Consider the following 72,089-nt stretch of genomic DNA (forward strand, 5'->3'; position numbering starts at 1 on the left):
CTGAGGTTTAGTAGGAAGTCACTATTTGTAGACCCAATGTGGGAGTTTTGTGGCATTTCCTGTTAGTCGATATGAGCTAATGTACACTTAAAAGTTAACAAACCACTAGGTGGCAGTACGTGTCTAGTTTACGTTTACATTTTCAAACATACTGAATAAAATTTTGTAAAATATTAAGCAAAAGATGTATTTTACAGCATAGGTGCACCCGAAAAAAAGACTGCCAATTATTATTATTTTTTTCTTTAATGTCAGGCTCTTTGTGAAGAAAACTAGTGCAAACAGCAGCTACAGTCAGTCACTGCTAACATTTTTTTTCTGAAGGTGAGATGTACACCTTGCTATTGCTTTATGGCCTGTTTATCATTACTTATTAAAAACAAAGTCTTAGTATTTACAGAGTTCACATGTGAACCTCACAGGCATTATCAGACTGGTCAATCAATGGCGGCGCCAAATCCTTCAGACCATCTGATCACATTTACAGTACAGAGCATCTTTTCTTTGTATTTCGAATCTGTTTCGTCTTCCCTTCTGAATCAGGGACAAGTTTGTTGTTTAATAAATATCTCAATGTCTCAAGTCAAAGTACAACTTATACAAGAAATCTATACATTTGCTTTCTTCAAGCACCATCTCATGTAAGCCATTACAGAACCGTTGCTCAGTTATTTTCAGTAGGGCTTTTCCAATCAAATACATCTGTAATTTAAAACCAATTATTTCTATGACAGTCTGCAAAATAGATTGCACAGATATTGTTTTTTTTCTCTCTCTCTCTCAAATATATGAATAATTTTAAGATGTCCTTACAGTTTATGCAAGCTCAACTAATTGTCGCTTTAATCTAAACGTCTACTAGCTTCTGGTAACAACTCTGCACCTAAATACAGTGTACTGCCTGATTGTCTACAAATTGTTTGTTGGCCATGATCTAAAAAGGCATCACATTGTTTTGTTATTTGTGCATGTAGCTCAAATTTCAGACTAATTGGACTACACAGGAATATGGATGTGCCTATTATTTTCCCATGTATGCATATGCTCTTATTTATTGGTGAAACTCCATATTTTGCAGTGGCAAACTGGCTTAAAATAACTAAAAATCTGTCCTACACTACTGAGTGAAAGTGTGCTGTATGAAGACATCTCAACGTGATCTTTCTGTACTGTAACTTACAGAATACTGGATCACTGTAACGTTTCCTGTTATAACCGTTCTATAGATTTTTGCTGCTTTCTTGCATGATTCAGCTTCTTTGTTCCTGTCACATGGTTGAACTGGCTGAGATTTCTTTGGCTGTGGCTTCTGTTCTGTGTGGTCGGCGTGATTGTGTCTCTCCCTAGTGGAGGACTTACTCGTCACAGTCTTCGTTTAGAGGAAGGATGCTGTCCTGTCTCCAGTAGTGGTTTTAGGATATATCGAGTTGTTTTATGTCCTGGGCTCAAGTCTGTGTGAGAGCTCAAACAGAGTTTGTTGATTGTCGATGACGTGCAGGTAATTGATGTATGTTCTCACTTCCACGCTGTCCTTCTGGGACAACATGTTTCCTAATGGACAAAAAGCCAAAGATAATTATTACACCCAATAGAAATCAACACAACAGTAGTGAGGCTGTCTTTCAGTGTACTTGAAACCACTAAACTGGGACAAAACTCTAGTGTAGACAGATCTGGGTTATGCAGTAATATACAGTCTATGCGTTCAAATTTAAAGGGATAGTTCACCCAAAAATGAAATGTTTACGTTCAGTGGATACTCTCCAAAATGGCGCTAGGGTGACACGGAGGAGACGAATTGTTTAATAAAGTCGTTATTTCTGTTTTCCTTGCATGCAAAAAGTATTCTCGTAGCTTCGTAAAATCACGGTTGAACACCTAATGTCACGTGGATTATTTTACCGATCTCCTCGCAATGCTTCTGGACATTGATCGTGTTAATTACATTGCTGTCTATGGAGAGCTCTCAGATTTCATCAAAAATAGCTTAAGGTTGCAATGTTTTTGCAACTTCATTTGGGTTCAGTTGGGCAGAGATTACACACTTCATCAAGGTAGGAAATATTTTAAATGTATAAATCTGTGTGATTTGAGCACTTACCCATGTGATCTGTCCGACACTGCCTGATAATCCGCACTGTGTCTGCTATCATGTGCTGTACATAAAATACATTCGCTTAGCTTGCTTTGCTCATTTGATGGGACATGATATTAAAGGAAGAGTTTGCCCAAAAGTGTGTATTCTGTCATCGTTTACTCACCCTCATGTCATTCCAAACTTGTATGGCTTTCTTGGGAAAAAAAAAGAAAATCTGGAATGACGTGAGGGTAAATAAATGATGACAATTCTCATTTTTGGGTGAACAAGCTCTTTAATAAAAAAAAAATACATATACATCTATAAGATCGAATTGTACAAAATACATCTATAAGATCGAATTGTTCACTTACTAGTTTGTCAAAGTTGACTAGGTTGTCGAGAAATGTTTTGTTGCCCTCATGAATGAAGGTAATATCTGTTCAGATAGAAATTGTTTGGACTTTAGTACACGCATTACTTGCAAAAACAATCTCTCAAGGAGACTCTCTCATCATGTCCTAACCAGATACCTTGCAGCAAAGCTTGATAAATGCTTATTCTTTTGTTCTAATTTTATTGTTCTAGTTTTCTATTTCTGCTGTGCTGTGATTGGTAGCTCTGTCCACTGCAAAATCTCATTAGTCCAAAATCCCACTCTTCATAATTGAACATTCAAGTCAGCTAGAATGGACATTCACCCTATTTTCTAAATAATTCATCTCCAAGCATTTATTTCATTATTTTTTTCTCTGTGAAAATGACAGACTTCTCTTTGGTGACTTATTCTGGACTTCTCCAATCATGTCGTCCACATAAATCCAAACCCATGGTGTCACGTGCAAATATTTAATAATCTGATGATATTCTGTATGTTAAGAAGCATAAATTTGCTTACTGCACCTTTCAGAAGCAGAGGTAGGAAAGGGATCTTGGGAGACTTCATCTTCCTGAAGGCATCTCTGTAGGCTTTGTGATTTAAAGAAGGGTCCTGCGGGTCATGAAAAAGCATTCATGTGTATATGTTTGTTTTATTTTACACTGAAACCATTTGGTTTGTCTCAAATCTCTTCCTCTGTAACACCACCTGCTGTTTCCTCCCTGGAGGCCGGAGGCTCTAATATGATTACGGCTTCATATATTACATCCTAATGAGCCGTAAACAGCACAAAATTCTCTAGCAGGAGGTGAACTAGCAGGAGGCAACTTAAGATTGTGATGAGACAATCACTTACCGTCAGACTCTCCAGCTCGGAGAACAACTTCCTGAACTTCCCTGGGACTTTCTGAAATGAACAGAAGAATTGAGGCCAATGCACAGTTCCTGTACACTTACACTCTAGTTCCTTGCTTCTAAAAACATAACTCATCATAAATATAGACTGAGGCTGGAAATCTAAGTGCAACACTACCACTTCTTAATATTTAGTAGTATATTTCTGTGCATTGGAGTTGGTGTTTTCCTACCTCCCATGTCTGAGTGAGTCGACTGACGGCGGGACTGTTCAGTCCCATAATAATAGCAAAGAATGAGTTCAGGTTCCTCTGTGCTTTAGAGCTAAATAAAGAAAGGAAGATAACATGAGTGTGTTCACCACCTGATTCATTTGAATAGAAAGAAGTACAACCACAAATAATTTCACATTTCAAGAAACATGCCGCCACAGTGTTAGAGTGTTCCTTTAGCACGTTACTATGTGATTGCTTGCCGACCCAAGTCAAAAAGTGTATGATATTCTTGAGCTTGGATATGGCTGTGGTTTTCTGTTTGTGAGCGTATACTTACTGTGCTGCGATCTTGATGAATTTCTTGAAGAGCTGCACACGTTTGCAGAGGGTCGGGCACAGCAGCACTTCGGTCATCACCCACTGCTGAGTCTCATTGCAGCGCTGCAACAGCTGCTCCAGCGCCACGGTGTGGCCAGCGCTCGCGTCACGGCTCAGAGTAAAGTACACCAGCTCTTGCTGCAGAGAAAGGAAAAATGACTCTCAGATTTCATAATCAATATCTTTATTTGAAGATTTTTTTTTTTTTGAAGAGGAACAAAAGTCTTATGGAGGGTAAGTAAATGTCAGATTTTTCGGTCACTTTATTTTAAGGTTCATTTCTCACTATCAACTATGACTTTTGCCTCAAACTCCTAATTTTCTGCTTATTAATAGTTAGTAAGGTAGTTGTTAAGTTTAGGTATTAGTGATGTAGAATACAGTCATGCAGAATATGTGCTTTATAAGCACTAAAACAGCCAATATGTTAATAATAGACATGCTAATAAAAGCAACTAGTTAATAATGAGAATTGGTCCCTATACTAAAATTTTACCAAACTTGTTTATATATAATATTTAAACCTCTACTATATGATAACATATTATGCAATAATTCCAGAAGTAATCCACTCAATGTGATCACTTCCACACACTCAGTCAGTAATAGTGATTTTACTAAATTTGCAACACACATTTAATAAACAGAATGCTATCATGGGTGTGGGATTCGGGTCACACTTTATTTTAAAGGTCCAGTTCTCACTACTAACTATTAACTACTTTTACCTCAATAAACTCCTAATTTGCTAATTATTAATTTCCTAATTATTAATAGCTAGTAATGCATAGGGTTGGATTAAGGGATCTAAAATATGGTCAATAAACCATTAATATGTGCTTTATAAATACTAATAAAAGTATTAATATGCTCGTAATATGCATGCTAATAAGTAACTAATTAATAGTGAGAAATTGGTCCTTAAAATAAAAAGTTTTTTTTTTTTCATTTTTAAGTGAACTAACCCTTTAATGTTGGGTTATGTAGCATTAGATGATACTAAAATGTGTATCAAGTGTTTTGTAGGAAATATTTCCTTTCATTCCAGACAGATATTATATAAAGCAAGTGTTTAATTTATTTATTTTTAATGCTGTGGTTGTTTAAACTGGCTCTTTGTGTCAATACTCACTACCTAACTGGCTGATTTTAAATAGAAATTTTGCTTTAATTTAGTTTGTATTTCAAAGATATCCTTTCCAGGACACCTTCTCTGGTGCTGCACTGTCTGAAATGTGAAGACTTTACCTCATGGACGTTACTAAAGAGACTCCAGTCACAGTTGGTGAGCGACATGGCTACATCCCACGTGTTCATGCTCAGCATCTTTACTGAGCGCTGCTGCCCGTTATCAGTGAAGGGACTCTGGGAGAACAGAAGACAGACACTCCGCTTATTATTAACAAGTACATTGTTATTTCTCTGATTTAAAGGGGCCATATCATGAACAAAAGCATTTTATTTGCTCTTTTAAATTAAGAATTTAATGTAATATGTATACATAGTATTCATTAATGGTCTGATTCAACTGGGAAGGGAAGGGACTAAGATAAAGTGGGTCAATCACAAATTAGAACCACAAGCATATTAACATATGACCACCCATATTTGCATATCAACACCTATTCGATAATCTGCAACCTGATCCAGCATATGAGAATGTAACACTACTGGCTCTCCTGAGCAGTGAGGTTTGTTACCAAATTTATTATTTTTGTACACTGCTCAAATGTATTTTTGTACTTGCATAGATTTTGTTTCTGGCATAAAATACTGGCAGGAACTTTGTTACAGGTAAAGTTTATAATACAGTGCCTTAAAGGTTGTACAGTTGTGTGTAGAACTAATGGTGTGGAAAGCAGATTTCTTTTAAGTGCAGTTCAGAGAACAGCATTCTGACTCTCACCATGATCTCAGTCAGGTCTCTTCTGCAGACGTGCAGCCGCTCAGCAGGACTGAGTGAAGACGAGAACACACACTGATCCGACTGAAGCAGAACCTTCTCTGGAGAAAGAGAGAGAGAGGAATAACAATGGAGTGAAAGCAGCAATCTCAGGGAATACCAAAAGGGCAAACAGTGAGCTAAAACAGAAAAGAGGCAACAAAAAATTATTTAGAAAAACGTTACTTGGTCCCAAGAACCATTTGGTCAGAAAATAATAAAAGAGTTCTTACAAAATACTCAAGGTCATGATATGCCAAAAGTGAGTAAACAAACTGGCGAACCACTAAAAATTGGTACGCTGTGTTTTACAATAACTTGCAACCCAGTGTATCAAAATACTATTGGTTAAATTGGCAGTGGGCAGAATCACACAGAGCAAAACAAAAACAGACATTCTGACATAGAATGCACATTTCAAAGTAGAATAACTGGCTTTAGCATTGTTTTTTCGGAGAAACAAGTATGTGAGCTTAACATTTCCTAAATATCTGCAAACATACGGTATTCTTTATGCTTTAGAACAGTCAAAACAATTACATACAGCACCTTTAAGACAGGCTTTTAGCTCTGTTGTACCCTAATGACTTGTTTAAAAGCATGATGGTAACCCCTGCAGACCTGCAAACAGGGATGTCTCACAAAGCAATCAATATGAAAACAGGCAGATATATGAACTTGTTCAGACCTCCAGGATATGTGACGGCCATCAGCACCATGTCGTCCTCAGCACAGTCGAGTCTTTCGGCCACAGTGCTCAGCAGTTCCTGAACACACACCTCGCTGTGCGTCTTCACACTCACGTATGAGTCTATGGTCACGTACACACGACACAACACTGAGGAGAAACACACACACACAAACGCCCAGCGCTGCATCAATCAGCCACCAATTCACATAAAAAAATGCCATAAAACAAGATTCTCACATAGTGTTATTCATAAACAACCTGCTGTGGTGGTTCTCCAGCAGCTCTGTAGTCAGGCAGAACACTATGCGAGTGTAGGAGAAAAATATGAGGGAATATTTGAGGAGTTTACCTTCCTTCCTGTCCCTCTGCACTCCTCTCACAGGGTGCCAGCTCTCCTTCAGACTCAGCTGGTAGAAGAGAGCTTTATTCTGGAAGATAGTAAACACGTGGCATTGAGAATATTATTGTTTATGAGAAATACACACACCTTAAGACAATGGTGAAAGCCTGACACTGTATAACTGAGTAGTGAGCAGTGTTATTGCTGACTAAAACTAAAACAATTAAAACTTAATTGAAACATTTTCATAAAGCTGAAATTAAAATAAAAAACAAACTTTAACAACAATTTGAATTGCTATACTAATTTACTGCAATAAGTAAATATGGCTAGATATTACTAACAATTACTATAGCTAGAAGTGGAATAAAATAAAGCTAAATAGAAATATTATAAATAATAACAAAAGCACATAAAATAACTACAACCTGACCTACGATTGTAAAAATAAAATAAAAATGAAAAATAAAAAACCTAATTCCAAATGTTAATAAATACTATAACGTAATATAAATAATACTAAAATAACACTGAACATAAGAAATATTTTTATTTCTAAAATATTAATTAACAGCAGGAAATTCATAGGTCAATTTTACATTTACATTTAGTCATTTGGCAGACGCTTTTATCCAAAGCGACTTACAATTGGGGATTTTATCCAATTTTCTGATTAAAGGTCTATTCACACCAAATATGATAACTAAAAAGATAACTATAACAATAACAATATTAGCGTCCACATCAACATTCCGTTTATTCTAACCATGCATTGCAGTTTTTTGTCAGCCAATTTAAATGCTTGAGCTCTTTAAAGCAGGATGGATGCTGATTGGCTTTTGAAAGCGAAGTTCTTCTGCATTGTTGCAGTTATCACTATAGTTATGGTGTAGAATTAAAACTTTCAAGTTATTGTTATCATTATTGGTGTGAACGGACCCATATTTAAAATTTTTTATAATATTTCTGAAGTCCATTTTTGAAAAGCTCTCTATCGCCATAAAGAAACTGCAAGTTACTTTAGGATGGACGGATTTATTTTAAATTTTTTTGCATCTTCCACCTTACAATAAGTACCAAGTACGAATGATAGAAGCGGCGGAAGCCTGAAATGTCATGTGAACACAACAGATCTGAATATATATATATATCTATAGCCTATATATAAATCAGTTTCCTCTGTAGTAACGTTCTTGCATTTAACAGTCATAATTTTGTTTTATATGATCATTCCCACCCTCTCTCTGACCCTCAGAACTGAACTGTTTTTTGCTGATGTACCTTTAAGACCTCTACATGTAAATGACTTTTGTCATTAGGGTGAGTTGTGGAATATTAAAGGCATTGAGTGTATTTACATGCACATTGCACAATCTTACAATAATTATGCTTAAGCTAACAACATGTAAACTTTCGGAGAAAAGTCTAATGTGAACGCAGTTATCTTGCACTGTTAGGTATTTCTAATGAGCTGATTTTTTATATAGTTATCAGTGTTTCTCACTGATATATACTGTAAATGTGGGCTGATATGTTAGCAAAGCCACGGCTTGATTGTCAATATAGTGATTTCTGAAAAAGTTTTGTGATACAGCCTCTTTAAAACACAAGGCGTTCAATCAAAGTCCACTGAGGTGGTTTCATTGAGATTCTGTGCAGGTAATACAATGGCTGGTCGGTCTTAACTCTTACCTTCCTCTGCGGAGAGTATTCATCTACCGTGCTGAGAGATGAGAGGGGTAGGAAGATGAGGGAGACAGAAAGAAATAGAGAAGAATGAGCCAAAGGGATCACTTGAAATATAAATGTGCCATTATATCAATACTGCAAGATGGCATCTCCCACCCGCTGCGAGGAACGCTCGTAAAAAGCCTTTTCTCATTCAGATCAGGCCTGAATCATCAGCGCTATCATTAAAGTCTGACACGGTGTGATTTACTGATTGCCTCATCTAAATGAAAGCGTGCAACGTCCTCATCCATGCACACCTCATTCTGATTAAACAGCCTGATAAAAATGGGCAATCGGAGGGAGCTTTATAGTTTCCATATTCCCCATCTGATGCCTCTCTAATTAATCATTGGCCTTTCATGAAGCACCAGCAGGCGTGTGATGTATAGCCGAGAGGTCAATGCCAGGACTTCTGCTTACTAAACAGAAATATTGGATAAGAGCTCATATGCGAAGCAGAATTCATTTATTCTGCTCGGTCCTGATCTCTCTGATCTGAAAATTACAAAGCCACTTTCCTAATTCCGTGTTAATAAAGTTCAAGGCGTATGCACTTAAGAAGCCTATCCCTGACTATACTTTAGTTACAGTATAAACATGGCTGTTCAGAAACCAAGGCAAGGTGAGACATGTTTTTAGACAATTTTTAGTACTTTTATATTTTTGTAGTTTTGTAGTGAAACAACAATAATGGAGAAGACTGCTGACTTGGCAATGCCAATGTGAGACATGGTCAATCAAGTTCTCTGCTTTTAGCAGCCCTCCCTCCCCCACACATACAAACAAGCCACCAGCAACCATTCACACACACCCCCAACCCCCCTGCAGATTGCTCAGGTAATGTCCACATTTACACATGAATTGATGCTAATGATAGCCAAAAGACTAGCCAGTTAGCATCCACTTGGCTAAAGGAGGGTTACAAATTTCTGGGACTTCTAGTGTTAAATAGAAAAACTAGTAAATAGTAATTAATTACTTTTTTAGAGTAACTAACTCAACACTACAGGTACATTTAAAAAAATTAGAATTTCATGAAAAAGGTCAATATTTTTTGTCACTCATTTCAGAAAGTGAAACCCATATATGATATAAATTCATTACACACAGAGTGAAATATTTCAAGCCTTTATTTCTTGAAATTTTGATGATTATGGCTTACTATTAATGAAAACCCAGAATTCAGTGTCTCAGAAAATTAGAATATTACATAAGATCAATAAAAAAAGGATATTTTAAACAGAAATGTCAGGCTTCTGAAAAGTATGTTCATTTCTATGCACTAAATACTTGGGTACTCCTTTTGCTTTAATTACTGCATCAATTCGGCGTGGCATGGAGGTGATCAGCCTGTGGCACTGCTCAGGTGTAATGGAAGCCCAGGTTGCTTTGATAGCGGCCTTCAGGTCATCTGCATTGTTGGGTCTGGTGTCTCTCATCTTCCTCTTGACAATACCCCATAGATTCTCTATGGGGTTCAGGTCAGGCGAGTTTGCTGGCCAATCTAGCACAGTAACACCATGGTCATTGAACCAGCTTTTGGTACTTTTGGCAGTGTGGGCAGGTACCAAGTCCTGCTGGAAAATGAAATCTGCATCTCCATAAAGCTTGTCAGCAGAAGGAAGCATGAAGTGCTCTAAAATTTCCTGATAGATGGCTGCGTTGACTGTGGACTTCAGAAAACACAATGGACCAACACCAGCAGATGACATGGCAGCTCAAATCATCACTGACTGTGGAAACTTCACACTGGACTTCAAGCAACATGGATTCTGTGCCTCTCCCCTCTTCCTCCAGACTCTGGGACCTTGATTTCCAAATGAAATGCAAAATTTACTTTCATCTGAAAAGAGGACTTTGGACCACTGAGCAACAGTCCAGTTCTTTTTCTCCACAGCCCAGGTAAGACGCTTCTGACGTTGTCTCTGGTTCAGAAGTGGCTTGGTAGCCCTTTTCCTGAAGACGTCTGAGTGTGGTGACTCTTGATGCACTGACTCCAGCTTCAGTCCACTCCTTGTGAAGCTCTCACAAGTGTTTGAATCAGCTTTGCTTGACAGTATTCTCAAGCTTGCTGTCATCCCTGTTGCTTGTGCACCTTTTCCTACCCAAATTCTTCCTTCTAGTCAACTTTGCATTTAATATGCTTTGATACAGCACTCTGTAAACAGCCACACCTTTCAGTAATGACCCTCTGTGATTTACCCTCTTTGTGGAGGGCATCAATGTTCGTCTTCTGGATAATTGCCAAGTCAGCAGTCTTCCCCATTATTGTGGTTTCAAAGAACAATAGATATCCGGAATTTATACTGTAGAGATGGTCATTAATTGAAACTCAAATGTAAATATTTTAATATTTTGAGATACTGATTTTTGACTTTCATGAGCTATAAGCTCTAAACACCAAAATTAAAACAAAAAAACTTTTGAAATGTTTTACTTTACATCTAAAATATATGAAAGTTTCACTTTTTGAAATAAGTTACAAGAAAAAAAAAACTTTTTCACGATATTCAATTTTTTTTAGATGTACCTGTATATGCATACACACACACAGTGTTGAGTTAGAGTTAGTTACTCTAAAAAGGTAATTAAGTACTAGTTATATCTCCAACAATGTAATTATATTACTAGATTACTCTCTTTAAGAAGTATTGCATTACTAATTACTTTCTAAATCCCATATCAACCTTGACCAGTTGAGCAATACAAGGACAGACATGAAACTGCTCTTTAAATTAATAGCATAAAGCTGCATAAATTATTCTTGAATTGACCAAAGTGTTTAAAGGGAGAAGGTTACATTAAAAAAATATACATTTTATTATTAGATGTTAGATTTTATGTATAATTGTTCTAAACTCTATACAGTATTTAATTCAATTACAGCAGAATTAATTGTAATTAAGTTACAGTAAAATTAAGGGTAATCCCTTATTTTACTTTTTCGAAAGAAAAATAATTACAGTAATTAAAGGAATATCTTCTTTTATGTTCAACATAAGAAAAAAGTCATACAGGTTTGGAACAAAAGATATCTATAACATCATATATAGATAGATAGCTATGTTTTTTATCATGGATGGACACACGCACACACACACGCCTATATCAGTATTACAACACAACTAATAACTAAACCTGGTATTAATCAGCAATGATTTACCTTTAAATTAACATATAATAATAGAATTGAAAATATATACTATAATATTGCAATAATCTGACAGCCAGTGATTGGCATACTTTTTATTGTAAAAGTGCAGCTCTAAAATAAGCGAATATAAAATATTTTAAAATAATTTTTATATATAATAATTTTAGAAGTATGAAAGTTGCATTAAATTAAAAAAAGGGGGCAAAGGCGGTACTTAGAGCTAAATTCTGTCATTATTGCCGTCAAAGATTGTATGTCCTTGCCTTCTGATGTAAAATATTGTGCATTTTGTAGATCCTTGGATGCATCGGCTAGTTGCAGTTAATACATGTTGAGAGAAATTGAAAAGAAGCCCAAGTCTTTTAAATCCTTTTCAACAAATTGAAGCTCAGTTATCACCCACAGCAGAATCTCTGTCATCTGGGACTGACTGATGAGGGTTTCAACTGTCAACAGACTGTGGGATGAGAATCTCACACAGCAGAGCTTCTGTGTAACATCATTTCACTCCGTTATCATCTCTCTGTTACTCTATTTCTCATCACATCTCCCAGGGAACACACAAAGGGAGGAAGTCGAGGAAAACCATGTCATGTTGGGCTGGGAAATGGCAGCATGGATAAAAACTTCTCCGACTTGATTTATTCAAAATGTAGATGAGAGTTTATAGAGCATCGCTCTGTCTTTTTCTGGCTCTCATTTTGTTTTTAGGAGGGTGAATAAAGGAGGTGATTGTGCGAATATAAATAATGCATCTTAAAATATCTACCATAACGACAAGCTTCCCAGAAATCAGTTATGAACTTGAAATGGATCGTTTAAGCCTAATAAAACTAAGTGTGTAATTTCAGCGGTTGTGATGAGGTGACTCACTGTCTCCTTTGCATCCGCAGAAGACTCTGAAGTTCTTTCAGATCCTTCTCCAGCGAGGGAAACTCATAGAGATCATCCAGAACGTATCTGTACAGAGTCTACAAATGTGAAATGAACACAAGATTGACATTTTAGGTTGTAAATAGGAATTGTAAACCGGATTTGTGTGCACCATTTCACCGAGATACATGTTCACATGCAGCCTTTGATAATGAAAATGTCTGAGGGCATTTAAAAATCTTCTGAAGCCAGCAATAATCTCGCCATCTCGTCCTCATTATGTGGCATTAAGGAATCAAGAGCTGTAGGGGTGGTGGCATTTTTGTATTTCCAAAAATAATTCCCTCCCTTCTCTTCATCCGTACCTTGAGGAATAGTTTGGTGTGCTCATCGTCCCGCGGCAGGTCTGCACACAGCGAGCTCCACTGGGACAGCAGGTGCAGAACTTTTCGTTTCCTAAGCAGAGTGTCTCTCCCCTCCTCTTTGATCCTGCCTTTCTTCGAACAATAGGTGGACCAGGAGCAGTTAAGGCATCAAATCTATTCTAGCATGCTAGACTACTCAAATACACAGTTCAGAGGAAGGAGGAAATGCCTGTGGCTGAATTCTCTGTATTAAATTAACAGGGGTTCAGTAACAGAGAATTAATTGCGTGCCCTCGGCTAAACGGCGTGGAATTTGTTAAGTGGTTTAACGCCAGATCGATTGTGTTGTTAAGATCATGCAAAAGAACATGTATAACATAGTTCTGCATGGTCACAGTAGAGTTCCATGAATTGTTTATTGTTTCATGGGGGTCTCAGATCTTCTTACATTACAATCTATGACAGAGGATACACAATATATAATGCACAATAAATAATAATACATGATGACTATATACACTACAAATCACTGTACACTAGTTTTGGTCTTATGCTTAAAGTCTTGAATTTATTTTTGTATACTTAGATTAATTGCACCTACATTTATATTGCAAACTAAAAAATTGTATGTATGCGTGTATCTATCTATCTATCTATCTATATACATTTGTATTAATAAATTCCTTCATTCATTAATATTTAATTTAAAAGTACTGTAAGCATATAATATATGTTACACATTTACACATTACCATTTAAATTTGAGATAAGAAGAAAAAATAAATTAATACTTTTATTCAGCAAGGACACATCAAAAGTTACAGTAAAAGACATTTATAAATGTAAAAAAAAAAAAAAAAAAAAAAGTTATTTTGAACTTTGTATTAATTAAAGAATCCTGAAAAATATATAAGGGTTTCCACTAAAATATGAAACAGCATAGCTGTTTTTAACACTGATAATACATGTTTTTGAGCAGCAAATCAGCATATCAGAATGATTTCTGAAGGATCATGTGACACTAAAGACTGGAGTAATGGCAGCTGAAAATTCAGCTTTGCATCACAGAAATAACTTACATTAAAAAATAATAATAATAATTAACCTTTCTTTTAAATTGTATTAATATTTAGCAATTTTACTGATTTTACTGTATTTTTGATCAAATACATGCAGCCTTGGTTAGCAAAAGTGACTTCTTTTAAAAACATTCAAAAATATTACTGACACCAAACTTAGAAATGGTTTATATCGTTTAGTAAACACAGTTCACCTTTAAAAATGTAAGCAGGCAGCTATTATAGCAAAAACGACATCAGCAATGAAGCTTATGAGAGCATGTGTGCATGATGTGAAGGATATTGACCGAGTAGTGCTTGGCACAGGTCACTGGTGGACATGAACACAGGATACGTCAGCAGGAAGTCATCCAAAAGATTCTCTGAAAATGAGCAGAACATGTAATACACATTAGACAGTTTTAGTAAGACAACACAAAATCATAAAAAACCCTGGAGAAACATAACAATGAAGAATATTTTTAGGATTTTAAAGTAGTAGTTCGCCCCTGTCATTTCAGTTTTATTTGTTTCTTTGGAACACAAAGGAGACGTTTTGAAGAATGTTCACTCTGCACTATAATGATGGTGGCTGAGGCTCGAAAAAAAAAAGGCCAAAAAAGCATAAAAGCATCATATGACTGCAGTTCTAAGTGCAAGTCTTCAAGTCATACAGTATCTTTGTGTGTGAAAAAAAAAAAATAATTGTTTTCCCTTCATAATAAAAAACTTCATTCAAAAACTGCATGTTGTCTTTATTTGTGTTATCTTTGATTCATATTTAAATTTGTTTGATGATCTGAAACAAAGTGTGACAAACATGCAAAAAATTAAAAAAATCAGGAAGGGGGCCAACACTTTTTCACACCACTGTATGTATGTATGTATGTATGTATGCGGGTTCGAGTCTCGGGCCGGCAGGGATTGTAGGTGGGGGGAGTGAATGTCCAGCGCTCTCTCCACCTTCAATACCACGACTGAGGTGCCCTTGAGCAAGGCACCGAACCCCCAACTGCTCCCTGGGCGCTGCAGCATAAATGGCTGCCCACTGCTCCGGGTGTGTGTTCACGGTGTGTGTGTGCGTTCACTGCTGTGTGTGCACATTGGATGGGTTAAATGCAGAGCACGAATTCCGAGTATGGGTCACCATACTTGGCAGTATGTCACTTCACTTAAACATAAGACTCTGGTGCGTGTAGTGTCATGAAAAATTCAACACAGCTGAATCAAACCCAACAGGCAGTTTACATGTGCTCTTGTTTGATTTCTTCTGTTCTCTCTCTTTCCTCCTGACCTCCTTTCTCCTACATTACCACACTTTGCTATTGCACCACTTTAATTAGAGCTGTGTTTGCCTGGAAGCGCTCTGTGCCTCTGTTCATACATCATCTCGCTGTGAAAGTATGACTGAAGGAACGAGCGCTTGGTGCTTGGTGACCTTGAGCGAGACTGCTAATGTTTTTAATCTTTATCTCCCTCACAGAACAACAGAACGTTTCCTCTGTGTATAGTAATGGGCCACATTTAACCATATGCTGTGCAACCTTTGTTAAAGAGATTCATTTCATTCTGGAAAAACGAAGAACCCTTTATCATTCACCTTAGCATAACCACATATGGTAAGCAGGGATTCTTTATGTTTCCATTATTTCACCTACAGGCAGTATTTCTTGATAGAACAACAACTCAAGCAGCATTATAAAGCTCCAGTAGAGTATTTCATGAATGAATAGGATCCAAACAGATCTGATCAGCACACTGTTCAAGCACAACATATCACCAAAAAAAACAAAAAAAAAGGTTTATTAGGCTTTATTAATTACAGTGCCAAGGAAAGTTTTTTGCCCACTTCCGGTTTTATTTTTATTTTTTTGGCATATTTGTCACACTTAAGATTCAGATCATCAAACAAATTTTAATATTACACTCGTAAAAATAAAGGTGCTTCACGATGCCATAGAAGAACCCTTTTGTCTAAATTCCATAAAGAACCTGTAACATCTGAAGAACGTTTCTGTTTTACAAAAGGTTATTTGTGGTAAAAGAAAGTTCTTCAGATTATAAAAAGGTAAGAAAGAGATGGTTCTTTAAAGAACCTTTGACTGAGTGGTTCTTTGTGGAACCAAAAATGGTTCTTCTATGGCATCGCTTGAAGAACCTTTTGAAGCACCTTTATTTTTAAGAGTGTACACAAAGATAATGCAAGTAAATACAAAATGCAATTTTTAAATGATGATTTCATTTATTAAGGGAAAAAGGCTGTCCAAACCTACCTGCCCCAACGTGAAACATTAATTGCCCCCTCCTGTTAAATCATGAAAGCACTGTGATTAACCACATTATTTCAGAAAGCCCAGTTAAATTTCACAAGCCAAACCCAGGCCTGATTACTGCCAGACCTGTTGAATCAAGAAGCCACTTAAATAGAACCTGTCTGACAAAGTAAAGCATGCTTAAAGAGCAACACATCATGCCGCGATCTAAAGAAATTCAAGAACAGATGAGAAACAAAATAGTTGACATGTATCAGTCTGGAAAGGGTTATAAAGCCATTTCTAAGGCTTTGGGACTCCAGCGAACCACGGTCAGAGCCATTATCCACAAATGGAGAAAACTTGGAACAGTGGTGAACCTTCCCAGGAGTGGCCGACCTACCAAATTTACTCCAAGAGCGCAATGACGACTCATCCAGGAGGTCATAAAAGAACACAGAACAACATCTAAAAGAACTGCAGGCCTCACATGCCTCAATTAAGGTCAGTGTTCATGGTTCAACAATAAGAAAGAGACTGGGTAAAAACAGCATCCATAGGAGAGTTACAAGGCAAAAGCCACTGCTGACCAAAAAGGCTCGTCTCACATTTGCCAAAACATATCTTGATTATCCCCAAGATTTTTGGGCAAATATTCTGTGGACTGATGAGACAAAAGTTGAACTTTTTGGAAGGTGCATGTCCCATTAGCCATTACATCTGGCGTAAAACCAACACAGCATTTCATAAAAAGGACATCGTACCAACATGTGTGATGGTCTGGGGCTGCTTTGCAGCTTCAGGACCTGGACGACTTGCCATAATTGATTATAATGCATGCCATAATACTTTGGATATATATTTTTAAAAAAATTGGCTGCTAATATTTTGTGGAAACCATGATACACTCTCATAAGATAAAGATAAATAAATTATTATATTTATTCAGCAGGTACACATTACATTCATCAAAAGTGACAGAAAAACATTCACAATGTTACAAAAGATTCCACTTTCAAATAAATTATGTTCTTTTGAATGTCCTATTCAAAGAATCCTGAAAAAACATTTCCACAAAAATATGAAGCAACATCAAAATGATTTCTTTAAATTCATAAAATAAAAATAAAAAAAGAATGTAATGGCTGCTGACAATTCAACTTTGTCATCAGGAATAAATTACAATTTAAAACATTTAAATATGTAAATTAAGAAATATATATTTTAAATATTACTTATTTAATATAAAAAAAATATTACTACAATATATATTTTTTTTAATTCCAAACTTTTGACCAGTAATATAAAAACAAACAATTAAATCAATGTTAAAATACTGTATAATAATTATTTAAATTACTGTCATTGATATAAAGCCTAACATAATTGTGACCCTAGACCACAAAACCAGTCATAAGGGTACATTTTCTGAAATTGAGTTGAATAAATAAGCTTTCCATGAATGTATGGTTTGTTAGGAAAGGACAGTATTTGACCGAGATGCAACTATTTGAAAACCTGGAATCTGAGGGTGCAAAAAAAAAAAAATCTAAATATTGAGAAAATCACCTTTAATGTCCAAATTAGCAATGCATATTACAAATCAAAAATTAAGTTGACATTTATGGTAGAAAATTAGCAAAATATCTTCATGGAACATGATCTTTACTTAATATCCTAATGATTTTTGACATAAAAGAAAAATCGATAATGTTGACCCATACAATATATTGTTGGCTATTGCTACAAATATACCCGAGATACTTATGACTGGTTTTGTGCTCCAGGGTCACAATTTAGTTTGCAAATGACACTAGATATATTAATATTTTGTTACTTATCCAATGCATTTCATACTGTACATTTGCAAGTGTCCAAATATTTTTGGGGGCACTCTGTGTGATTTTTAAATTTGTGCATATCCAGTAAGACATTAATTACTGAAAGTATACTTATGACTTAGTTGTACAACATGCATACTGCTACAAGCAACCCTTGCTAATGGGTAAAAATGCTGCTGGTTCATTGCTTGGATCTTGTGGTTAGCAAGCCCTACTACACACCATCCGCACTACATCCTACAGCTTATAATACAGAGACAAAATCCAGAGATAGTGAACAAGAAGAGAAAGGTAGAGTAGAACATTAAATGGCCCTTAATACGCCTGACCTGTCTGCTGATCCCACTGAAACACACTATTACTCTCATAATGACATTTTTACTCTGACAAGGCCGTAATGACTGATGTGCATTCACTGTTCATTCCGCTTTAATTTGCTCTGCAGGAATCTAAATTTCACCATTCGCTCTCACAGACATCAATCGATATTCTCATCAGATCGACAGAATCTCTACATCTAAGCCTCTGAATCACACATCATAACAATCAATTTTTGGCTTCTGAGTAATTTAGACTCTTTAAATGTACATTCTGAACCCGTTTTAACAAATGTAACAACACTGAGCAAAACCTGACGTTGTGCTTTACTTGTTTGTTTATTTTTCAATTAAAGGTGGGGTATGTATTTTTTTCAAAAACGCTTCAGAAAACTGAGTCCAAGTACCAAAACAAACTTGTAGCCAATCAGCAGTAAAGGGTGCGTCTACTCATGATGTAGAGGAGAGAGTGCTCAGTGCTCATGACGAACATTAGCCGAGCGACGACAGAAAGATAGAGATGCATAAATAAACAAAAGAGGAAAACGTCTTGCGGAAAAAAAGAAGGCTTACACTGTGTCTACAACGGACACAATAGTTGTCTTGTTGTGCTGCAACAGCTAAAGTCGGTCTACACTTGACAAAGTGAACGTTGAAAATCATTTGAAATTTGTTTCAATATATCATAAATGGAACGCGGCAGCAGTTTACTGTCGGGGATTTGACGTGCCGTGCCACATCTAGTGTAGACAGCATCATTGATTATAATGAGTTCTATAGTATTTTGTCACGCCGCACCGCTCGCGTCTGGTGTAGACACGGTGTTACGATAAGGCAAGAAGTAGGACCCATATAAATATCGGATCAGCTTTCCAGCGCTAGAGAGAACTCAACGAGTGGGAAGGCCTGCGATCGGATGCCGAGGTTGCTTTGTTTCTTCTCGATAGGTAAGTAACATTGGTTCTGCTTTGTTTCACAGAACGAATCGTTGCCTGGGTTGCGTACATATGTGTGGGGCGGAGCTATCAAAATAGAGGCGAGACACTTTTGCGGTAGGGGCAAATTTGTTTTGGTGATTTGAAATATCAACATTGGCTACCAGAAATCACTTACCCCACCTTTAAACATTTTACTCAAATTATGTAATTTGTAATAAAAATCAAAATACTGTGGAAAAAAAATTTCACAAGTGGCCAGTGTATACATTCTGACTTTCTATATTCAAACCTTTATCAATGATACACAAAAAAAATGATTTTGAAAGTGACTTTGACACTTTAAATTGAAGTTACAATCATCATAGGAGAAAATGTCTCATAATTAGACACAGAGGAAACATTACATTCACTGAACACGTGCCTGAATGCAAAAATACGATAAACCAATTCACCCTCTTGGCTAGAGGATCAATAAACATTATCATCAAAATCAAATATGAACTGGTAATGAAATAGATCAGATCAAAACAAAAATAGGAAATAGTCCCTCAAACCATTATTATGAATTATTTATAAGCATTCAAAAGACGCTCATGCTTAAAATTATTCTTTTAAGCAGGAATCTGACAAATATGAATGTTAGGCTTAAAACAAGCCAATTTAGCCTGTGGGGTAAGATAAGTAAACTTAATATCTTGTGCAATTTTGCCTTTCAAGTATACAATCGTTCAAAAGTTTGTAGTGTGTGTGTGTGTGTATGTATGTGTGTATGTATGTATGTGTGTGTGTGTGTGTGTGTGTGTGTGTGTGTATGTGTGTATGTATGTATATATATATATATATATATACACATACATACAGTGGTGTTGAAAAGTGTTGGCCCCCTTCCTGATTTTTATTTTTTTTGCATGTTTGTCACACTTTGTTTCAGATCATCAAATAAATTTAAATATTAATCAAAGATAACACAAATAAAGACAACATGCAGTTTTTGAATGAAGTTTTTTATTACGAAGGGAAAACAAAATCCAAACCCACATGGCCCTGTGTGGAAAAAGTGCTTGCCCCCTAAACCTAATAACTGGTTGGGCCACCCTTAGCAGCAAAAACTGCAATCAAGTGTTTGCGATAACATGCAATGAGTCTGTTACAGCGCTGTGGAGGAATTTTGGCCCACTCATCTTGGCAGAATTGTTGTAATTCAGCCACATTGGAGGGTTTTCGAGCATGAACCGCCTTTTAAGTCGTGACGTATTGTCAAGTATGGTGACCCATACTCGAAATTGGTGCTCTGCGTTTAACCCATCCAAGTGCACACACACAGCAGTGAGTAGTGAACAAATCCACACACACACACACACCGTGAACACACACCCGGAGCAGTGGGCAGCCATGCTGCAGCGCCCGGGGAGCAATTGGGGGTTCGGTGCCTTGCTCAAGGGCACCTCAGTCGTGGTATTGAGGGTGGAGAGAGCGCTGGACATTCCCTCCCCCCACCTACAATTCCTGCCGGCCGGGGGCTCGAACCCGCAACCTTTCGATTACTAGTCCGACTCTCTAACCATTAGGCCACGACTTCCCCTAAAGGTCATGCCACAGAGGTCATGCCACAGCATCTCAATAGGATTCAGGTCAGGACTTTGACTAGGCCACTCCAAAGTCTTAATTTTGTTTTTCTTCAGCCATTCAGAGGTGGATTTGCTGGTGTGTTTTGGATCATTGTCCTGCTGCAGAACCCAAGTTCGCTTCAGCTTGAGGTCACGAACAGATGGCCGGACATTGTCCTTCAGGATTTTTTGGTAGACAGCTGAATTGATGGTTCCATTTATCACAGCAAGTCTTCAAGTTCCTGAAGCAGCAAAACAGCCCCAGACCATCACACTACCACCACCATATTTTACTGTTGGTATGATGTTCTTTTTCTGAAATACTGTGTTACTTTTACGCCAGATGTAATGGGACACACACCTTCCAAAAAGTTCAACTTTTGTCTCGTCAGTCCACAGAGTATTTTTCCAAAAGTCTTGGGGATGTTTTCTGGCAAAACGGAGACGAGCCTTTATGTTCTTTGCTCAGCAGCGGTTTTCGTCTTGGAACTCTGCCATGCAGGCCATTTTTGCCCAGACTCTTTATTATGGTGGAGTCATGAACACTGACCTTAACTGAGGCAAGTGAGGCCTGCAGTTCTTTAGATGTTGTTGTGGGGTCTTTTGTGACCTCTTGGACGAGTCGTCGCTGCGCTCTTGGGGTAATTTTGGTCGGCCGGCCACTCCTGGGAAGGTTCACCACTGTTCCATGTTTTCGCCATTTTTGGATGATGGCTCTCACTGTGGTTCGCTGGAGTCCCAAAGCTTTAGAAATGGCTTTATAACCTTTTCCAGACTGATAGATCTCAATTACTTTCAGGTCCTATTTCACACAGGGCCATGTGGGTTTGGATTTTGTTTTCCCATTATAAAAAAAACCCTTCATTTAAAAACTGCATGTGTTTACTTGTGTTATCTTTGATTAATATTTAAATTAGTTTGATCTGAAACATTAAAGTGTGACAAACATGCAAAAAAAGTCAGGAAGGGGGCCAACACTTTTTCACACCACTATATATATAGTAGTGCTGTCAAAATTAGCGCGTTAACGCAGGCGATTAATTTTTTTCCGTTTAACGCGTTAAATACATTTAACGCAGGGGCAGGGCTAGTGTTGGCCACCCCACTCACACCTGCTGTTTCTGTCACTTTGTCTCTTGACGAGAAGTGCATTTATTCAGTCGCAGAAAGTCTTTACCAGCACATCAAACGGGAGACGTTTCAGAGTCAACCGAGCGTGGGAATGATACAGGCTACAGCGTGCACTGGTGTTTATGTATAGCGTTCCGGTGGGCTCTTTAATATTACGCTGTTTCATGCACTCGTCTCACTGACGTCTTGATTTTTTATTTTTTATTTTTTTGCTATTTAATCCATTCAATTTAAGACGCAGACGTAAATCCCGTGTGGCAGTGAAGTGTCGAGCCAGACGTCACGCGTGATTCACATGTAGCAGTGAAGTTATTTTTTATTTGTTTCGCTAACATGTATCATAACGCTGCTCACACGGCTCAGTGCAGTGTGTGAACGAATGCACAATTTACTTGCTCTTTATTCATTCCTCTCAATAGACGTGACCTCTGCGTCTTTTTTTTTTTTTTTTTGTGCAATTCTTAGTGCGTCTTGTCTTTTCCCCGGCTAACTTGCACAATATACATTAATTGTGTACATATTAAATATAAATATATAATAATAATTTTGACATTTTTAGACATTTATTTTTATTACACTAATTGTAAAAGTATAAAGGTAACAAAAGTATAAAAAGTCTATAACATAAATAACAAATGTCTCTGAAAGGAATCCTTTAGTGAAATTTGTGTTGCTTATAGTATACTCATGTCGTTTAGTTTTATGAAATCCTTTTTTAATTTTTTTTTTTACATTTGGGGGTTATTGTGTTTTTAGCCTTTACATTTTTAATGTAGCCAACAGCACATCGGTGATGGCCGCTGATCGAAATCATCTGTTAGATCTGGGACTGTTGCTGAGAAATAATAATAAAATAATAGACAAATACATAAACTGAACATTAATCAGGCATATTCAAGCGCCTCTCTTCTTTGCTTTAGTTTACGTTTAAAACATAATATTAGGATTTTTTGAAGAATAATAGGACAGCACTTACTATTCATTTTCCTTTCGTTTTGAAAAAAAAATAGCCTGCTTTTATTCAGCAATAATGTTAAATTGATACGATTTCTATATTCTGAATAATAATCTGCCAGGATTCAGTCAATCAATCCTGTAAAAATATCACAAAAAAACTTTAAGCAGCACAATTGTTTCCGACGTTGACAGTACATTGAAGGATCATGTGACAATGAAGACTGGAGTAATGATGCTGAAAATTTAGCTTTGCATCACAGAAATAAATATATTAAGTACATTAAAATAGAAAACCATTATTTTAAATTTCAATTATATTTCACAATATTAACCAGACCCCGCCCCTTCAATAAATAAATAGCCTAAATAAATAAAACCTTATATAAATATGATTCACCTATTTTTTTGTCATGTCCTCGTTGTCGTTGAGAGAACCTATTTCTAAGATAAAAGCTTATTTTACGATGATCAGTGAATTAGGCCTATGTGTACCAAACTAGCAATTAAATATGCGGGTGTGCGATAGGCAAAAATTATATCTCTATATTTTCTGGGATTTTATCCATAACGATAATCAGACTATATTTTGGCACTTCTTGTAAAGAGTAGGGGTGTAAGCCCGGTGTCCTGGCCAAATTCCCTCTACTGGACCTTGTCAATCATGGCCTCCTAATAATCCCCATACACTCGATTGGCTCTGACTCTTTCTCCTCTCCACCTGTAGCTGGTGTGTGGTGAGCGCACTGGCGCCGTTGTGTTGTGGCTGCCGTCGCCTCATCCAGGTGGATGCTGCACACTGGTGGTGGTTGAGGAGCGACCCCCCCCCCCTCATGATTGTAAAGCGCTTTTGGGTGTACAGCAATACACAAAGCGCTATGTAAATGCATCATTCATTCATTCATTCATTTTTCTGAGTGTATTGTGCTGCAGGACTGCCATGGACAGCTGACTCCTAAAGTTTTTGATATTCTTCATATTCTGCGTGGTCAGTTCACAGCAGTGATAGAAATTAATACTTTGCAACAAAAGTTATTTTTACCCTTTACGGACATTTTTACTTTTATAAAGCCTTTTTTTTCTAGAAGTGTGCATTATCTTTTGCATCAAATTCTTATATTTAATCAATAAATTTAATTCGAATAAGACATTTGGGGCTGTTACCAAACCAATAAAATCGTTATAATTCAAATCCTTTAAATTTTAAGGTATTCAGGACAGAGCAACATAAAAAATCTGAAAATATAAAGCAGCTATAGTAGGACAAAATTTTACAGTTTTATTTTTTTAATTGTATACAACTAGCCTATAAAATAAAACGCAAATTATAATCGGGCCTGTTTTAGACTTTTCCTTATTTTTATATCCTATTTTAGACAGTGATGAAATGACTCGCCATCTCCTCATTAGACGCGCCTTTAGAGAGAAATGCATCTTTAAGGATTACATAATGAACGTTTTTGCTTTCGATTTGAATTATTTCATTTTGAAGTAGTAATTTAAAGCTTTCTGTGAGTCAGTTCGCTGAGTTTCGGTTCATCATTGTGAAGCGCTGGCAGAAAGTGCATCCTCTGTTTTCCTATTTATTTTATAAAACCAAAACGTTTCGTTGATATTGTGAATGCACACAAATAAAAGTAGACAGTTCCGAATGATGTTACTCTTATGAGCAAAAAGTACCGCATATTTTAAGCTGTTTCAACTGTAAGCTGTTTTGGGAGAAGGGGAAATATAGAGGCTAATATAAATCTCTTTCATAATAAGTGTATATTAACAAACTTATTTATAAAGAATTTAAACGTAGCTACAGGAGATTATCAGTGCTATTTTCTGAGAGATGTTGAACCCTCAGTAAGGGATAAATCTTTTACCTTTTATCTTACAGTTGCTCCAAAGGTTAAGGAGACACATTACAGAATTACTGTATGTTTATGATTTACCCTGTTAGTGATTTTATAAAGAAAAGATTTCAATTTTAAGTGGACCCATGTGGTTTTTCTTATTCTTTTCCTGAAACACTTGATCATCTATTCTTTTACTGAGATGTTACTTCTAAATTCTGGTTTGATTTTCATAGTTGGTTATCAGAAAAATGTAAACAATTTCATGCTCATTTGTTTTGCAGGATATATTTTCTTTAATGTGATTTTAAATTCTCTTTTTTAAATGTTGTCAACTTTGTTTTATTTTGGGATAAAATATCATATTCATACATGCAAATGGTAAAAAAAAAAAAAGTAAGCCGTCCTTTTGTTTCAGAGCTTTAAGAACTTAAAAAAAAAAAACTAAAAGACTGAAACTCTTTGCCACTACAAAATATTATTTTAATGTGTTTTTATTTGATGTCTTTTTGTACAATGGCATACAGAAATTAATATAGGTGCATATGTACAAATTAGTATTTACAATTTGGAATAAGCTATAGCATACATAAGTAAAAAATTGAAGGGGTCCCTGCGGGTCATGCTCCCTCTTAAGGTTTATTTATTTGTTTGTTTGCTTAAATTTTATTTTTGTAAAATGGTATTTTGTGCTATCCACCACACCTGCAAAGTTGGTTGATTGCCTAACTGCAATAAAGTAATAAGCTAGTTAACAATTACTTGTTTACATAGGATATATAAATGTATTTTATATTATTTAGACACTTAGGCTATAGTTTGACAGAATGTTCTAATTCAACACGCCATGGAAAGTCAATCTAACTTAAAATTTTCTTATATTGATGTTTATTTCTTCTTAACAGTTCATCAGGCTCTTAATAATTTAATCTATGCCATCATTGGAATATCTGAAGGCCAGGTTTTTCCATCACTCATCATTAGAACCCATTGCCTCTCGATTCTGACTGACTTGCTCTTATGAAAAAGTACCATAGTTCTTAACAGTAGTATTTGTTATAATAAGGCTAGCCTATTAATCATTACCAGGAAAAATAATGACTTTTTTTATTAATCTATATTGCATTTGTTATGAGAAACAACAGAAACAATAGCTGGAACATGCCAGTTGTAATATAAATCTTTAGGGAAAAATCTATTCCCTTAACAGATTATCTATTATTATAAATTCTACAAGTTAGACAATTTACTACAATAAATAAACCTACAGTAAAACGTGATAAATTATAGTAAAGGTGGTCATGAGTAGTTTAAAAATATTATGTTAGTGCTGGTGCAAGATTATGTTTTCTCCTTTTTTCGATAATGTTCGACTTTCTCCATAGCATTTTAAAGTGGCAGTTTCTCAAAAGAATTCAAATAGATTGCATATTTTACCATCAGCTTCTCGATAGGAATGGCTCGTGCACAATTAAAAGAACTGCGCTTCAGTGATGATGTGCTGATAAGCGCTCCGTTCGATGGTTAGCACTTATAAAAGCGCCGAAGGCATGATTCAAATAATTAATAAATAGCCTGATTCTAGGTTTCCATTAACTGTGGTATAAATATTGGGGGGGGTTGTACTTGCTAGTTTTGGTTATTGGGGGGGTTACCTCCCCCCATCCCCCCCACAAACTACGCCCCTGCGTGCATGCAATATCGTGGTCAGTTAAGTCTTTTTAAAGCTGCCTTAAAACTGTGCATGCATGTAATATGTTATATCACAGTCACAGCCATATCACCCTGTAGCACAAGACTGGTTGCCCACTGAAGCTAAGCAGGGTTGAGCCTGGTCAGTACCTGGATGGGAGACCTCCGGTGAAAACTAGGTTGCTGTTGGAAGAGGTGTTAGTGAGGCCAGCAGGGGGTGCTCACCCTGCGGTCTGTGTGGGTCCTAATGCCCCAGTATAGTGACGGGGACACTATACTGTCAAAAAGCACCATCTTTCGGATGAGACGTTAAACCGAGGTCCTGACTCTCTGTGGCCATTAAAAATCCCAGGATGTCTTTCGAAAAGAGTAGAGGTGTGACCTCGGCATCCTGGCCAAATTTCCCCATTGGTCTCTGACCATCATGGCCTCCTAATCATCCCCTTAGACTGATTGGCTTCATCACTCTGTCTCCTCTCCACCAGTAAGCTGGTGTGTGGTGGGCGTTCTGGCGCACTATGGCTGCCGTCGCATCATCCAGGTGGATGCTGCACACTGGTGGTGGATGAGGAGACACCACCCCTCACAATGTAGAGCGCTTTGAGTGCTTAGAAAAGCGCTATATAAATGTAATGAATTATTATTATTATTATTATTATTATATATGAGTCAGATTTAAGAACGTCTCTGAAATGGTTTTCAAAACTGTCCTGGAGCAACCCAGCGCCGTCTCCCTCATCTAACACACCTGATTCAACTCGTCAGTTCATTAGCAGAAACTTTAAAACCTGAAGTGGGTCAGAAAACGTAAATCGAGTTAAGAGAAAATACGATGCGTGTCAGATTTGCGTCACATTTAGCAGCAGTCCTTAAAGCAACAGCAGTAAAATAACCTAATAACCAGCTGCATTGTTTGTCAATCAGAGAGAAAAGAGAAAATAAAAGAGTAAATTAATAACTTTTATTGCTTTATGTGGTTCATCTAGATTTAATTTAGAATGTAGTTTTTGATAACTTTATTAAATTTCTTCTGTATATTTCTGCTGAAGTGCAGTTATCTAAATATGACGTTTATGTGAAAATAGTTTTAAGTTCACTTAAATTAGTATATAATAGTATATTTAAATTAATCGCGATTCATTTCAGAAAAATGTGCGATTTTAATTAGTTGGTGGGGTTTGGATAGATTAGATGACTGACTGACTGACTGACTGACTGACTGACTGACTGACTGACTGACTGACTGACTGACTGACTGACTGACTGACTGACTGACTGACTGACTGACTGACAGATACTGTACATTTACATGTGTGTAAGCTGTGTAAAATGATTATGCAATTAAAAGTCAGAGGAGATATAACGTGTTTGTGTGTATTAATACTAAGTAAAAGGTTTTATAAATGTAGCTCTTAGAATTCCCAGAAAATGTAATTAAATAGAGCCAAATTAACAGACTGCAGCCATTTCTCACAGTTAGATTTAAGACAGTCTGATGTTTATTCCAATTACCACTAAACTAGACTTATGCAACCCAAAGAGTGAAGTAGGAGGGAAGGAGAAAGAGAGCATAATGAATGAGTTGAGTATTTTCTGAGGCAGTGTATAGTGACAGAGGGATTCCTCTATAAGCTGTAAATCCTATTAGTGACACTCTTCCTGCGGGCTGCGGTGTGAGCATGCTGCATTGGCACTGTTGTAAATTCTTCCTTAATTTCACACTTACTTCCTTGAGCTTTGTGCGTTCTGCTCTACTGAACTGCTCGCATCATTATGGTAATCTGCAGAGAGCAGCTGTACACACCGACGCCAATGGTGCTCGCTCACACACAGACAGATACTGTGTCCGAATATGCATACTTTCCAACACTGTGACGGAATGCAAAACAGAATATGTCAAATGAGTGTATGACTTTAGAAAACTCAGTAGTCATCATACTGGATGACATACTGCATCTTCTGATATTCTATGGCCATTTTCAAATTTAGATCCAAATTAGTTTTTCTTGCTTATTTTGGGATCATGTAGGCACTAAATGTACCATAACAGTCAGACAGAAACAACCCTGAAGAGATAAAGGTGTGTGGTAATGCTATTTTACAGAAGCAGTCTTAAAGGTGCAGTAACCCCCCACCCCACCCAAATAAAACATTATATTAGGAGTAGGTTATCTCACTTTTCAGACACATTTGGAGCTGACGCTTGAAACAAGTGATTAGCTTTAAACATTCCAAGTTTATAAGGCGTGCAAATGAATGGCTCTTTATCATACCTGAAGCTAACGAAAAGTAATAATGAATGGCTAAAAGTGTTTTGGTGCTCAGTCCGATCCACTTTTCAACTGAGTTTTTTCAATCGCTTAATTTACTCACCCTCATGTTGTTTCAAACCTGTATGAGTTTCTTTCTTCTGCTGAACACAAAGATATTTTGAAAAATGTTGGTTACAAAATAGTTGACGGTAGATGACGTCAGCTGTTTGGTTAGAAACATTCTTCAAAATATCTTCTTTTATGCTAAACAGAAGAAAGAAACTAATACAGGTTTGGAAAAATAAAGTCTGTCATCAATTACTGACCCTCATGTTGTTCCAAATCCTGGACTTTCAATGGAGGGACGGAGGATTCATTAAAAATATCTTAATGTGTGTTTTGAAAATATGGTCTGATTTTCGTATGCAATTAATCATTTCAAAATTATTCATAAAAAATGGCATGGGCTTAATAAAAATGCTAAATTTCTCTGTTAGTAGGTAGCGCACAACTTTTTGTTTCTGACACTCACTTTTAACTGAGAAGAATGTAGTGTAATTAAACCGTATTTACATGTTTTAAAACCATTGAGATTTTTGTATTCACATGGGATTTTAAAACTACACCAAAAAAAAATAAAAAATAAAAATACGGCTGCATATGCTTTCTTGATCTAAACGGACACAATAATAGCCATTGATTCAAATTACAATTACAAATTACAAATTGCAAACCAAACTAGTGCGTACAATAAGTGGACACTTTGCTATCCCATAATACCATTCAAACGGTCAGATTTGAAAAATAAGTGTCAGTACCAAATTATTAGCAAAAACCAATGCCAATATGGTGGATATAGTATGTTTGTGTACTTATACTACACCTGCAAAAATATTGTTTGTATTGTCTGTTCTTCATGAAACTACTGGAATTCAGATGCACTCATAGAGGTTTAAATTATTAACATCCCAAAATGATACCCCGAAACAAACCAAACTGCTTTAAGAGAAAAAGCTGTATTCGCACCAAATACATTCACTGCAAACCATTGAAGAAGCAAAGCTTGATCAGTCCCGCTGTAATTATTGGAACTGCCTACACTGCAAGTGTGCGTCTTCATGCTCTAGTTTCGTTGTGCTGTGCATCTGGAAACGGTGCTAAACTAGTTAAACTAAATCAAATCATCCAATCAGCAGCTGAAAGCAAACGAACACACATACAGTACACGCACTAATTTGCAGAAACACTTTCACAAGAATTCTCATTAACACTCTCACTCTGCAGCAGCATATAAACCTCACTCGCACTTCACTTCTCCAGCTAATCACGAAAACATGATGCATTTTTCATTATCTGAAGAATGAAGGACTTCACTACAGCTCAACGTGCCAGTTTTCCAAGAAAAAAACTCATACACTGCCATGAGAAAGTGCGAGACCAGCAAAGGATTAGACATACTTGACTTCTCTAGTAAAACCTTTTTTCACTCCATAATAATCATGCATGTAGCAAACCAATAAAACTGACCATGACTAAGAGTGTAGACTGAATTTAGAATCAGATTTCTATAGCTTTTATGTAGCCCTGCCTCTTTTCAGCGCTGTGTTCATTGTCTTGTCTTCCATTTGTATTTCCACAGCATGTAGGTAAGGCCGTACAAATTTATGAATCAATTGCTCCTTTTAAAATCATCTCAGTCTACTGAAATTATGACATCTGCTTCAAACATTACTATATCTTTCATTAACTCTACAATAATTTCACTTTACCAGATAATTACTCTTCAACAGCGATGCTATAGAGCTACCGCATAAACGAAAGTGCAAGGACAAAACACGCAAAAGGTCTAAAAGATATAAAGATTGCAGTGAGAAGTCACAGATGACTCTTAAAAAGACTATGAAGGTCATATCCAGGTCATATTTCTCCTCAAAATAATAATACAAAAAGTGTAAAATTAGATGTTTTATATTTATTTTTGTAACCTTTCAAAAAAATACGCCTTTTTCCACAACTTTGAATTTTTTTGCACCAAACATTATTGTAACACACAAAAATAAATCCTATTCTCTCATTATTGTAGCAAAAAAAATACAAAAAAAAAAAAAAATCACTATCATTACCGTATCATAGAAAAAAATCTAATTTTCATTACTGCAACACAAAATAGATCTCATTCCCATCACTGTAATGTGAAATATATATTGCAGAAAATGCAAAATGTTAATAATTTTAACAAAATAAGAGGTATCATATGAAAATTGCAAGTTTATATTGTTTATTTAATACTGTCCTGAGGGGAAGTGGTGTGTGTATGGCCAAGTATGGTGACCCATACTCGGAATTTGAGCTCTGCATTTAACCCATCCAAGTGCACACACAGTAGTGAACATACACCCGGAGCAGTGGGCAGCCATGCTGCGGCGCCCGGGGAGCAGTTGGGGGTTCGGTGCCTTGCTCAAGGGTCTCACCTCAGCCGTAGTATTGAAGGTGGAGAGAGTGTTTGTTATTCACTCCCCCCACCTACAATCCTTGCCGGACCTGAGACTCGAACCCACGACCTTCAGGTTACAAGTCCAACTCTATATCCATTATGTTTATATATTCTTCACAAAATAATAACTGAATTTAATTCGGTGAAAATTACCCCATTCAAAAGTTTACATACCCTTGAATCTTAATACTGTTTGTCATTTCCTGGATGATCCATGACTGTTTTTCTGAGTCCCTTGTTGGTCCTGAGTTGAATTTATACATCATGGACTTATTTGATGTACACTTTTTAATTTACATGTATTTAAAATTAAACTAAAATGTATTAATGTGAATTTGTATTAGGAATATATGGAAAAAAAAAAATAGATGCCATTTGAAATTATTATGAATACTGGAACATCTGGAAACTCTCATTATATGGGAAATTGTTTTGCAAGAGAATTTTGTTGCAAAAACCTTGGCTAAATAACAGCAGAAACAATGTTTTGTGTTTCCTCTCACAGTGAAAAAGTAGGTCTAACTACATTCTCGGTGTCTCTTGCATCTTCCAAGCTCTTTCAAGCTCTTCCACCCACACTGCAGGAACGATCAGACAGACTATGTCAGCTTGACTTGAAAACATGATGTAAAAAAAGCTGAGAGTTAATGACCACGCGGCAAACCCTGGAGGTCAAATGAGCTGCTGTCTGATGCTTTGATGGACAGCTGAGGGATAGCACAGTTCATGGCTTTGCAGGCACAGACCCGGTCAGCTGCTTATGATATTGACAGATGCATGCAAGAAACCAGAGCATGCCGAAAAAAGAAAATGAGACTGTTACAGTTAATGAGACGGTGAGACAGATGATTGACTTTAAACAACTTCATCTTAAGTGTTTGCACCAGATTTTCCAACATTCTTGAAAAGCGCACATACGCACTCACTCCCCTCCTTTTGTTTTTGATGTCTAGAGGAAGCATTTTACTCAAATTATCCCCGTTTTGCATAAATCATGCTCATAGAGCATGGATAATAAGCTCTGACAGCTTCAGGCCCATTATGCTCAGGGCTCGTGTGGGAGTGTTCAGCAATTCTGGTGTGAGCTAAGTTATTATCATCAATGAAGCCATTCCCACAAGTCTCTCCCTCAACCATGTGGTCAAGGTTTGATTATCGCTCATTGACCAGAACTCGCCAATTACCCTGAGCAGGCCTTGAACACAGATCCGACCAGAGTGCTGCTCAGGTGATTGACCTCATTTAAGGCAGGAGTAGAAGATATTGGATCATGGAAAACCAATTTGCATCTCTTACTGAAGCACATGAGCTCGTCCTTTATCATATTAGTCCAACATCGACTATTGGACATTGGATAAATACATGTTACTACAACATCATTGTCTGATTTAGATGTAAATCTAAATGTTTTTACTTTTGAATGAGAAGTTGATTAATATTTTCATTATAAACTATATTATTACAATTATAATTTAAAGGAAAAGTTGAAGTAAAATATGAATGTTTTTAAAAAAAGTCTTTTTATGCTCATCAAGGCTGCATTTATTTGATCAAAAATGGAGCAAAAACAGTAATATAGTGAAATTTTACAATTTAAAATACTTTGTTTTGCTTACTTTTATATTTAAAAATTAATTTATTCCTGTGATGGTAAAGCTGAATTTTGAGCCGCCATTGGATATATATTCCTTGTAATTATTAATGTTCATAATTTTTGGGGAAAATGTGATGTTGTTGTTGTTGCATGAATACAAATTTCAAAAGAACAACATTTATTTGAAATATAAATCCTAACATAAAAATATAAATGTCGCTTCTGTCACTTTTGATCAATTTAATGCGTCTTTGCTGAATAAAAGTATTAATTTATTTTATTAAAACACACACACACACATATATATATACACATACATACATACATACATACATACACAGTATATAGTAATGTATTTTGGAATTTCAAAAGTCCCAAGACACTGTTTATATAGTTTTCTTCCAGATTTTCAAAGTAGACTTTTGGACCCCACTGAGTGTTATGAGTTTCTCTTTATCGCTGTATGAACATTATAAACATTTTACCTACATTTCATATAGGAACTTTTACCAGTGTGATACATGAGATCATTAACCTGTAAATAGACTTTTCATTATTACATGCGGCGCACTGAAAACTGAAAATTATTGGAGAAAACAGTCCATATTGGACACAAAGGAAACATTCCATTCATCGAACACATGCTAGAATCCAAAAATACAATAAACCGATCTATCCTCTTGGCTTGAGGATCAATAAACATTATCACCGAAATAATCAAAGACGAATTAGCAATGAAATTGATCAGATTTCCTCCTCAACCCATCTGTTTCTTTGCCTTCGGGCAGAATTCACCTGGAATCCTTCAACCCTCATGCAAACACATGCAGACTGAAAGCAGAAAACACATGACCGACAACAAAACACTATTCCGAATGAATCACAGTAGTAAAATTGTAACACTTCTTGTATGTTCGACAAACAAAAGCACTGAACCACATAAAAGTACCAAACCACTACCACTCTCTTTCTTTCATTGCACTTTGTCTTGCTTCTGTATTTATTAGCATTGAGAGATGCCAAGAGCTCCAGCTCTGTAGGGAGATACAGTTGGCTGGACACCTTTCATTTGGAAAAACAATAAAACAACCTCTGCTCTCCATAAACGAATCAATACTTTTACTGCACGCTTCCCTTCGGCTTCATACGTTAAACAACAAACATTTAAATCCCTTTGTGTACAGAAGCTGCTTGTCCTGCAGGATGTAAACACGGAATTCATACGGGATCAGCTGATGGATACATCAGAAGCTGTATGAAATCAATACTGAGCCCTATCAAACTCCCTACACATGTGAGGGGAGTGCAAGCATGACAATCCCATATAATACATCGGCAAGCTTCATCTCCCCCGAGACCTGTCCTCTGGGAATCTCTGTCTCTCCTTCTGTCTGTCTGATTTTTCTTTGTCTCTCTCTTTGTATTGTACGCACAATACAAAGAAATATGGACAGACACACTAAAAGCCTTAGAAAATCTATGCATGGATCACCAGGCATTCTGAGGCAATGCAAAGATGCTGCATTTCAAAAATTGCATAAAAAAAAAAACCTAATTTATTATCTGTCACACCATTTAAACCATAATAGCTTTATAGTGTGGACAAAACCCTCCCAGCAGAATAGAGCTTACCAGGCAGTTAGGAGTGAATCCACTTCATCTGAAAGTTCATAGATCATGGCGGCCTTTTCTACCAGCAATATGTCATTGTTAATTCTGACAATAAGAGGTGTACTACATCAGCACAAAGCTTTTTGAGGAATAGTTCAACTACAAAATTAATGTATATCTTTTGGGAGATGTACGGCTTTCTTTCTTGTGTAGAACACAAAAGGAGAAGTTTAGCAGAATGTCCAAGCTGCTCATTTACATGCAATGAAAGTGAAAGGGGTCTATTCATACAAATCTAGTTTCCTTTTTGGATGAAATATCTCTTTAAAAATATTCACACTCCACGATACATACTCGTTTTGTTAATTTATGAGAATAAGTGGTCTGGTTGTACTGTACAAACGACATCTTTTCCTGTTTTCAGCAGTGGAGGAGAGTTCTGGAATTGCATTGAAAGCAAACAAGAACTGCACCAGCAGTGCAGGATTTAAACACACAGACTGTGCACACAACAGAGAAGTGAGCTGAACTATAGTGATTAGCTATCAATGTCTTTAATGAGGTTAGAACTCACTCAGCCTCCGCAGAGTCAGGCTTTTTCTGAGAGGAAGAACACTTACTCATTCCTCTAATCCAGTCTGAGAGACATAATAGCTTGATATCTAACAAACACAACTGCAGCAATTCAGGATACCAAAGCAGAGTGCATTCAAACTACTTTAAATAAGCTTGAAAAATGAATTATCTTCAAAACTTAACTATGAAGAATGCTTTATAAGAATAACAAATCCCATATTTGACCCAGACCTAATGGCTTTAGGGCTACAGAGATGTTCTGTTCCCTATGGAGAATCCAAATCAATACTTTTACAACAACCATTCCTGCTGGAAAATGAAAAAAAATGTGAGCCTGGCAGGCAAAATATTACATGCAATAGTACTATATAGTTTTACCTCATATGACCCAGATATGATTACACTATAATCTTTCAAGAATTTACAGTACTTATATGATGAATGATATAATGCGTATCCCAATAGGTGGAAGTCTGACTTTCTCCCTTTCAAACACCTTGTTTAACTGTTGCCAGCTAAACATGGAGTACAGCATGCCATCCATGACGGCAGGGCACTGAAGCCAGCAGGAGATAACTCCGCATCAGCAGGATAGAATATAGTGGGGCAGTCAGCTAAAAGTAGATCACCACTATCACATCAACTTTATAAAACAAAAACAAAACCAGAAAATACAGTGCTTTTTGAAGCACACGCAACAACATTTAAAGTGCATAGCTGACTGTTTTTTTTTTTTTTGTAAGATTCTAGAAGGTTTTTCAGACTTGCAGCTGGTCTTGAATAGTCCAGGTACTTGATTTAGATCTACTATTCCTAAAATATGAGTTATAAAAAGGGATGGTTCACAAAAAAAATTTAATTATACCAACATACCAACCCTGTATGATTTTCTTTCTTCTGGAAAACACAAAATATTATATTTTTTTGTTTTGTCCATATAATAAAACTCATAGCCCACAACACATTGGACCCTACTTTCACTGTATGAAAAAAAAAAAAAAAAAAAACACATTGTTCGAAATACATTCTTTTGTTTTCCACAGAAGTAAGTAAGTAATTTAAGCTTTTAGATCAACGTGAAGGTGTGAATTTTAATTTTTGTGTGAACTAGAAGGGATGATCATGTTCTAGATGATGATTAAACATATTTAATTAGTATTATCGTATACCATTACAGTATTTATTAATGTCCTGAATTTTATTTTTATATTTTCAGTTATCATTTTAATTTTAGTTTAGGTTGTTATTTATATTAAGTTTATATTATGCTTATTAAAGGTTTTTATATATATTTTTTTTGCTTTAATATTTCTGAAATATTTTTATTTTCAGCTTTATGTCAGCTAACAAAATTTGACTAGTTTTAGATTTTAACAATAACAACCCTGTTTCAGATTTCTAAACAGAATTAAAAACGCTTATAGCAACCACTGATCTGACACTCATACTAAGTCATGAATTATAAATATGATGATAAACGAAATCAGGCCAATACAGAACCTGTGTCTGTAGAATCCAAAAACACCTGTCAGATTTTGCTTTAAAACCAGCAGATAACACCTGACTCTATATGCGTGTCACCGCTGAGGTGAAAGGTCACGGCTCACCTGTCTCTCTGCTCAGTGGACTCTTCTGCTCCTCATCCAGCCTGAGGTGGCCCAGCAGATGCTCCAGAACCTTTTCAGGGGCGGCGGGCACGGCAGCGTACCTGTGGGAAACACAAGAGTCACTGGAGTCTACCTCTTCGATGGAGGACAGGGAGCGACTGCTGCACCAGCCTTCCTCCTCGCCCTCTTCCTCCGTGCCCTCCTCATCAATGTAACGGAAATACGGCACGTCGAACGTGGGCACGGTAGCTCGGTCGGCGCTGCTGGTATCGGAGGACTCGTCCTCATCCTCGTCTTCCTCCTGTTCCACCAAAGCGGCCGGCATTAACCTGCCGTCCAGGCACAGGTCCGGGGCCACTGCACGCCTGCTGCCCATGTCGGCATCGGCGCCGACTTACCACATTGACCTGGAGGAACCGAGGAGACTTTGTGCAACAGCCTGACGTCCCCCTCCTTGCGCTCTGGAGCTTCTAGTTTAAGCCAAACGAATCCATAGGAAAGAGCGCACGGCAATGCAGCACATCCTCAGACGAGTATGTGTGTGTGTGATTGAGTGCGAGAGAGAATGACTTCGGGGAGATGAGAGATAAAAATAAAGTGACCAAGAGGCAGGGCTGGACAGATTACATGAAAGACGGACTGACAAGAGTGAGAAATGTGAGTCGAGAGAGAGAGAAAGGCTGTGCGTGCTCTCAAGCGCTGCTTGCATGTGAGAGCGGGCGTGCGACTGCTTACCTCCCGGTCCAGGAGGAGGAGGAGGGGGGAGCTCTCAGTGACGTCGTCCTCTGAGGCAGCAGCACCTCGTGGCTCCGCTCTCTCTCACACACACGGACTGCTGCGTCACTGGAGGGCTGCAGGGGGGAGGAAGGGAGGGATTACATTATCACCAAGGAGATTCCCTGTCTTCCCGTCCCTGTCTGTCTCCCTCCCCTGATTTCCATCACAATACAGTTTTAAATTAAACAGCCTACATCAAACGGCGCTGTTCAATGGGTTCGTTTTATTGTGACCCGACACAATGCTACTGTAAGCGCAAGGCTGCATTTATATTATAATGATTTGCTCGTTGGAAAGGTGGATTGATTCGACTAATTTAGTTATATGACATTGCGTAATCATGAGTTGTAATCAGACTATGCTGAAATGTTATGTGTGGTGAGCTGGTTTGTTGACTGAATAATGAAAACCTATTTGAACAGGGATAGTCCACCCAAAAATGAACATTGTGTCATTATTTACTTATATTGCTTCAAAGCAAGACGAAGATATTTTAAAGAATGTTGGTAATTAAATTATTTCGGTTCTCATTGACTTCCATTATATTGACAAAAATTGTGGGAAAGTCAGTGGGAACTGAGACTGCTTGATTATCATTTTTCAAAAGATCTGCTTTTGTGTTCAGCAGAAGAAACTCATTCAGATTTGGACTGACATGAGGGTGAGTAAATGAATACCATTAGAACAAAATATTAAACAAACCACCATTTATTTTAAAGAAAGAAAGCACAAGCACATTTTCAATCAAACATTTCACAATTGTTTTTTTTTTTTAAGTATTGAAGGAGTCATGAACCGAGAAACCAAACTTCCCTTGATCTTTTGACATATAAGAGGTCATTGTACTATAAAAACTGTAAGTTTCAGAACTCAAAACTTTCTTGTTAGTCTAAAAACAGCTTCTATTGAAGGCAGGCTGCCAAAACGACAGCTTTTGGAATATTCTACTCTACGATGTAATAGTGTGGATAAGCACCGCCTCCGCAGCTTTAGATCAACGCCAGCTTCAACATCGCTGCCCGTTTAGCTCCGCCCACCAATTTGCTCATGTAATGTAAAAGACAAGGGCGAACGCAGGTCTACACAGAAACCAAACGATAAAGATACCGCGGATTCGTTTACAAACAAGGCACAATTTGATGTGGGATTTTCAGAAAGACTGAAATTAAAAGATGATGCTTTGCCAACAATATTGACTCCAACAGTAATGTCGCAAAACGTGTGAGTAACTGTTTTCATTACGTGATCACTATTGCTTTATCTCTTCTTACAGATCGTTTAAAATGTATTGTTATTTATGCGTTTTTGACCTAAATTACTGCAGCGTCCATCTATGAGGAATGTACACTGTCAAACATACACAACTATTAGCCAATCATAGCAGTGAGCATTTACTTCCGAGTTTACATTCCGCCACACCTATTCAAACAGAGCGTTCTGATGAGGGGGTTAAAAATAGGACCAATAAAAAACAACTTATTACTTCTAAATTATGATGTTTTGATGTAAAAATCTTGATAACATTATAAGACGACCATACAAAATAAAAAACAAAGGCAGTTCACGACCTTCTTTAAATATAAAGCAATAAAAATACCGTTAAAAATAAGAATGACATTTTTTTGCAGATGCCACAGACGGAATTGCTTTGCAGTGGCTTGTAATTTCATAAAGAATTGCAAAATGATGCATGATTCAAGTCAAACTCATTATGTATCATGAAAGAGATTTATAAGAATAATATTCACAACTCTGAATTTTATGATGTGAGCATCATAATGGCAGGTAATAATTTGTCAGTAATATGCAAAATTTAAATAAATAAATAAACAATCCTATTGTCACAATGACAAAAAAATATATATATTTTTAATGAAAATAGAATATTCTGTTTCTTGGCCTTTATAAAATATTTATAGATGGCTTGTTAACATTCATTAGCGGGGGTTGCAAAAAATACATTCAGACCCATGACAATTTGTATATTTGCATTTTTAACAAGGGCTTTAGTGCCTACTTTTAGTGGCCATTGCATATGTATTGTATGTGTATACAGAATGTGTTTGTGTGTGTATGAAGGAAAGGTTCTGGGAACCAACATTTCACTGTTATAGTCCTGTAAAAGCCCCGTCACTTTGCCCTGTGTGTGTTATCAATCTTACACAGCTCTCTGAACACACTGAAACACACACACACTGAGAACAAAGCACTCAATCCATCCCATCTCCAAAATTCATATACTCTTAAAACTCAACAGACATGTACAGACACAATTCACTATATCAGACATAACCATTGCTGTATATAATTATATACAAAATGCTAATTTAGGTGGTCAAAAATTGACTTTACTTGTGCAGACTAAACCATAAGGAAGACTCTAAAATACTGTCAACAATGAAAAGACAGAAGAAACTTTGATCATATATGAATACTCAAAAACCACTCTGGACTCTGAACTCCAATAAAGGGTCTGTTTGCTATAGTTTAGCCAGCATGTGAACTGCTGGCGTGACTCACTGGTGTGTGTAAATATGGGTGTGAACCTCTCACGCCTTCCATAATGCTTCAGCCAACAACATACGGACTGGGATCTCACCGCCACTCTACGAAAACATCCTTATTAAAATGATACACTAAGAAAAGCTCATTTCAAGTTAGCAGTAATTAAAGGATAGATCAATCAGGGTTTGTGTGTGTACGTTTTAATGAGCTGATTTTCATGCTCTCTGTCCCCAGACCACAGCAAACAGCACATCAGTCAATGTGGCGTGTGTGCAGCCGTAATTAGGCAGACAGACAGGCTGGAGGGTCCAGCACTTTTCTGCTCTAATTGCTCATTGCACTGAAGCATTGAGAGACCTTCAGTAATCTTCCACGCACAAACACACACGTGCATGTGCACACTGCAGCCCTCACACACACTCATGATGATCAGCACAAACTGCATTAAAAAAACCACAGTCTCAGACTCATCTCCCCGGGCAGACGTTTCTGCTTGGCTTTGGCCTGGCAAAAAGCTCCATTAAAGCCAGCGTATCATAAACAAGTCCTGCCCATATATCTAGACTCAAGGGGAGGAAATCTGAACGTTTAAGTAGTGTCAGAGGAACATTACGTAGGATTGAAATGTGGCATTTAGTGGCATTAAGATCTGCTAAGGCTTTCGCTGGAAGTGAAGTGAAAACTTCTGGGCTGTTAAAATGCCACCTTCTTCAGCTATAATGGCATCAGTGCAGGCTGCAGGCAAACTCAAATGAGCTGCGCTTGTTTGATGCAAGAATCTTTTCTTTCTACCCACAGAGTATCCATTTGCATGCATTTTTTTAAATGGGCACCACTGACAGCTTATTTGATGTCAGAGGCAAAATAAGATACAACCAAATGAAAATGAAAAACGTAGGAGTTTTCATCGTAAAGGTGCAGTCACACTGCATCTATTGTTAATAATGTAGATGTAAGAAGCACAGCTCACACAGAAGTCACTTTCAAACCAAGCAGCTTTCTGTTGGTCAATGCAGAAAATTCACTGACCAACTGAATCAGTTGCAAAATCTGTGTGGGAAAGTCTTTCATCCTCATGCAAAATTCCAAATTACATAAAGTAAAAAGTAAAGTCGTGACGTATTGTCAAGTATGGTGACCCATACTCGAAATTGGTGCTCTGCGTTTAACCCATCCAAGTGCACACACACAGCAGTGAGTAGTGAACAAATGCACACACACACACACACACACACACCGTGAACACACACCCGGAGCAGTGGGCAGCCATGCTGCGGCGCCCGGGGAGCAATTGGGGGTTCGGTGCCTTGCTCAAGGGCACCTCAGTCGTGGTATTGAGGGTGGAGAGAGCGCTGGACATTCACTCCCCCCACCTACAATCCCTGCCGGCCGGGGACTCGAACCCGCAACCTTTCGATTACGAGTCCGACTCTCTAACCATTAGGCCACAACTTCCCACAACATAGATTGACTATGTACTATGTTACTGTATTTCACAAGTGGAAAATTGCAGAGCACATTTTAGTCTTGTGATATCAATTTTGCTTAGCAAATTCTAAATTAGTTTTACATTTCATATTGTTTGATGGCATATTCAAAGACATCAGGGTGAAACAACGGTCCTGAAGAAAATTATCATTTTTAAAAACCTTTCTCCAATTCAAAGTTATATATATGGTATGAACAACAAAATAAAATTAAAATTAAAAATAAATAAAAACATTAAAGGAACACTCCACTTTTTTTGGAAATAGGCTCATTTTCCAACTGCCCTAGTGTTAAACAGTTGAGTTTTACCGTTTTTGAATCCATTCAGCCGATCTCCGGGTCTGGCGGTAGCACTTTTAGATTATCTTAGCATAGATCATTGAATCAGATTAGACCATTAGCATTTGGTCATCAAAAATGACCAAAGCGTTTAGATAATTTTCCTATCTAAAGTTTGACTCTTCTGTAGTTACATCGTGTACTAAGACTGACGGAAAATGAAAAGTTGCGATTTTAGCGTAATAATCAAGGAACTTTTCTGCCGTACCATCGGTGCAGCAGGCGCAATGATATTACTCAGCACCTGAAAGTAGTCCCCAGCTATAGCTAGTTTCCTAGCCAGGAACTATTTTCAGGTGCTGCGTAATATCATTGCGCCTGCTGCACCGATGGTACGGCAGAAAAGTTCCTTGATTATTACGCTGGAATGAGAGTATAGTTCCTAGCCATATCGGCCCAGAAAATCGCAACTTTTCATTTTCCGTCAGTCTTAGTACACGATGTAACTACAGAAGAGTCAAACTTTAGATAGGAAAATTATCTAAACGCTTTGGTCATTTTTGATGACCAAAGGCTAATGGTCTAATCTGATTCAATGATCTATGCTAAGATAAGCTAAAAGTGCTACCGCCAGACCCGGAGATCGGCTGAATGGATTCAAAAACGGTAAAACTCAACTGTTTAACACTAGGGCAGTTGGAAAATGAGCCTATTTCCAAAAAAAGTGGAGTGTTCCTTTAAAAAGGAAATGAGACGACCCCTTCAGACCCTCAATACTGTGTGTCAAGCTCAATAAGTGTCTTAAAATATAAAATAATTTGACCTTTTTATGACAAGGCAAGGTTAGTTCAGGTTGTAAAATGTCAAATGCCAAAATGTAATGATATTATTTTTAAAGTCATTCTAAAAATGTTTAAAGATTAAAGGGATAGTTCACCCAAAAATGAAACTTTTGACATCATTTACTCACCCTCATGTCGTTCCAAACCCATATGAGGTTCTTTCTTATGTTGAACATAAAAGTAGATATTTTGAAGAATGTTGGTAATCAAACAGTTGATGGTCCCCATTGACTTCCATAGTATTTATTTCCCTACTACTATGTAAATCAATGGGGACCAACAACTGTTTGGTTCTTCAAACTTTTTCAAAATGTGTTCTTCTTTTGTGTTCATCATATGAAGGAAACTTTTGAACAACATGAGGGTGAGTAAATGATGACAATTTTCTTTTTTTGGGTGAACTATTCTTTTAAGATATGTACAGACACATGCATTTAAAGTTTAAAGGGTTAGTTCACCCAAAAATGAAAATTAGCCCATGATTTACCCACCCTCAGGGCATCCTAGGTGTATATGACTTTCTTCTTTCAGACGAATCCAATCAGAGTTATATTAAAAATTGTCCTTGCTCTTCCAAGCTTTATAATGGCAGTATTCGGGTGTTTTTGTTCAACAGTCCAAAAGAAGTCAAATAAAGCGCATCCATCTATAATAAAAAGGGCCTCACACGGCTCCGGGGGGTGAATAAAGGCCTCATGTAGAGAATCGCCTAGGATACCTTGAGGGTGAGTAATACATGGGCTAATTTTCATTTTTGGGTGAACTAACCCTTAAAGAATAATTATTACTTTTTACTTTATGGTTAAACCAAATGACATCAAACGTTTCTTTAGAATGGTATAAAAGAAACCAACATGAATACAAATATTACATAGTCAAATTAGATTATCTCTTTACCATTGGCACTCTTTTTTGTCATTGACCCATACCATACATGTATACTTTTTCACCAACAACAAACATGCAAACATTTTTGAAAGTTGAATTTAAAATCCAGTTGACTTGGAAAGTTAAGAAGGCAAGCGCTGGGTACAGGAACCATTAAACAGCAAAATCTCACTGGACTATAGACTACAAGTGTCATATTCCACAAGAAAAGTTATTTTCGACTTGATAGAAACACTACAATCACACTAAAAGGTCTCCTGCTTACCCCGTTCCCTTCTGAAGTGACTGCATGCATCATGATTGGCTCTTGATGACCAGTTCTGGAATTATACAGGGGCCGCTCTTATTTCAAGCATCAGTCAAAAGCAGCAAAACCAGTCACCTCATACAGAGTATACTGCATATGGGAGAGTTAAATGATTATAATGCATATATCAAAGCCACTGTTCTCAAAGACTGTCACAAGACAACATATGTGTGACATTACCCTGGAGGCGCATTTGTTTTATGCTGTCACTTCAGACTTTTGCTTTGTAACATTAAGCAACAAAAAGCCCCTGAGAACAGATATATTCATATTCTCTATACTCTGTGGATGCTTGTGCCAAATGGAGGTCTTTCTATACAATGAATTATTAATTTTGTCACCATAGCTATCTATCTATCTATCTGAGCCTTTTTTGCACACTGTAATACATCATTATACAATATAAGCCATTTTAAATATTACACGGACAAACTGTCTAGAGGAAAAAGGTTCAGGAAGCTTAAAAATGTCTTTATACCTTTGAGCAACTTTGTTGCACCTATCCATTTCTTAAATTTCTGTTATTATGTTTTGAAAAATCTAGGTCTACACACTCTTTCAAAATGAAAAAAAGAAATGAAAAACATATGGAAACTTGCATGAGTACAGTTATGTAAATTGCAAATGCTTCAGTCACTGAAACAAGAAGCAGAAGCCTCTGGAACAATGCTGGGTTTATGTAAGTGACAAAAAGACAATGTGATATTTTAAATCATTTCCTGGTCTGTTGACATTACTTTGCAAAGGCTTCCATAATTCCTACTGGAATAAACAAAAAAGACATACTTTTTCATATATCTCATTCATAGCTCCTAAGGGCTACATGGATATAGGATACAGTATACATATCCTACATTGGATACAGTATAGGATATAGGATACATATCCCACAACAAATGGATTAAAGCATAAAAAAAAACAATAACAAGAGTTATTCTTCATTAAAAATACATTATGTGTGTTCCTAGAAACAGACCCACAGTATCTTGCTGATAAAAACAATAATATTTAGCTTAAATTCACGCATTTGGTTCCATAAAAAACCAACACATAAACTAACTTACAGACCGCATATAATGAACGCATATAATTCTACTTCAAGCCTTTGGTTTCCTCAATCCAAGTCCTTGCCATTGCAAATAGGCTCCACATACTATTAAACACAAAATATTACATCACAGAGGCCATGAGTGAAAGCAGAGCACAAGCAAAATGTGTGGTATGCACTTGTAAAAGGGATTCTTAATCAAACAGCAGACCTCTTCTCTCTGTACAACATCTTTACTCTTATCCCGTCTTTGTCTCACAGCTGTCTGCTGTGTTAAGGCACAATCATACCAAGTCTAAAATGACTAAACGCCATGCGTAAAATTCAGAATTTATTATTATTATTTTTTTACACCAAAACGGTTCAGTTTCACATTAAGTCTGATGCTGATTTATTTTATCTAAAAACAACTATTAGAATGAACTGTTCAGCTTACAAACATAAATAATTGAACCATGAATCTGAATAAAACAAACTAACAAACAAAAAGATGGATCATTTGGTATGCCATTTTAGAAGTGGAGTGAATAGATATGCATCATTTCATTCTTACTAATATATATATCACATGAATATTAAACTATGCAGAAATTTCTTTACTAAGATCTACTTAAAACAAATCCTAAAATTCTTTATTTTTTTTCTTGGATGTTTAGGTACTTTTTTTTTTTACTAGAAAACGGAGTAAATATTGTTTTAAGCACTTCATTTTTTTATGCAGGGTGCTTTTTAAGTTTCAAACAAGTGAACAATATTCAAAAACAAAGCATTAACATTTTCATTTATTCATTCGGTATAAATCATAAGCAAGTAATGGTTTTAAATATAAGCTCTTTTTTAATTACATTTACAAGAGTTACAAATAAAGATGTTAAGTTATCAATATATTTTTTTTATCTTTATTTGTATCTCTTTGCAAAAGTAATTTTCACAGTGTTAATCTCTGTTTGTTCTCTTCTTGTCACACCAATAAAATCTTTCTGATAATACAGAGTGAAATGAGCCAATACTGTGACATTTTCTGAAACTCAAAAAAATATTTGGATCAAAGGATATAATAATATGACAATACATGACGACAAGAAGTGGCTCGTCTTAAATTAAAATTCCTTAAGATGGTTAAATTACAATTTACAAGTTAAGTCAAAAGGACAATTCTACTTTTGTTTCAGAAAGGTCAAAGAAATACGCCACCCAGTGCAAGAGGAATGACTGGTTGCGGCAACCTTATAGCTCACGTCAACTCTTCCTGTCATTGTGAGTGGCGGCCCACTATCAGGAAGAGGCGAACCAGGGCTATTGTGGAATAAACCAATCAAAGACTGACATGAGATTGGTGCCCTTTTTGGTTTTAGAAAGTTTTTCCTGCACTATAGCTTCAGATCTGAATAAAGATTCCCTGAAAAAAGTGACATTGAACAATGACTTTACATTTAAATAGATAATATCAAGATGCAAGTGTATTGCTTCATAAATCACAACAACAGGGTTATTATAATAATACATTTTCTAAAGAAATACACACAACAAATCCTCAGTCAAAGGCTGTCCAAAAGACAAAACCAGCATGCATAATATTGAATCTACTTAAAATTGTGTTTTCAAACGTTTTAGAAAGTTTTTACCAAGATCTTCCTTATTTTATTTTGTTTTGTTTGATTTTTTCCATTCTATTTCATTTCAGCTACTTTTTGAATGCAATTTTTTTTTTCTGTATTTTGTTTTTTCCCCTTGTCACAGACTTCGATTTTTAATCTTAAAATATGAAAATCCATTTAAAAAGTACTCAAAGTTGTCAAATAAAAAATAATAAAAATAATAATAATAGTTAATTTGTGTGTGTTTAAATTTGTGGATATATAATATGCTATCTATGAAATTAGACTTTAAATTTAACAAATCAGCCTGGTATTTTATTCTAAAATGTCACATCTCAAATTGGAAACATACTGTGTCAGAAATTACATTTGTTGGTTCAGAAAAATAAGGCCCTGTTTTGGAAGTTTTCATAAGAGCTCAAAGTTGAAGAAACAACCAATAATAATATTGTATATGTGGATACATGACTGTTATTTTGCACCTTACCTCAGCAGGCCTTTCAGTAGCTCTGAGCGGGCTGTGTAGAAGGCGGCATCCGTCCTTGGCCAGTCTCTGGACCATCTCCAATCGGCTGATATCCTCTCTATCGCGTGTAGCAGCTCCAGGGCCCTGCTGCAGTGCAGGGGACACAGAAAACACATACCTCAGGCCACAGTCCCACGCCATGAGGCTGCGACACACACAAGCAGCAAGCTCTCAAAGTCACTGAGAGTTTGACAGCCTGTCTCACCGTCTTTACTCAGGTGAGACTGCCCCTGACTGTGAGGTAGCTGAGATGGTCACGCTAGTCCTAAGGGTTTAGTGAGCTCCAGACGTGTGCGACTGGTCAGGAGGAAAGCTTCAAAAAGTGAAGCCTTAGAGACAGTATTGCCTGAGGGGGAGAGTGAACCTGACTTTTCTCTTTCCTTTGCCTCTCTCTATCTTTCTCTCTCTCTCTTGCTCTTACGCACATAGCCAGGGTGGGGGCGACCAGGAAACATCTGGCCGTCCCTCCAATCCTGAATAGGAAGTACTGCAATCTCCAGAAATCGGGAGAATGGCCAGCATGGGGTCAAAGAGAGCAGGTTACTGATGGGTTTACCCATCATGTGAACTAAAATGCTATACAATATGTGATTCATAAGGTCAAGTGCCGTCCAAATATTATATGAGGCAATAACAAATAAGAGTGTGCAAGTTACAAAATACATGTACACGTTTTAGAAATTAACTCTTAGTATGTTTGTTGGTTTAATATGATTTTGGGGAAAAAAAAAAAAAAAGTTTCAATGTAGTGATGCTATAAAGGCCATGCGATGTGACCAAGTAATATCATTTTGTGATTTTAAAAGGTTCAAAGGTTTTCAAATATATTTTTCACAAGACTTTTTTTAACAAATACTATGAATTAGTAATACATAAATTCCATTAACTTTTTTTATGAGTCACACCACATGACATTTTACAATATGAACTAATTTTGCCTGGTCATGAAAAGGTCAAATCATCTGATAACTTCCTGACCTTTACACACAATCATGAGAATCTAGAGAATGTCTTTCTGATATAACGTCCTGTTTTATTTTTATTTTTTTCTGCATGTTGATTTAACCATGTCTGATTTTCACATTAAATGACATTCAAATTGTTTTTTTTGGGGGTTTAAGAATTTTACTCATTTATTCATTTATATTTTATTAGGCAAATAAGAGTGATTTTAATTTTTAATTCATGACTAGTGTAATTAGAGTTAGTATTATGACTGTATTATTATTTTATACACACACATATTATATAAATAATATTAAAAACAAGCAGCATCTGCAAACAAATTGTCCAATTTCTCACAAAGCTTTTTTGCAATTCATGATATAGTGATTTCATATATAATACATAGTACAAGTCAGTTCCCCTTGAAACACAGAGCAGCCAAATGCACATAAAATGGAAAAACCTACAAAACTAACTAAATAGTAGTATATCACTAAATGCAGTAATCGAGGATGCATCCGATTTAGATTTTCTGCTCAATTTAAACACAATGGCAAATACCACACGTCCAGAGAAGAAACCTGTGACCTCATTCTCTGAAGTAAGAGAAGGAGAGAGGAATTTGTCCTGATCAACTCAGCTGGCTATATAAGGAATCAAACCTCATGCTGGACAAATTCGACACAAGCAAAGTCCCTGACATTCTTCAGCACTGCAGTGTAGCGATGAATATAGAAAACAATGGACGGTTAGATTGAACTTTACTAATTGCATAAACCTGATAAGAGGGAATTACCAGAAAAAGGCAAAATAAAAAGCTATTGAGAGATACCCAACCATGATAAAACAAATGTCCATGGGAACTCTCAAATACAATCAGGCTAATAGAGCATTGTCTTTCATAAGAGACATAAAAAGACAGGAAATCACTTTACACTGTCTGTCAAAAACGAACTAAAGTTTACAGCAGTCTTCAAGGTGGGTCATGACACAAAAATTGGTTGTAGGCAAACATTAATGCCTTGAATTTAAAAGATCCCAGCGTTACGTAAACAGTGGATGCAGTTTGTTTTTCTGGGCAGCAATGGAGTTTAGCAAGTGTGTTTGTTGATGAACGTTTTATAAACAAGGCTCAGTTCAATGCTGGATTTGCACATCGTTTGATACTAAAAGATGGAGTGGTCCCAGCTATAAAAGATCAGGGTCATGATTCGGAACTGCAGACGGTAAGTCAAATGGCATCAAATTTCTGTGTTTTATTGGCGATCGGTGCTTAAGTGCTCATCACTCTTTATCTCCGCCCACGGTGTGCCTCCAGGAGCTCGGCTGTTTTCAGAGAGAATCGTAAAGCTGTATCTTTCTTTTATAAATATGATAAAACTAAATACTTTTGGAGATATGAAGGATGCAGTACAACTCTATAGGTACTCAAGATTAGCATGAGATTGGGTGAAACTGTTTGTGTTATGCCCCCTTTAAGTAAATAAATGCAAATTTGAAGTGCACTTTTTCTTTTTGGAATTTACAGTGAACACACTACTTAAACTTTACTAATGGTAACGAACAGTGCACAACTATGCAAATTGGGATGTGCCTATAGAAATTTGTGAGACACTTAAGAATACTTCCAGCTGACATACTTAAAAAAAAAAAAAAAAAAAGGCTATAATTTCTTTTAGTTGGCCCACCTATTGAAAAACAAAACAAAACAACACAAAAAAAAAAAAAAACAAAAAAAAACAAAGGCTATAATTTCTTTTAGTTGGCCCACCTATTGAAAAACAAAACAAAACACAAAAAAACAAAAACAAAAAACAAAACAAAAACAAAACAATTACTGGCCATAATTTATTTTAGCTGGCCTACCTATTGAAAAACAAAACAAAAACAAAAAACAATTGCTGGCCATTTTTTTAGTTGGGCTAACAATTGAAAACAAAACACAAAACAAAAAACAAAGCAAAGTAAAACAAAACAAAACAATTACTGGCCATAATTTCTTTTAGCTGGCCTACCTATTGAAAAATAAAACAAAAAAATTATTTCTGTCCATATTTTTACTTTTTTTTTTCCTGGTTGGCCTGCCTATTGAAGAAAAACAAAACAAAAAAACATTAGCCATAATTTCGTTATCTCACTGGTAAGTTATAGGTCTACATTTGTTCAAATCATTCAGCTTTCCAGTCTACATGATGTTTTGTGTCATTACAAGCATGTAGAGATCTGAACTAAGCATTTTTTTTTGTGTCCTCAAAAAAAAAAAAAAAAAAAAAGGCGCCAGACTGATATATAATGTTGGTCAATATATCAGTATGGGCTTAAAAACATAAATAATTATTGGTTATAGCAGCCAAAATCTGTGGCGTTTTCCAATTCAGCCCATGTCATATTAATAATTTTGAATATTTTGGGATCTAAGCAGTTTGTGGTAATACTACTAAATTTCAGTGTTTGATTTTAAAGGCATTTTGTTTACATTTGTACGATAAACAATTTTGGTTTGGTGTTGGGTTGCCGCTTTAAGCAAACAGGTTGAACCAAAAATCTATAGTACTCTGACAAGATATGGTGTATGTATTACAATCTGTACAGCGCTGCCTTTGAAACATTATTTGTCCTTGTGAAGCTCTGCTATTTTGTTGTCTTGATCACAGTCCCATCAGATGTGCTGCACTGAACCATCAGCTATTACACTGCACTGTGGAAAGGCTGAGAACTTCACAGTCAGGCACAAGGCTCTGTTCTGACACACAGTATAGAGTATTCATCTATCTCCAATCACAGGCTCTTTTTCTTTCTGCCAGTTCAAGGGCTTTCTACTGATGACTGAGCTGCGGGAAAGCGGTGCTCAATCAGGGGACATATGGACAGCCCAGGACAACCTGGACAGCTGTTGAGCTCAGCAAAACATATATGCAGACTAGCACATACACACACTGTCAATGTTAAGCCCATTGCCTTGGAATCTGTTTTCTCATTACCTTGCGCACAGCAGGACTGGGAGAGGATCCTGGGGTGTTGCTATTGTGCTGTGGACTGCTCTCCTCCATCACTGGAAAACAAGAAATTTACAGCTGAGAACCAGTGGAGTGTGATGGACTGCCTGGCTTTGTGCTTTTCTTTGGAGCAATATAGATTTATATTCCAGTTCATGTGGAACACCATCTTACACTATTAACAAAAACAACATTACTATAATTTTATGGTACGTTTATACTATGGTAACACTTAAAAACGGGGTTCCATTTGATATAGGATTATCGTTAACTAAAATCATAAAAAAAATAAAAATGTGTTACTTGAAAGAAAATCTACAAAAATTTTATTTTGACTTGGGGTTACTTTGGGAAAATTTGGGTTATAGCAAAGCACTTACAATGAAATTTAAATAATAACTGAAAATACTAGATGCAAATACTAAGCAGCATGTTAATAGGAGTTTAGTGTGAGGGGGAACACCTAAGAAAAAGTGTCCCAAAAAAAGACAAATAGGTTACACTTTATAGTAAAGTTAAATTTGTTAACTTCATTACGTTTCAAGAACTATCAATGTACAATGCATTATTTTATTTTTATTAACAAACTAAATTTTATATTAACGTGTTACCACTTTTATTGACCATTAGTCATTTAATGTATCCTTGGCAAATACCACAGGTGACATGAAGGTCCTAGCTTTAATTGAGCTGAGCGGCACCTATATTATTCTCAAATGAGACCTCACTGAGAACAGACTCCTGAACCTTGGTGATGAAAAGTAAAGAAGTAGTGATTTATACATTATTCAATCGATAATATTATATTATATATGAAGAGTTTATTTGCAAAAACAGATATTCATTGTGCAATCCAATTAATCTCAATCAAACTGCAGTTGGGTTATTTTGACTAGGTTCAAAAATAACTAAAAAAACAGCTAACTAACTACATAAAACAATAAAAACATGATAACATAATAAAAAACATGTTTTTTGAAAATTAAAAAAAACTGTGTTATTTGTTTTTGCAAATAAACTCTTCATACATCTATAAAAAATATATGCTGATAGGTGAAGAATCTAGACAAATACTTACTTAATGCCGAAAACCCAATTAAAAAGTAACACAATAATCCTTACTTGATTTAGTCTGTGCCTTGCGAGCCAGAGCTGCCAGGAGTTCATTCTGCACCTATTAAAAGATAAAATCATAATATGGTTAGTTCTTTTTTCAAATATTCAGATATAGTGGACTCAAAACTTACAGAAACCTTTTATCACGAGCATGCTGCTGCTTGGGAAATTATTCAGTGGGTCTGTGCTTTTTCAGTTTCCGAAGAGATATATAATACTTTGAAGCTATGATTCAACATGCTCTGCATTAAACTTCAGCTCTGTTTTAACAGAGAAAAACATCCACTTCTCTAAATTGATCCATACTTGGAAGTTTGTCTTTAGCAGGGGGATAAAAAGACAGCATTACTTATTCTTTTAAGCATGACTGCCTTTGATTTCCCAACTGTTCTATTATTCCTTTGAGAATCCATAAAAACTTCAAGTGATCTATTCGTGGTCTGACTGCACTCTTCCCAAATCCCTGTGATCTGAGGCAAAGACTCTGCATTGAAATCCCACAGCACATGGCACATTATGAATACAAATGTATCCGATCCATCAAGCATCTGAAAGCAAATTTCAGTCACTTATGAGGGAAGTCCATCTGCTGTCTGACCAGGGGAGGTTTGTACATTAGTAAACCAGGTGTGTAGTGGAGGTGTTTAACTGTGCTTAGTGGCCCATAAAAACTACATGTCCTATGGGGACGTCAGACGTGGCAGCCCCTGTTCTGAGTGTACAGACTCAGGCCAAAGAGGAATGGAGCTGGACTGGGATCCGTGTCACTGTGACCCCGCACAAGCCAACTACAAATGATCGGCACTAAGTAACCGTTTCCACTAAAAACCTAAAGAAGTGAACATCACCATCATTTACGGAGGGAACATGATTTTTGTCTCCACATTTTTTTTCCTGATTTGACTCACAATAGCATTGTACCTTAAGGATGAAGCTGGCCAATACACTTAGAATAATTGCTATTATTAAATTTGTTTTAAAAGAAGTATCTTCTGCTTATCTAAATTGCATAATTGATATAGTGTCCTGTACATATACTAATTTCAATATTTTGATCTTCAGCTCATTACAGTACTTTTTTTTTTTTGTTGTTCTTGAAAAAAATCAAATCAAATCTTTTGGTTTTCCACAGCTCATTATCTAAAACAAAAAGCAACAATCAGGTTTTTTTTGCTGATATACCAGTGTATCAGCTTCATTTTTCAAATGAACTGATGTGCACGTCTATGACAAATACGGTTAAAAATGACAAATTTATATGGCCTAGAAAAAGCTACTTTATTCCATGGTGGCCACAATGTTCTGACAAGGGAACCTTCTTAGGATTGGACACTTGCATAGAAATTAATTACGTTTGACAAATTTATCTGTGAATAAAAAGAAAAAAACCTCAGTTATTATCGTAAACTTTACATAAATATTATATTTTGCCAAACCCCTATGGCATTTCCACAAATTAGATTTTTTGCCAAGTTGATTTTACTATTAGGTTTTGCTCTAAATCCTACAGTTACCGATTATGCATAGATGTGTCCAAAACACCACCACAAGCTACACGTAAAAGATACCGTTCATTGATTAAGCCATTAAACTGAGCATCTCAACTGTTCAGCTGAACACAGCAATACAAAGGTTCAGATGCAATTTATAGTGAGCATCATCAGTTTCCCAGGGTGTCCGATGCTAATGACCACCCTGTCTGAATCACAGGAAGTGGCCTTATATTTCTGTTGCCAAGGTGACTGCAGGTGCACAGGCCACCTTGAGGAGAGGTTCTGCAACATTACCTTAATAGCTGGAAGCTAAGCACGCGCCGCATGGCCACAGTAATGTACTGATTCAGTCATTACAGCAGAGCTGCTGGCTCTCAAACGGACAGAGCGCAGGTGGAACAGGGCTTCTGTGCAACTGAAAATGCTCTGTACTAAACCTTTTGTATGTTGTGGGGAGAAGACTGTCAGAAAAAGACAGGTTCACTAGTTGTTAGATGTTTTTTTAGGTGTGAAACTGGTCTTATTGGATGTGTGCACTCACATGTAAATTTCCTAAATGCAGGATTTGGAAATGAATAAAATAAAAAACTCAAAAGATAATGATATAGCTTTCTTACCGTTGAAGTTAGATGCTCCAAAGCTCTCATTTGAAGAACTGGATTACATACATCAGATGCTTTCTGTGTATCTTCTTTATAGCTATAGAACAAAATAAAACAGTTATAACACACTGCAATCTCAGCCAGTTTTTTTTTCTTTCTTGGACATGGTACTATGTTAATGGGTCAATAACATAACTTTCTTTTTTTCTGTCTGGATCAATTATTTTAAAATTTGCTTAAAAATTTGACCCTGTACCACAAAACCAGTCATAAGGGTCAATTGAGATTTATACATAACCTGAAAGCTGAATAAATAAGCTTTTCATTGATGTATGGTTTATTATGGTTAAACTATTTGAAAATCTGGAATCTGAGGGTGTGAAAAAATCTAAATATTGAGAAAATCGCCTTTAAAGTTGTCCAAATTAAGCTCTTAGCATTGCATTTTACTAATCAAAAATTAAGTTTTGATATATTTACAGTAGGAAATTTACAAAATATCTTCATGGAACAGGATTTTTACTTAATGTCCTAATGATTTTTGGCATAAATGAAAAATCTATAATTTTGACCCATACAATGTATTTTTGGCTATTGCTACAAATATACCCCAGCGACTTAAGACTGGTTTTGTGCTCCAGGGTCACAAATGTCATTTAAACATATACACAAACACACTTTTTTCTATTATGATCTTGTTTTAAATTCTTAATTGCAATTCATTTAGATATTTTTTAGGAGACAAAGTCAAAGATTTTTAAAGGAAACGTTTAAAAATAGTATTTTTAATAGCGTTTCATGATTATTTCTTATTTGTAAAACTTTTGTCTACCAGATTAAAGTCATGTGGTATAACCAACTCAACTCAAGGCAGAATCCATTATGACTGTGTGTCAAGGTTAATAAGTCTTAAAATATCAGATAATTTGACCGTTTTGTAAAAAGAAAAAAAAAGAAAAAAAAAAAAATAGGTTAATTCAGGTAGTGTCTTGTAGCATTTCTTTTCTTTTAGATATTTTAAACATTCTATTAATAAAACAATACTGATAAAAAAAATTCATGGTTCCCACTAAATTATTAAGTATTATTTCTCATGATTTCTGCATGATTTCATGTGATTCTGAAGTCTTTAGTAATAATATTCATAGGAATAAATTACATTTTAAAATATATTCAAATCTAAATATTTTAAACTAATAGTATCACTCATTATTCCTGCATTTTTAATAGTAATTTATCATTTAATTAAAAGAAAGATTAAGATGTGTACACTTATACTCACAAGATGCAAGGAAAATATTATTACCTTTTACTGCATGGTATAAACCTCTCTCAAAATCACACGAAACACTAATACAAAACGTTTCTTAGTATGACCATCTGACAACATCACTCTAAGGCAAAAAACAATCTTTTATTTTCACACTGAGCTGTTTAGACAACAGAGAGTTGTGACTGTGCTGGCTAGAACACTAGCAAAACTCCAAAATAATGTCCCAAAATCACACTGGCTTAATACGGAGGCACAGACAGAGGGACCTAAAAACAGGTTTGATCTCGCTAAAGATGGACATCCTGCCTAGACAAAGCCATTAGGACAGAACCTGACCGACTTTCCCAGCAGACAGGAAATGATGCAGAGGGACACGACCTATAGCTCAACTTCTATATGTCCGCTGACCTCCTGATTACGTACGGTTTACCAAAGTGCTAAACGTCATTGATCTGGGTGAGTGAAGCCAGAGCTGCACGACTCTTTGAGGCTCATAGGAGCTCAACAAGGCTCAGCATTGAGTACTTTTTCAGATTTCTACTTGCCCTGCTAATATTTTCACTAGCCCCAGGTATTTTTAATCAATTTAAATGTATAATTATGTTTGTACATGTATCATTTTTTGACATTTCTAATTTTCAATGTATAATTTTTACAATTTATTTATTTTAATATTATTAAAAAATATATTCTTAGAATACATTTTGATGCATAAATAGTTATGCTGAAATATTTTATAAAATGTTATGAATTTTATTTAATGTTACATTTAATTTATAAAGAATAGTATTTTGTGTGAAATTTTACATTTGTCATGTTAATATCATTTTTACATTAGTATTTTACATAAGAAAAAGTATTTATTATTTATAATACATTTGACAGATTTTTTTTAGTTTTTGTTTATTTTATTAAAGGGCAAATTAATAAAATGTTGTTCATTATATTTACATGTATACATTTTACATTTCTAATTTTTACATTTAATATGTAATGTTTTGTAAAATGTATTATAGTACTTTTTGACAAAGATTGTGTAACAAGTTGTGTAATTTAATAAAAATGTTCATGTTTTATTTTTAAAGATTTCCTTTTTTATCATTTATTTACATTTAATATTTATTGTAATGTTATGTACAATCTTTTATAGTACATTTTTGACATATAAACAGATTTGTGTATTTAAAAAAAAGTTGTGTATAAAAATATATTTTTGTTTTTAAAGATATCTAGAAATTATAAAGACATCATAACTACACCCAAAACTTCAGAACTTTTAAACCTAATTGAGGAGCTATCAATAATGTTTCAAAACTTTTAAAAGATGTTATGAAATGTCAACAAAGCATAAAAGCACAAACCAAAGTGCAGAGGCAGTGAAAAACAGCCGGATAGGCTGCATCTTATACTGACATGTCTGAGAAGTGACGAGATATGCTTTGACAGACAGTGGAAGGTCAAAAGGAGAGCGCTGTGCAGTGGGGCGATACTCTGAACAGGTTGGGTCTGTCTGAATATCTGAAAGTGAGACAGACAGAGCCTGGAGCAAATTCATTCATCTTTCCCGCACTCTCACACAGACATCTGCTGGTGAAGGCTGGCACTGCAGCTGCCGTTACTACATTAGTATGTATGCTCATGGAGAAATCCTGAATGATGAATGTACATTATATTTTCTACAAGGCCTACAATCATCTACAAGCGCTGTCCATATTACAGGTCATTGGTTTTGTAAAACATAGTTCGCAGATTATGCCAAGCCCCATTTGCCTATTGTAGTTCAGGTCTTAAAGAGATCATTCATCCAAAAAAATAAAAATAAAAATAAATTGTCCTAATTTAATCACCCTTGTCATTCCAAACCTGTATAATTTTGTTTCTTCTGCGAAGCAGAAAATAAGATATTTTACAGTTGTAAAAATATCTTTGATGTTACACAGAAGAAAGAAAGCCAAAGGCTACTAAAGACTAACAAGTCAATAAATGCAGATGTTACCTCAAGTCCAAAAAAAAAACAAAAAAACACGTTATGCTCCTAATTCCTACTAATTTTACCCAATAAAGTGATGGGTATATTAATTGATCCATCGAAAGAAAGCCAATAGGATTTTCCATTGCCATTTCGATTATTACAGAAAAAAAGAAAAAGTTGGATTCTTACACAGTCTTCACAAGTGAACACAACATTTTTACGAATTTTGAAGCTTAAAGGGGTCATGATGACATAAGAAATAAAATTTGCCTTGGGGCCAGTTTTACCAAACAGGGCAAATTAGCACGAGAGCAGAATTCCAAAAGAGCGTCGATGGGCGTGGAAATTTCTGCGGGTGAATTAGCTACTAACAACACGCAAATTAAAGAACACAGACGCAACATCTCATTTACATATCAACCAACGCAATATACCAAGCGCAGCTCAAATTAGAGCAGTCTCAAAAAAAGAATAAAGAAGCCATAGTACGTTGAAAAGAACAGGAGGCCAAAAAAATGCAAAAAGAGGTTGCAAGAAGTTTTGATAGAGCTGGTATTGCATGACTCCTAGTTGAGGGTTCCAAGTCATCTTTTATTTCCAAATTAAAAATAACATGGCTTGGCAAACGATAGTTTCCTGTTCTTCTTGCATTCCAAATAAAAACAAAAAATAACTTTGTCCACGCCTTTTCAGCACTAATTCTTCACAACGCGTCTTTAGTAAATCCTGGCAGTACCATTTTGACGCCAAAAGACGGTTTGCGCTGGCACAAGCTGTTAATAAAGCTGGCCCTTGATGTTTGGGCATATAAGAGGTCTTTGTACCATAAAAATATCATGCAAGTTTCATACAGTTAGAGAAAAAATTATTTGATCCTCTGCTGATTTTGTACATTTGCCCACTGACAAAGAAATTATCAGTCTATAATTTTAATGGTATAGGTTTATTTTAACAGTGAGAGACAGAACAACAAAAAAATCCAGAAAAACACATTTTAAAAAAAGTTATAAATTGTTTTGCATTTTAATGAGGGAAATAAGCATTTGACCCCTTCGCAAAACATGACTTAGTACTTGGTGGCAAAACCCTTGTTGGCAATCACAGAGGTCAGACGTTTCTTGTAGTTGGCCACCAGGTTTGCACACATCTCAGGAGGGATTTTGTCCCACTCCTCTTTGCAGATCCTCTCCAATTCATTAAAGTTTTGAGGCTGACGTTTGGCAACACGAACCTTCAGCTCCCTCCACAGATTTTCAATGGGATTAAGGTCTGGAGACTGGCAAGGCCACTCCAGGACCTTGGCGTGCTTCTTCTTGAGCCACTCCTTTGTTGCCTTGTCTGTGTGTTTTGGGTCATTGTCATGCTGGAATACCCATCCACGACCCATTTTCAATGCTCTGGGCTGCGTTTCCAAAAAGCATCGTAAGCCTAAATTGATCGTAGCTCCATTTGGTTCAATGGGTCTATGATGTACTTAAGCTTACGATGCCTTTGGGAAATGCAGCCCTGGCCCTGACGGTACATGGCCCTGTTCATCGTCCCTTTGATGCGGTGCACTTGTCCTGTCCCCTTAGCAGAAAAACACCCCAAAAGCATAATGTTTCCACCTCCATGTTTGACGGTGGGGATGGTGTTCTTGGGGTCATAGGCAGCATTCCTCCTCCTCCAAACACGGCGAGTTGAGTTGATGCCAAAGAGCTTGATTTTGGCCTCATCTGACCATCTTGTGTTTCTTCCATTTGCGAATAATCGCACCAACTGTTGTCACCTTCTCATCAAGCTGGTTGGTGATGGTCTTGTAGCCCATTCCAGCCTTGTGTAGGTCTACAATCTTGTCCCTGACATCCTTGGACAGCTTTTTGGTCTTGGCCATGGTGGAGAGTTTGGAATCTGATTAACTGATTGCTTCTGTGGACTGGTGTCTTTTATACAGGTAACAAACTGAGATTAGGAGCACTCCCTTTAAAACAGTGTTCCTAATCTCAGCTCCTTACCTTTATAAAAGACACCTGGGAGCCAGAAATCTTTCTGACTGAAAGGGGATCAAATACTTATTTGACTCATTAAAATGCAAATCAACTTATAACTTTTTTGAAATGTGTTTTTCTGGATTTTTCGTTGTTCTTTTTTTGTCTCTCACTGTTAAAATAAACCTACCATTAAAATTTTAGACTGATAATTTCTTTGTCAGTGGGCAAACGTACAAAATAAGCAGGGGATCAAATAATTTTTTCCCTAACTGTAGCTTAAAATGTCCTCCTCATTATAAACAAAGCATTTACTTATTGTGTGGAGGTGTGGGGCCACACTTATAAATCCAATTTAAATGTAATATATATGTAACAAAGGAAAGTTATTAGTTTAATTTACATGCATTAAAATTTGTAGATTTAGTTGATTTATATACACCACAGTTAATGTACAAAGTGTATAATAATTTACTTCCAAATTGTATTCAGAGGCTGTTCAAAATAAGAGAAAGTCAGTATAATCTAATCTAATAATATGTTTAAAAAAGTAAGGGCAAGAACTAATGTTAAAAGTAGGTGTTTATCTATCAAAGTGGTAATTCTATGGAATAAATGTGATAAGGAATTAAAAGTATGTAATTCACTTTGCAAATTTAACAAAATGTATAAATAATTATATGACTTGGTATTAATAAATTGTGAATGCATTGTTAAAATACTGAAGTAATAGTTGGAATGTGTATTTTTGTTATGTTTGTTTTGAATTATGTATGTACATTTTGGGAAATGTTTTTGTAATATTGTTTATTTTGTATTTTTTAACTTAGTGAAAAGTGTTGCCCATTCAGTTAACCATTTATAAAGGGTAGGCATAATAAGCAAGGCTTCGGCCTACACCTTTTTTGGTAAATATGTATTTTTATTTATTTTGTGAAAAATTTTCTGTGAGGACCGGTATAAAATGATTATTGATTGATTATTGATTTATTTATTTAATCAAGCTCCAAAAACGGCTCATTTTGGATCTGAGGTGCAAGATGATGTCACCCAGGCACAAATGTTTGCATAAACACCGCCTCCAGAGCAAGACATTAACGAATAGTCATCTTCTCACCATAGGCCCCGCCCACTGGTGTTCAGTTGCTTAAAGGGATAGTTCACCTAAAAATGAAAATTCTATCATTAATTACTCACCCACGTGTCGTTCCAAACCCACAAGACCTTCGTTCATCTTCGGAACACAAATACATATATTTTTGTTGAAATCTGAGAGCTCTCTGACTCAGAAAGCTCTCAGATTCCAATAAAAATATCTTAATTTGTGTTCTAGCATTATGACGGTGATTAAATCTAACAATCGGTTTGCTCATATCACATCAAACCATGCAAATTATTATTATTGTTATGCTTTATTCTCAAATTATTAATGTTAACAACAACAGTATTGCGTGACTATGAGTATAGTGTGTATTAACGTGTAGATTTCAATTTCTGTACAGTCTAATCTAATTGTCATGCCATTCGAATTTCATATTAAGAAATTCTTTTAACCCAAAAAGCAAATTATGCTCCCTTCGAACTGGTTTTCTTTCAAATACAAATCTTGTGTAATCCCAGACTATCTGTAATCAGAAGCACATTTAAAACTGGAATATAATTTAATTTCATTCACATGCGTTTCAAAAACACAATCCTTTCTGGATTAAAACCCGCATCAAAATGATACATTTAATTATTCTAGCAGCTGTGAGAAAAGGCTACGATCTGCCACCTGCAGGATTCTCACATGTGATAACCTAGTAGCAGACAACTTCTTTATGTTTACAGACGTGACGTAATGACGCAGCAGCATGCTCGAATTTCCCACAAAAACCTATCCGCACCACTCAAATTAGAAAACATTATTATAAGCTAACTGTTGTGAATCACGCTAAAGTAAGGCGATAGTTTTGAACACTGGCTGGTTATGTACTTGCTCAAATATTGATTTCGAATAATTTTTAACCAAAAAAAGTTACGGACTGCAGTTTTAAAAACAATCACCAGCAATAAAAAGCTAAACGCAGGATAAAAACAAACTACACCATGGTCACCACAATTATGCTTCTGACAACTTTAATTTAAAATCTACAGCTTGGAAAGTGTCAGTTAGAATAGTTTGAAAGAGTATGAGGAATAGCTGTAGAAGAGGACGATTTTTCCAGTTCAGCATTATGACATTTAATGTCCCAGACAACCTCTTTAGTCCCTTTTAGCCACTTGTTAGCAACTGCCTTTTTTAAAGACACATAAAAGCTTTTAAAAAAATAATCAATGTGGTATTAGTATTATTCATATACAGTGCCCTCCAAAAGTATTGGAACAGTAAAGACAAAATTGCTCTGTTGGCTGTGGAGTCAAGACATTTACAAATATGATTAAAAGATGAATATGAGACAAAACTACAGAATGTCACATTTTATTATTAGCCGTTTCAACACATACATGTTTTACCAGCTAAGTTCAGCACTTTTAGAGTTTCATCCCTCTATCTGATGTGAGCATAAGTATTGGAAACGTTGCCTCACAGGTCTTTCTAAGTGATCAGCTGTGTCCTGTTGCATTAATTCTTCAGATATTAAAAGCAAGGAATGTGTCGTCTCAGTTATATCCATTACTTCTGCATTCTGAATCTTGCATTCGATGACATACACAAACCAGGATGAAGACGAGGGAGCTGACTTTGAGTGAAAAGCAAGTAATTTGGATGCTTAAAGAAAAGATGAAGTCAGTTAGAGCTCTAGCAAAAACAAAGGGCATGAGAAATCAAGAGTTTGGAAACCACCAGCAACCAACAACGACCTGATCGGCTGAGAAAACAACAGTAGTTGATGACAGACAAATCATAAAAGCTGTGAAAATGGACCATAAAAGACGTGTCTGTAAAATCACCAACAACTTCCAGAAAGCTGTGGTGATGCTCTGACAATTTACTGTCCTCAGGAGACTTTGACACAGAATTACAGATGCTACGCAGCAAAATGCAAACCTCTGACAAGCACCAAAAATAGAAAGGCAAGATTAGAGTTTGCAAAAAAGCACAAAGGAGAGCCAGAAGAGTTTTGGAACTGTGTTTGTGGACCGATGAGACAAAGCTGAACCTTTATCTAAGTGATGGGAAAGCAAAAATGTGGAGAAAAAAAGGGAACTGCAATGATCCCAAGCATACAGCCTCATCTGTAAAGCATGGTGGAGGTGGTGTCATGGCATGGGCATGCATGGCTGTCTCTGGAACAGGCCCTCTCAACTTTACTGATGACTTAATGTATGATGACAGTAGCAGAATGAATTTGGAAGGGTACAAAACCATCTTGCCTAGCAATATTCAAGAAAATGCCACCAGATTAATTAGGAAGTGCTTCATATTGCATCAGGACAATGACCCAAAACACCCTGCAGTTCAGTCAAGGAATTTATAAGGGCAAAGAAGTGGAAAGTCTTAGATTGCCCAAGTCAATCTCCAGATTTAAATCCGATGGAACATGAATTTCACCAGCTGGAGAGGAGAGTAAAGGCAGAAACTCCCCCAAAACAAGCAACAATTGGAATTTGCTGCATTAAAGGCTGGGAAAACCATTTCAAAGGATGAGAGCAAGAGTCTGGTGATGTCTATGGGTCACAGACTCACTGCTGTGATTGTGTGCAAGAGATCTGCAACTAAATAATAGCTTTTAATCTTTTATATCTGCCATGTTCAGCTGTCCCAATACTTATGCTCACATCAATGAGTGGGATGAACTCTAAAAGTGCTGTTCTTTTTATTTGGTAAAACATGTATGTGTTGAAACGGCTAATAATAAAATGTGACATTCTGTAGTTTTGTCTCATATTCATCTTTTCATCATATTTGCAAATGTCTTGACTCCACAGCCAGCAGAGCAATTTTGTCTTTACTGTTCCAATACTTATGGAGGGCACTGTATGTCTGGGTTTTAGGACTTGTAGCACTCTATTCCTAGATTTGTATTAAATCTGAACAGGAACTAGAATTTAGCAAACAGGAACTAGAATTTAAATTCTAATTTGAATTTAGGAAAGCAGAAATTAATTTAAAGAAAATCATACAAGTGTCAACTAGCAAAAAAAAAAAATAGTTGAGGTCCACTGGGAGAGGTGCTGATAAAGAACAGATGTAAAACTTTAGCCTGCATCAAAATAATATTTTGGGCCCCAAGCCAAGAAAAACAATCCAAGTTCTAAATAATCACAACTGACGTAGTAATTAAAAGCCTCTTTTGTATATGTTTAGCTCTGCTAAGGTAATCAGTAAAGGTTGTTTTCGGGTCCAGGCACGTTCTGTTAGTGCTGGCTTAAGCTATTAAGTTTTACAATCCTGTGGGACAAGATACTTAATGACCTTCAACCTAAGAAAAAAACACTATCATTAAGCTTTGTGTGTAAACATGTGCTCACCGCTTCTGGGTTCCACCGCGGAGCTGCACGTATGGGACCAGCTGTAGCAGCAGATGTACTGCATTCGTCCAGTTGACCTGATTTCTGAAATCACAGCTCTGGGCCTCACATTCCTCAAAGGTGAACTGGTACAAAGATCTGGAGTCTTCAAATACACTGTTCTGCTCCACTGGACACAACAGGGGAACAACAGGGTTAAACATCTGACACAAAGCAGTCTAGACTTTCTTTTCTGCTCAGCCACCTCAGGGGGAGCCAGGCCGTTTTGCAGATTCAATATGCACATAGTGCTTATAATATAATCAATAAATCATCCAAACTCTCCAGCATATGCTTGTGCCTCCGATCCCGTCATTCACAGTAACAGCATGTCTATGCACCTGAAAGCAGAATGCCCAAGCCAAGGAGAATGTTCCAGATTTTGGAAGCTATCGTCCTGTTCTGGATAAATTCACAACGATCCATCAGCCATTCCACAAGCTCCAGACCTATACATGTCCTCCTGAGAATATGCCAGATGAGAACAGGAAAACATTTTACTAAACAAAATAAAACCATTATAATAATGCTTTCAGTAAATAAATAAACACTGGCTAAGATTTGGCTGAAAAAAAGATTTATAAACCACTTTTACATTTTTGTACATTTTGATACATAAAAGGATTGTTAATGTGACTTGATAAATAAACTTGTAAATCAGTTTCTCAGTCTTAAGTTACAAAGTTCAATTGTGAAATATTTAATGATTGAGTGATGTATTGTATATCCAAATGATTTACTGTTGAAAGATTTGAAGTTGTTGAAGTTTGAATTAAATGTGCAGAATCTGAAATAGATCTTATTTTATATCATAACATATGTTCTAAGATGATTCAAAATCCCAAAACCTTTTTATTTATTATAGTTATATTTTCAGTGTGAAGACTTTTGGCCCAACTATACGTGATACTTCATATTAAAGGCCTGTTCACACTAAGAATGATAACTATAATGATAATGTTAAACAGATGTTAACGTTCTGTTTATTATAATAGCATGCTACAGTTATGTCGCCTGCTGATTTCAACGCTTGAGATCCTTAAATTCAGTTGAATTCTGATTGGCTGTCAATGTTTTATCGTACATCAGCAGGAAATTTGAAAGTGATTCCAATGATGCTATTCCTGTGCCACAGTTATATTGTAGTTGTGATGTGGACTTCCCTATTGTTACAGAATTAGATTTATGGTACTTTTTAAAGTTTGCCTCAATTTCTAATAATTTTATATATACATGTTTATATAAATACCAACATTTTATGCAAAATTCACTTTAAAGAAGATCTACATTTCTTACTTTCATTCATGGTGATGACATGAAAAATGTGCCATCATTTTATTAATTTTTTTTTTAAATACCCCAACAGCATACAAGGGTTAAACTTTATAGCTATAGTTATCAGCCTTTGGCGTGAATGGCCGTATATTATAACCAGAAATCATACATTATTGCAGTGAAACCTACCTGATGATTCTTGCCAGTTTAATATGTGCTTTCCAGTTATCCTGGCCGTTGGATAAGAAAGCATTCCTCAGCGCTCGGCCAGCACAAGGTACATTATTCATGCAAGCCTTCACAACACATAGAGAACATTCTTAAGTCATGATAAAGCAGAACGATTTTGACAATAAAATTTGATAACGTTGTCAGGACAGAAACAAGATAAGAGGGTCAGAATAAAACAATCGGTCATTGACCTGATGCAATATGAAGCACTTCCCAATTAATCTGGTGGCATTTTCTTGAATATTGGTAGGCAAGATGGATTTATACCCTTCCAAATTCATTCTGCTACTGTCATCATACATTAAGTCATCAGTAAAGTTGAGAGGGCCTGTTCCAGAGACAGCCATGCATGCCCATGTCATGACAACACCTCCACCATGCTTTACAGATGAGGCTGTATGCTTGGGATCATTGCAGCTCCCTTTTTTCTCCACATTTTTACTTTCCCATCACTTAGATAAAGGTTCATCTTTGTCTCATCGGTCCATAAACACAGTTCCAAAACTCTTCTGGCTCGCCTTTGTGCTTTTTTGCAAACTCTAATCTTGCCTTTCTATTTTTGGTGCTGGTCAGAGGTTTGCATCTTGCTGTGTAGCATCTGTAATTCTGTGTCAAAGTCTCCTGAGGACAGTAGATTGTCAGAGCATCACACCAGCTTTCTGGAAGGTGTTGGTGATTTTACAGACACGTCTTTTATGGTCCATTTTCACAGCTTTTATTATTTGTCTGTCATCAGCTACTGTTGTTTTCTCAGCCGATCAGTTAAAACAAGAACAAAATATTAAACACTATTTACTCAAAATATAGAGTATAAACTGTAAATACTCTTCATGTGTTTACCATGATGTGTTTTTAATAATCTCAAGCTCCAGTTGTTCAGGAAGCTGCATATTAACAGTTATGTAACCGAAAACAAGTGCTGACAATAACTTTATTCTGTCAAATGAATTACACTTTGACACCATGAAACAACCCGATTTTCAAGTCCCTGAAGGGCTGAGAACAACAATGGGAGGTAAATGCATGATATACCTTGTGTCTAGTCTGTCCTGCATTTGAACAGCAGGTGGACTCAGGAGGCTGCTTCTGAGATATAATCTACCAGAGAGAGAAAGAGGTTAAACATCGAAAAAAAACACAATACAGCTCTTTGCCCTGAGACAACACAGTTTCTCATCTTAAAACCGCCGTGATGACGATTACATAAAACATTCATTCATATCAACATCATGTCTAGGTTTTCCAATTCAACCACTTTTATTTACAAAATGTAAGTTTGTTGAAAGATCAGATTGGTTGAAACATAGACCTGTGAGAACGTACAGATTACACAACAAATGACCATATAAACAATAAAAACTATGCTATAATATCAAAACACAGGCAACAGAATTGTGAAATATACAGGTAGCTGGCAGAATTGTGTCTCCAAAGAAACCACAGCCTGTAGTGAAAGCTCATTGTGTACTTTAGCTAAATGACTCATGTGGGTTGTTGGGGAAACACACGGTGAAGTCATTTTTGTTGTCAGTGTAAAGAGCAGCTCTAACCCCCATGTCTAGAATTTGTTGAAACAACAGGGGCCATTTATTAATGCTATTTCATAATAAAGAGATCAGCAACACGTGATGAAATGAAAGCGGCTTTAGTTATTATTGTCAAACATTTGAATTATTTTGAGACCTGTTCCATTTGTACAAACAGATGTCAAAGATGTCAAATTCGACTTTACTTTAGGAAAAGTATATTGCTCTGTGAAAAAAAAGTGTTTGCAAGTTCAAAACATGCAAAATGCAATACTGAAATTATATTACATGGTACATATTAATATTCAGATAGCTGAAATTACATGTACTTCTAAAAGATAAATATAATGAATTAAAACTACTTTTCTCAATATTTTGATCTTTTTGCACCCTCAGATTCCAGGTTTTCAAATAGTTGTATCTCAGCCAAATATTGTCCGATCCTAACAAACCATACATCAATGAAAAGATTATTTATTCAGCTTTCAGACGATATAGAAATCTCCATTTCAAAAATTGACACTTTTTGTGGTTCAGGGTCACATATGTGTGTGTGTAGTGTTTTTATTTATATATATATATATATATATATATATATATATATATATATATATATATATATATATATATATATATATATATATATATTCATCAAGGAATCCTGGGGGGAAAAAATATGGTTTCCACAAAATATTAAGCAAAACAAGCGTTTTTAGCATTGATAATTATAAAAAATGTTTGACCACCAAATCAGTATTTTAGAATGATTTCTGAAAGCTCATGTGACACTGCAGACTGGAATAATGGCTGCTTTGTCATCACAGAAATAAATTACATTTTTAAATATTCATACTAAAATAGAAAACAGTTATTCTAAGTTGCAATAATATTTTACTTTTGAATTGGGCTACTGAATATCGATATTAACATCGAACTGTATTCACGATCAAATAAATGCAGCCTTGGTGAGCATAAAATACTTCTTTCAAACAAAACAAAAAAATACAGCAATCTTACAGACCCTATCAAAATATTCTGGTGTACATGCATACATACAATAAATAGGTATTCATTATATATAATCAATTTACCAACTAAAACTTATTTGTATAATTATTTCAGTGGTCTCGTTGTTATGAGGCTACAATATCTGAAATATCTTGTTGCATTGACATTGTCTTTGTTGAAGAAACATTCACCTCATTCAAGGTTTAAAATCCCACCCTACTAGTTTCCCTTTAACCAATCTCATATTACAGCCTGTCCAATGAAATGAATTAGATCAGCTGTTCTCAAAGTCACTGTTGGGAGTCATTTCCAAAACAAACTTTAAACAAATACTACACATAAATGTGCAACAACGCAAGCACAAGTGCAAGTGAAGTCAGTTTTTAAACACTTACAACTTCCAGGTTCTTCTTAAGCTGAGAGCCATTCTTCAATAAGAGAGGAGGATCAGCTCTGCTCCTGTGATCTTCTTTATTTATGAGACCCTTAAAAGAACCAGTCGGACTCTCGTCCACCATCTCCCAGTCCAGGACAAGTCAGCACAGGTTGGAAGTGAAAAGCACGGATTCCCACATAGAAATCAGTGCCGGATGTTGACCAACAGGTGTGCACATAAAATCGATAGTCGGCTATAACCAGAAAAAGTACAGGGCTCGTTTACACACAGCAGACATCGTGACAATGGCTGACACGTGAGTAAACATAGGTGTGGGGTTGAAAAAGGTAACATGTCACGTGAGTGGGCTGTACCTATGAGATCACTGATTACTGTTGCAGTGTTAACCTGAATTAAATTATTTAAAATAATCATAAAACTCTCGGTGAAACATTCGGCTGCTAAATCACGATATCGATGGGTCAACGTAGCTCTCGTTGCAATGTGGCAGAAAAAAGATTTTGGGCGTGTGTACATTGGTGTTGGAGAGGAGGATGTGGATGGGAAAAAGAACAAAGGGTGGAAGGCGAACACCTCTAAGAAAAAGAGGTTTAGGTTGTGGAGGCGGACCTCTTGTTGGAGAGCTGGTCAAAAATACAGCAGGAAGGCCAGCTCAGTTCAGGGTGAAGATGAGGCTCAGGGTACTGACGCAGTGGAAGTACCATCTAGAAGAAGTCCTGATGGTAAATGGCATGTTTTAAGAATATGTACAAGGATCCAAAAATTAAATACTATTTAACAGCTTAGATGCAGTAATATGAGTATCCACTATGCAATTAATAATTAATTTTGTTTGATTAACACAATGTTTTGGTTTAGATCAGAATTCACTACAGCAGTTCATCTGTACTATAGAGTATCACAATCATCAGGAAACTTCAGGCAGTGACCCTGAAGTCTCACCTGCAGCAGAGGAACATCTTGCTGTTCATCCTGATGCAGATGTCCTCCAGTCACCACCAGTATGGAGCGACAATGTCGCTCAGACTCCAGTCGATACAGCATCAGACTGTAGCGCTGACATTGCCCAGGCTCTAGTCCTTCGTACTGCATCTGACTGGAGCAGTGCCGACCTGACTCCAGTCTTTACCACATCGAACTGGAGTAAGGATTTCACCCAGACATCATCTGACTGGAACATTTATGCTTGCCTGACTTTTTACACTATATCAGACTGGAGCACTGATATCACACAGACTCCATCATGCACTGCATCAAACTGGAGCTCTGACGTCACCCAGAATCCAGTATGCACAGTGTCAGATTGGAGCATTGACATCACCCATACTCCAGACCGCACAGCTTCTGATTGGAGTGCCTATATTGCTCAGACTCCAGTCCGGCGCACCCCTTCCAACTGGAGCAACGACATTGCCCAGACTCCAGTCTGCACCACATCAAACTGGAGCATCAATGTCATCCAAACTTCAGTTAGTTCCACAGAGGTCTCTGTGTCACCTGACAAAGCAACTGGAGAAAAATGGAAAAAACGTGGAATTGCAGCTGCTTGCGGAGTTATCTTCCTTGCGTGGGCTGTGCTCCGGCATGGCTAGAGCGCGCATGAATCTGTTTTGAGGAGTATGTGTGACTGTCAGTCATCGCGACAGTGTGGATATTTACTGTACTTCGCAATCATAGAATATAGCCTACATCTTTGAATATATGACCCAAATAAGAATTTTCACCATATATTGCCATCTGAACAAGTAAGTAGCAAGTCTGCCACATTTGTTCTGACCAACTGAGGAAAAAACCATTACCATAAATCGCGCTACCAATGGCGATTTAATCTAAAGATCGGTTAGCTCATATCACATCAAACCGTGCAAATTATTATTATTGTTGTACTTTATTCTGAAATTATTCATGTTAACAACATCAGCATTGCGTGACTGAGTATAGTGTGTATTAGCATGTAGATTTCAATTTCTGTCCAGTCTAATCTAATTGTCATGCCATTCGAATTCCATATTAAGAAATTATTTTAATCCAAAAAGTAAATTATACTCCCTTCGAAGTTCGAACTGGTTTTCTTTAAAATACAAATCTTGTGTAATCCCAGGCTATCTGTAATCAGAAGCACATTTAAAACTGGAATATAATTTAATTTCATTCACATGTGTTTCAAAAACACATAATCCTTTCTGGATTAAAATCCACCATCAAAATGATACATTTAATTATTTTAGCTGCTATGAGAAAAGGCTAACGATCCGCCACTTGCAGGATCCTCACATGCAATATAGCTACTAGCCGGGACAACTTCTTTATGTTTACAGACGTGACGTAATGACGCAGCAGCATGCTCAAATTTCCCACGAAAACCTATCCGTACCACTCAAATTAGAAAACATTATTATAAGATAACTGTTGTGAATCTGGCTAAAGCAAGGTGAGAGTTTTGAACACTGGCTGGTTATGTACTTATGATTTCGGATAATTTTTAACCAAAAAAAGTTACGGACTGCATCTTTAATTAAACAAGAATTGGACAACACTGCAATCAATGCTTTATATTTCAACTAAGCCTGTTTTTCCTTTAATAGTCATCAATTCCTGCCACTGTGTGATCGGCAACATGCTGGGTGAAGGGACTTTTGGAGCTGTGTATGAGGGGAGTCGTCTGCAGGATGGATTTAGGTTTCATTTTTTGCTTACAATATCTAGCTAGCAGATTAATCATCTGAATTGGATTAATTTGATCAATGCATTTATATTAATTGTAAATACTTTTTAACAATCTGTTTATTGTTTTATTTATTAGGTAGCAGTGAAATATGTCGCAAAGACGGAGAATGTGGAATATATCAGTATCTTAAGTAGGCTGTGCTCTCTACTTTCTAAAAATTGTATTTCCTCTAGCCAGGTCATTCCAAGCCACTTCCACTAGAGGTTGCACTGCACATCCTCGCCAACAGAGGCCCCAGCATTCCAGAAATAATCCAACTGCTAGACTGGATTATATTATGGTGATGGAGTGCCCCTCACCCTGCGAGGACCTGTTTGAATTTGCAGAACGCCACGGAGGCAGCATCGATGAAGGCTTAGCTTGTGTCGTCATGTGGCAGGCAACACAGGCTGCCTACATGTGCTGCCGCCATGGGGTTCTACATGGCGATATCAAACTTGAAAATGAAGTCAAGTCAATTGATTTTGGGTGTGGCGACCTCCTTAAGCAATCGGCCTACAAGATATTCACTGGTGTGTATTATCCTTCAAGCCATAAAATTGGAACCATTGTTGTGAATCATATACCTGTAGCACCAAATGCTAATGGATGCTTAGAAAAACGCAGTAATATTGCAAACTTAAAAATGTTTCAAAATCACTTTCCTCCAGGCACTGATCAGTACTGCTCCCCGAAGTTTAAGGAGAAGGGTGAGTACAATGGGAAGCCAGCAACAGTCTGGTCCATTGGTGTTCTCTTGTTCGCATTGGTGTGCGGGGATTTTCCCAACGCTGATGACTTGAACAAGATCAATGCAAACAACTTCTCCAAAGCTGGCTTGTCAGAAGTTGAGCTTTTAATGAAGCAAATTGTATAAAGATGTTTTAGAAATGATCAGAAAGAAAGTGTGAAGTTCAAAGTAATAATCACTCTTTTTTTTTTTTTTTTTTTTTTTCATTGTTCTTCATAGAATGCTGCCAGTTGATTAGTTCTTGTCTCCAGCAAGAGCCAGAGCAGCGGCTTCAATTAAGCGAGATTCTTCTCCACGACTGGTTCAAGGTACT

At 36.4% G+C, this 72,089-nt stretch overlaps 2 protein-coding genes across 2 annotated transcripts; both read right to left on the reverse strand.

Moving 5' to 3' along the window:
• Positions 1 to 247: 247 nt before the first annotated feature.
• Positions 248 to 47,164, reverse strand: LOC306878027 (rap guanine nucleotide exchange factor 5-like; the record flags this gene model as incomplete). The annotated part of the gene is made up of 18 exons (XM_079430110.1): positions 248 to 1,551; positions 2,102 to 2,156; positions 2,452 to 2,516; positions 2,981 to 3,068; positions 3,313 to 3,363; positions 3,545 to 3,635; positions 3,864 to 4,042; positions 5,153 to 5,269; positions 5,811 to 5,908; positions 6,535 to 6,684; positions 6,887 to 6,965; positions 8,570 to 8,600; positions 12,636 to 12,733; positions 13,001 to 13,149; positions 14,367 to 14,441; positions 36,766 to 36,866; positions 37,501 to 37,616; positions 46,985 to 47,164. 18 exons carry the CDS (start codon positions 47,162 to 47,164, stop codon positions 1,433 to 1,435), a joined length of 1,842 nt encoding a protein of 613 aa, XP_079286236.1. The 3' UTR covers positions 248 to 1,432.
• A 3,463-nt stretch (positions 47,165 to 50,627) lies between these two features.
• On the reverse strand, positions 50,628 to 68,439 carry LOC306878526 (rap guanine nucleotide exchange factor 5-like; the record flags this gene model as incomplete). The annotated part of the gene is made up of 9 exons (XM_079430968.1): positions 50,628 to 50,711; positions 50,950 to 51,020; positions 52,087 to 52,138; positions 54,191 to 54,272; positions 63,843 to 64,011; positions 64,223 to 64,344; positions 65,346 to 65,452; positions 66,420 to 66,485; positions 68,317 to 68,439. 9 exons carry the CDS (start codon positions 68,437 to 68,439, stop codon positions 50,628 to 50,630), a joined length of 876 nt encoding a protein of 291 aa, XP_079287094.1.
• Positions 68,440 to 72,089: the final 3,650 nt, after the last annotated feature.

This window comes from Barbus barbus (assembly GCF_936440315.1).
Source record: "Barbus barbus genome assembly, chromosome: 12".
Classification (NCBI taxonomy): Eukaryota; Metazoa; Chordata; class Actinopteri; order Cypriniformes; family Cyprinidae; genus Barbus; species Barbus barbus.